The sequence below is a fragment of the Rattus norvegicus genome, chromosome 3 (assembly GCF_036323735.1).
Source record: "Rattus norvegicus strain BN/NHsdMcwi chromosome 3, GRCr8, whole genome shotgun sequence".
In the NCBI taxonomy this organism is placed as follows: Eukaryota; Metazoa; Chordata; class Mammalia; order Rodentia; family Muridae; genus Rattus; species Rattus norvegicus.
This window is the reverse complement of record NC_086021.1, coordinates 37765195-37836818: the sequence shown is the minus strand read 5'-3', so window position 1 is coordinate 37836818 and position 71624 is coordinate 37765195. Positions and strand designations below refer to the sequence as shown.

At 49.3% G+C, this 71624-nt stretch overlaps 1 long non-coding RNA gene across 5 annotated transcripts; it reads left to right on the top strand.

Annotated features, from left to right (window-relative positions):
• The first annotated feature begins 23425 nt into the window (after positions 1-23425).
• On the top strand, positions 23426-59667 carry LOC108350352 (uncharacterized). Of its 5 annotated transcripts, XR_010065161.1 has the most exons (7): positions 23432-24049; positions 26559-26654; positions 32017-32061; positions 34021-39267; positions 44331-56036; positions 57406-57454; positions 59035-59667. It is a non-coding gene; the product is annotated as an uncharacterized LOC108350352 (long non-coding RNA). The 5 variants fall into 5 exon arrangements; XR_010065160.1 differs by having other exon boundaries at positions 23432-26654; positions 32017-39267; positions 44331-44907; positions 55874-56036; XR_005502093.2 differs by lacking the exons at positions 26559-26654; positions 32017-32061; positions 34021-39267 and having other exon boundaries at positions 23426-24049; positions 44331-44907; positions 55874-56036.
• The last annotated feature ends 11957 nt before the right edge of the window (positions 59668-71624 follow it).

Below are 71624 nucleotides of genomic sequence, written 5' to 3'. Positions count from 1 at the left end.
TCAGACTTTGGAAGGGTGTACGTTTAAAACTGCTTAGGACATGCCAAAATGAGACCTTCTGGGAAGAGAAAATTTCCAACGTTAGCCTTTTATTGTGCCTGGCAAGCCACTGTCTTGCTCTGTCTAGAGCTGAAGAGTTTACAGGGAGAAGCAGCAGCCACCCTGAGGTGTGTCTCACCAGACAGTGGTCGCTATAGGCCCTCCATTAGCATCTTAAAAGCTGTCTTATGGAACTCCTGCAAGGAGGCTGCAATGTGAGTCCAGTATCACCCACTTTACAGGGCGAGGAGAGGAGGGTGGAGAGGTCAAGGAGTTATCATTGTGATAGTCACTGATTTGATAGTGAGTTTGAACTTAAACCCGGCTCTGTCTGGTCCTCAACCCTGACACCGGACAGGGCTAGCGGCTGACTGCACCCTGAGGGACCTGAGAACATGAGTAGCTTCCTGTTAAGACTGTCCCTCCTGGTAGCTGGCAATTCGGAGTGTGGGCATCTTGACCTACTGTAGTGTGAGAGTGTTCTGGCCAAGGCAATGCTGGGGACAAAAAGGGGCCCTTGAGAGCTAAAATGTCTCTCAAGTAGAGTGCTTCTTGGCCATGTGAAGCCCTGGGTTCCATCTCCAATTTCAAAAGAGTAATAAAGACCAGGGGTGGGGCAGGGGCTTGAACGACAGGGCAGAGACATAAGAACACGAGCAAGGATACCTGACAGGCAGGGGCACGGAGACTCTGAGTGTGTAATGACAGAGACCATAAGGGCGCCCGTCTGCTCCCTGCCTGTCTCTCTCACCTGTCTCCAGTTCTGCCTCTGCCTCTGGCCTCGTTTGATCTCATCTTCTTTGTCACCCAGCCTTATGCTGTGTGGCCTTGAGCAACCTCACCTCCTCCATCTCCTCCTCTGGGCTGTGGGGGCAACGGGGCAGATCATGGGAGGCTGGGAAGCAGCGTGTCCCCATTAGCCCAGGATGCATGGGAATGCCACAAGATGTTGGCTTCCACAACAGTGGCTTCTGGTCCTCCTTGGATTCCCTAGTTCACTTCTCCGGTGTCTTCTCTTTGACCTCTTGACCCCGTGCTCTTGGTTTCTGCCTGTTGGTGGAGTCTCACTCCTGACTCCCATCATCCCATCCTTATCTCTGTCTCTCATGGACTCTTACAAAGCTTCTAGAAGATTCTCCCCTCTTCTCCCTTTCAGTCTCTGCTCCCTAATGTCCCAAATCTGTAAATTTCCTTCCCCTGCTCCTCTTCTTAATTTTTGGGGCACACTTTTGGTACCCAGTCTCTTTTGCCCTGCTGGAATATTACCTTCTCTTTGGGGTCACATGCAGGCCCGCAGTGGGGAGCCAAGCGGAAGCACTCAGTTCCCCAAGATGGACCCCAGAAGTCTGATCTGAGGCTGAGCATGGGCATGAACCCAAGGGTAGCTTCAAGATCAATGAGAGGGACAGGACCAAGAAGTCCACCATACCCTACCCCCCAAGCCTGGGCACTCACTGTTCAAGGCCAGTGGGTGTCACCACCAAGTCCCCAAAGCTGCATGTCTGGGCTCAGACAAGGACTGACTCCTTCAAAGATAATTTATTAGCAGACACCTCATTGCACAGGGTAATAGCGTGTGCTTAAATAATAATAAGCTTGATTACCGTGCAGTCGTTAAACTTTTTTTTCTCATTTTGTTTAACTGACCATTTTGTGTGTGGTTTGGAGGAAGAAGAGGGGGGCAAGCGCCCGGTCGTTACCCCAGGTCTGCAGTGGGAGTTAATTTCTAATGAAGGTATAATTTTATTTCAATGATTTTTACATTTAATTAACTAGAGCTACAAGTACTTCAATATTATATAATGATGGGGCCTCACTTTGGGGAAACACGGAGGTACAGCTGGATGGGGAAGTGGGCTCACGGGAAGGGGACACCAAGTCAAACTGTGCTGGGGTCTCAGGCCCTGTTGGATTGCTGGCCCGCCGTGGGGCTCAGATCATGAATGGCTGAGACCTCTTTGAACTTGGAACCGAGTTCTTTTGTCTCAATTGTACAATGGAGAAAAGAAGGCATGCACCCCCATGTTGGTAGGCTCACCCCCTTTCTGTTCTGGAAACAGCATCCAGCTCCTTACTCTACCTTAGGGAGCTTCCGTGATGCTCCACGGTCCCAGAACGTGTCTCTGTTGAGTTGGAGCCCTGGCCGCCTCTTCCTGAATTCCTCAACTTGGGCTTGGCTCAGGCAGAGATTGTTCGATATATCCAAGGACTTGCTTTTCCTCCTTTCCCAATTCAGAAAACATTGAGTTTAGGAAGGGCTACAAACCAATACTGGGTGGTTAGATGACATTTCTGACATGTCCACACCCACTAAGTACCACCCAGAGCGAGCACCCAGTCCTCCAGGGTGATCTCCAAACACCCTGCAGGGATGGTGGCCACCATCACTTTGAACTCCACCTAAAAATAAAAGAGGATGAATTCTCTGTCTGGCTTCTGGGTTCTCCTTCCCTCCTTGAGTGTGTGTGTATGTGTGTGTGTGTGTTGTATATCTGTGTCCTAAGCATACGTGTATGGTGTGTGTGTATGTGTGTGTTATATCTGTGTCTTGAACATATGTGGATGTTGTATGTGTGTGTGTGTGTGTATGTGTGTGTTATATCTGTGTCCTGAGCATATGCGTATGGTGTATGTGTGTGTGTGTGTGTTATATCTGTGTCTTGAACATATGTGGATGTTGTATGTGTGTGTGTGTATGTGTGTTATATCTGTGTCCTGAGCATATGTGTATGGTGTATGTGTGTGTTATATCTGTGTCCTGAGCATATGTGTATGGTGTATGTGTGTGTGTGTGTATGTGTGTGTTATATCTGTGTCCTGAGCATATGTGTATGGTGTATGTGTGTGTGTGTATGTGTGTGTTATATCTGTGTCCTGAGCATATGCGTATGGTGTATGTGTGTGTGTGTGTGTGTGTATGTGTGTGTTATATCTGTGTCCTGAACATATGTGGATGTTGTATGTGTGTGTGTGTGTATGTGTGTGTTATATCTGTGTCCTGAGCATATGCGTATGGTGTATGTGTGTGTGTGTGTATGTGTGTGTTATATCTGTGTCCTAAGCATATGCGTATGGTGTATATGTGTGTGTGTGTATGTGTGTGTTATATCTGTGTCCTGAGCATATGCGTATGGTGTATGTGTGTGTGTATGTGTGTGTTATATCTGTGTCCTGAGCATATGTGTATGGTGTGTGAGTGTGTGTGTATGTGTGTGTTACATCTGTGTCCTGAGCATATGTGTATGGTGTGTGAGTGTGTGTGTGTGTGCATGTGGACACCAGAGGTTGATGTCAATTATCTTCCTTCCTTGCTTTTCATCTTTTGAGTCGGGGCCTCCCATTGAACCTAAAACACTCACCACGCTAGACTGGCCAGCCAGCCTGCACCAGGGATCCACCAGTCCCTGGCCCCTCTGATGCTGGGTTCCAGACATGTGTGATACTCCCAGCTTTTATGAGGCCGCTGGGGATCTGCCCTCAGGTCCTTGAGCTTGGGTGGCAGGCAGGTGTCTTTCTGACCGAGCATCTCCCAGGCTGTTTGGTTTTTTTCCCTTCAACACGATGCTTGCAAAATCACTCAAGGTCAGGGGTCACGGCCCTGTTGCTTCATCTCTGGGTGATAACCTGTCATATGGAGCCCCTGATTCATCCTCCTCTCTCACAGTTTTGCCTGCAGTCTGAGGTGCTGTGAACAGTCATGTTAGGAGCAGGTAGAAATACTGTTTCTCTTGGTTCTCCATCTCCTCTACTTCCTCTGTCCCCGCTCCTCCCTCCCCACCCCCACCCCATTCCTTCTCCACCACCTTCACCCCACCCCTTCCACCCCCACCTCCCCATCCCTTCCTCTCCTTCTCCGTCCTCTTCTCTCTCCTTCCTTCCCCACCTCACCCACTCCCAACCCATGTCTTCCCTATTCCCACCCCTGACAAAAATGTTTCAAAGCAGGATCTGTAAGTGGGCCACTCTCAGTGGCTGAGGCAATGGCTGCTTTCTTTCTCACACTTGGCACCAGCCACCAGTTCTGACTTTGGCCATCACAGAGGGGAGGAAGTATGATGGTTCCCGATGGCCAATGATATGCATTAGCCTCTCCAGGCTTCCTGATCATCAACACGTCACTTTCTATGAGTATCTGCTATGCTTCAAATGTTCCTGCTCCCAAATGCCTGGGAGGAAATCTGCCCCTCCCTGGCATGGTGGAATTTAGGGGCCGGGCCTTGGACGGTGTCTAGGAACAGATTAATGTGCTGGTAGAAGGAAGCCATCTATAAGCGGGGAAGATGCCCTCATCACACTCTGAATCTACCGGCACCTTACTCCTCAGACCTGCAAACGATAAATTTCTGTTGTTTACAGCTTCCTCAGTCCAGAACATTTTGTTACAGTGACCCAAGTCATCAGGTACACAGTCAAGTCTTGGTTACCTTATAAGCAACAGGGTTCTGAGACCTGACACTTGAGTATTTTTCTAAGACTTGGGTTTTGCCAGGCGTGGTGGAGCGCACCTTTAATCCTAACCCTTGGGCGGTGGCATCAGGTGGATCTCTCTGAGTTCGAGGCCAGCCTGGTCTACATAGTAATTGCCAGGATTGCCAAGGCTACCCAGAGAAGTACTGTCTCAAAAAACCAACCAAATGAAAAAGAGTTTTTGTTTGTTTTTGTTTCTCTCAATTTGTAAGAATATGTACATGACAGTTCTTGCGTGGGTAGTGGTCACCTGTGGTGAGCAGTTACCCTAGTTTTCAGGGAACTAAACTAAGGAGCATGCTGGAGAGTTCTTGTTCTCTTTGGCCAGCACAGGAGGTGACCAACATATCTGTTGCCAAACTGCCACCATGCCCGAAGCCCGGACACCAGTTCTCCTTTCTTGCTGGTGCCTTTAGGTTTTTAAGGCTAAAAAGCCCCCATCGTCAGTTTTATTCAGATTCACTTTTTCTTTTTTCCGGAGCTGAGGACCGAACCCAGGGTCTTGAGCTTGCTAGGCAAGCGCTCTACCACTGAGCTAAATCCCCAACCCCCCATTGTCAGTTTTATAACACAGGCAAGCATTTATAACTCCCAAACTCTCTGTCCCTGGTTTTCCTCCAACCCTCTCTGTGAGTCTTGCTTTGTTTGTGGGGGTCTTTATTTGCATAGCTTCCTCTAAGCTCCATGCTTGTGCTTGGAATTCAGACAAGACACACAGCGTAACCTGGAAAACAGACAGAGCTGGTCAGAGTCAACTGGGCCTCTCTCAAAGGGCGAGAAAGGATGGTGGGTGCAAAGACAGTTGTGCCAATTTGTACTTCAGAGGTTTTTATTTTTTAATTTTTTTATGTTTTAAATCAGCTTCTCTGAATGATTTCTTTATATTTTTTTGAGATTTAATTTTTATTATTTTTAATTATGTGTAGGTGACTGTCTGCATGTGGGTGGTGGACATTAGCGCAGGTACTCAAGAAGGCAGAAAGGTTTGGATTTCCTGGAGCTGGGTCTCAGATGGTTGTAAGCCATCTGACATGGGTGCCAGGAATTGAACATGGGTCCCCTGGAAGAGCAGTGAGTGCTTTTAACCACTGGGCCGTATCTCCAGCCCCCGGATAGTAATCTTGTAAGATTTGGATCCTGATCTGTTAACGACCTCGGCAGCTCAGAATGTCAGTCTCCAGAGCCAAAGATCGGACCCAGGTCCTGTCTCATTCCTCTGGCCAGTACACAGAGTCCTGCAGCCCCAACACCCCATTTTACAGCCTGTTGATTATTGAGGGGAATGGGGAAGAGGCTTGCTAATGCCTTGCTAATCTCTAACCAGTTACCCAGTACCATGAGTATTTCATGTGCACGGCACCATTTGAGACATGTCTGGCTTCTTTGTCCTTAGTGTACTGCTGTCGAGAGTCCCTCACGTTGCAGCGTGAATCAGTAGTTCATGTCTTTTTAGTGTCAAATATCATATTCCATTCTGCAGATCCACAGTATTTTTAAGGGATCACCCATCACTTGATAGATATTTGGATTTTTTTTTTTTTTTGGTTTTTTTTTTTTCGGAGCTGGGGACCGAACCCAGGGCCTTGCGCTTCTTAGGCAAGCGCTCTACCGCTGAGCTAAATCCCCAACCCCCGGATTTTTTTTTTCATTAGCTGATTGATGCCACATGACTTGCGTGTATGAGTTTTGGGGAACCTGTGTACATTTTTCCCGGGTCTCTGCTTGAGAGCATAATCACCAGGTTGTACGTACTTAGCCACCTGACCTTAAGCACAGCAGACTGTCTTCCAAAGTGCCACACCAGCTGTGTTCCCATGGCGGTTCAGGAGGTGCCCAGTGTAACCATATCCGCACCCACAATTAACATGACCTGTTATTTGACCATAGCCGTCCTGTTATGGATGAAATAGTATCTATCCAAGGCTTGGGTTTACATTACTGTAGGATAAAGGGCGTTGACAAACATTTTAGACTTTCATTCTTGCTGGTCTTGTGTGTGTGTGTGTGTGTGTGTGTGTGTGTGTGTGTGTCTGTTTGTGTCTCTGTGTGTATGTGTCTGGGTGTGTGTCTGGGTGTGTGTGTCTCTCTCTCTGTGTGTCTCTGTGTGTGTGTCTCTGTGTATGTGTGTCTCTCCCTGTGTGTGTGTGTCTGTGTGTGTGTGTCTGTGTGTGTGTGTCTATGTGTGTGTGTCTGTGTGTGTATGTCTCTGTGTGTGTCTCTGTGTGTATGTCTCTGTGTCTCTGTGTGTGTGTCTCTCTGTGTGTGTGTCTCTGTGTGTGTGTCTCTGTGTGTATGTCTGTGTGTGTGTCTCTGTATGTCTCTGTGTATGTGTCTCTGTGTGTGTTTCTCCCTGTGTGTGTGTGTCTCTGTGTATGTGTCTGTGTGTGTGTGTCTCTCTCCGTGTGTGTGTGTGTGTGTGTGTGTGTGTGTGTGTGTGTGTGTGTCTATGTGTTGGTAAAAAGTCACTTCAGATCATTAGCCCACTTAAGAATTAATTAATTAATTAATTAATTAATTTATTTATTTATTACTTCCTTTGAGATAGGGTAACCCAAGCCGGTCTGCAGCACACAGTCTTCCTACCTTAGCTGTCCCGCCTGGCTTCTTCACTGCCCATTTTAAACCACATTATCTTTTGGCTGTTGAATTGCAGTGGACCTTAGGCTTCTGACAGACACACGAACGGCAGCGTGTTCTTCCGACTGTGTTGGTGCTGTCTTCTCACTGTTTTGGTAGTGTCTCTGAAGCTTTGGCATGTTGGTGATGTCCATCCACCTTGATTGACTGGGGGCATGCCTTGTTTTGTTTTGTTTGCAGTGTATCAGAGACACTCCTATCTAATCCAAGATCAGTACTGTTAGTTTTTCTGTTTGCAGTTTGATAGTTCCAATTTTTGCATCTGGGCATTTGGTATATTTTGAGCTAACTTATTTTAAATATAAAAATTTTAATTTATACTTAGTGTGCGTGTACCTGTGTCGCAGGGTGTGTGCAGAGGCCAGAGGACAACTTGGAAGAGTGTTGTCTCCTGTTATCATGTGTCCAGGGATTGAGCTGAGGTTGTCAGTCACGCACAGTCTTTTCCACTGAGCCATCTTGCCCACCCTCGAGTTAATTTTTGTATAAGATATGAGGCAGGGTCTCCCTCCTCTCTATCTTGTGGATACCTATTTTCCTAGCGCCATTTGTTGGCCTCCCCGTTCCAGGGTATCACCCTGCACCACCATTAAGTATGGTTCCTTCAAACTCTTCTCTCCCACCAGGCTGTGTGTCCTTCCTTCACTGCATAGTTCATAGTTGATTCTACCTTTGGAGATTGGGAGGTGTGAGCCCTCTGGCTTTGTTCTCCCTTCCAAGGTTGTTTTGATTCTTCTTGTGGTCTTGCATTTATATGTGGATTTTAGGGCCAACTAGTCCATGGCTGAGAAAAAAAGAGGAAGATGGGGTTTACACAGACTACATAGACCAGTTTGGGAAATCCTACCTTCCTAATCTGGGAGCACGGGCTCTCTGTCCATCTTTCCAGTTAAGTCTTTTTATTTTCAGCAATCAATATATAATTTTTGAAGTATACGTTTTACATTTACTTTGTTAAGTTCATGCTAAGTATATGAGGTCTTTTGGCGCTATTGTGAATAGATTTCGGGGTGGACTTATTCGTCACCATGGGTTGAAATATGGCTGGCTTTTGAAGTGTTGATTTGGGAACCTACATGAGTGCTGTGCCTGAATGTGTATCTGGGCACCACATGTGCGTCTGAGGAGTCCAGGAGAGGGCGTAGGACCCTCTGTAATAGCAATCATGGATGGTTGTGAGCTGCCATGTGGGAACTGAAACCAGGTCCCCTCCAAGACCTTTAACCAGGTCCACCTCTCCAGCCCTGTGGCCGTCCTTAAAGATTTTCTACAAAACATTATGTTATCTGTAAACACGGTGTTTTTACATCTTCCCTTCCAATAGAGATACCATTTGTCTGTCTCTTGTCTAACCGGTTGCTCTGTCTCTTTTCTCTGGTGTTTTGTGGCCTTCCAGACCATAGGGATGGGGAACAGCCGTTCCTTCCTGGTTCCCACTCAGAGGGGAAACAGTCTTTCACTACTGAGTATGATGGAGCTATGGGTTTCCATATCTATCCTTACAGGGTTGCAAAGCCACCTTCCATTCCTGGTCTGGTTAGTGTATTGAACAAGAAGGGAGGTCGAATTTCGTCACCTTTCCTCCTATGCCTGCTGAGATGGCCTGGGTTGGTTTGGGATGGTCTTGTTTGGGTTGGCTGGTCATGTTCCTCGGGTATTAAACCATCCTTGCCTTGTGGGATGAACCTCGCTTTGTCACAGTAGACCTGGTCTCATATGTTTCTAGGGTCCGTTTTCTAGCATTTTTACTGGGCATTTTTGTTGGATTCACAACAGTTGCTCACCAGTTTCCCTTAAATTAAGTCTTTTTGTTAGTTATGGGTTCAGTGTGTTGTTTTCATTGTGGGAACATCCATTCCCTGTTCTCATGTCCCCCTTCTCCCTCCCCTACTATCACATCATACTCGAGCTGCAATTTCCTTTCTTGTAGTATTTTCTCTCTCTCTCTCTCTCTCTCTCTCTCTCTCTCTCTCTCTCTCTCTGGCGTTTTCGAGTTTTCTCCTCTGACAGGAGCTCTGCCTTGGCCTGAGGTATCTGTTTTTATGCATAATATGACCATGAGGTATAGCCAGAGAGCCACTATGTTCCTGAGGTGTGGCCATAGAGCCACTGTGTCCCTGAGGTATAGCCAGAGAGCCACTGTGTCCCTGAGGTGTGGCCAGAGAGCCACTGTGTCCCTGAGGTGTGGCCAGAGAACCACTGCTTTTCAGGGTGTTACAGACACTCCTGTGATCCAGCCATGTTGCTTCCACCCAGTTTTCAGTGAGTCTCCCTGTTTAATGGCCTGACCCTTGCCATCGGCAGTGGGTACACATGGGTCTGGCCTGTGTTCACACTCCTGTCCTCCCCTGTGCTGTACCCAGTGGTTCCCATCGGGGCCAGTTTGTTATTGTGTGGGCTCATCAACCTTGTTATCAACCTGATCTCTTTCAGCATCTGGGAGTGAAATCAAAGATCAAAGTCCCTTCCTGACCCTCCATGTGGAGAGAGTCATGGCACCATGACCTGTGAGGCTTCCGGCAGTGCCTGCATGTGGCCGAGGGCTCCTTTCTTAGCCCTGTCCTGGCTGCTGAAAGCCCATTCGGCTCTTAGAGAGTGCACCGTTCACCTCACTGCCCTTTCTGTTCAGTCTCCACCTGGTCCCCCTTTAATCCTCACTTTCTTCTGTGCCCCGACTTTGTGACCACCTCTGCTCTTGTCATAGTGGCTGCCCCAGTCTGAGCAGAGGCCCAGCAGTCCTTTGCTTTGTATAGCCTCCATGTGCTGCTGTCCCCAGTCACCTGCACCTTCCCTTTGAAGCTAAAGAAAATCCACAGATGTGTGTCCTGGTGCCTTTCCCTGAGGTCCCTGAGCATCTTGACCCTCTGGGTTCACTCACCTCCTTACCTGCCTCTCCTGCACTGCCTCCACCTTGCTGGGCCACCTCAGCCCTCTCCACCATGACACCCTTGCTTGGACTAAGATCCATGGACGCTGTCCAGGGCAGGTTTCTAACATTCCATAAAGGTCTGGGGCTAGCAGATTGTGGACCACTGCTCAGAACCTGAAACCGAAGTAGGACAGAGGGCAGCCATTCTCCTTAGCACTTCTGTGATCCCCCTCTCCTGAGTACCTCTCATCCCAGACTCAAACAGTCTCCAGTTTCTGGGGCCCACCACCCTCGGACTAGAGATACTCCAGAATTTCTGTGTCGCAGCTCTGTCTCCAGCTTCTGTGCCAGATCACCATGGGGCTCCATTTGTACAAACTTTGAGGTTCTTTGGCCACTGTGTCAGCTGCAATGCCTGCCACCATTCAGGCAACTACTGGGGCTGTCCTCGTAGGCCTTTGCAGTCCTGGGAGTCCATGCCGGCCTCATGCGAGTCCCCTCCCTCCTCTTCCAGTATGTGAGCGTGTGCATATATGTATTTACAAGTGTGACGTGTGTTTGTGCAAGTGTATGCACCGGAGGGCAGACGATGTCAGGGTTCTGATCCATCACGCCCCACCTTATTCCTCTCAGATGTTTCTCATGGAATACAGAGCCAGCCTAGCAGCCAGAAAGCTCAAGAGATCCCCCTGTCTCCACCTCCCTGATGCACTGGTGTTACAGGCACATACATGGCACGTTTGGTTTTTTTGTACGGGGGCTGGCATCCAATCTCAGATCCTCATGCTTGAACAGCAAGTGTTTTACCCACTGAACCATCTCCCTAGCCCCAAATACTCACCTTCAAACAAACAGCTACTGTTCCCTGAAGCTTTACCACACTGGGATTCTCCTGGAGCACTTGGCCTGCATTCTTTCTTAATAGCCCCTGGGATAATGTATCAGTCAGCTTTGCCTATGTAACAAAATATCCCAGAACTTTAGTCACAGGAAACTCAACTGTTCCATTGGCTCTTGTTCCTGTCTAATAGGTGGGCATGTGGGTGGGCTCAGTGGGTCTTTCTTGGGTTCATTCATGTCCTGTGGTTTGCTGGAAGGCAGTCAGTTTTATCTGGATTGGCCTATTTCTTTGTTTTCTAGCCCAATGTACTCCATGCTCATGTACGGTGGTGGCAAAGGTCCCAAGACTAGGGTGGTAAACTCATGAGGCCTCTACTGTTAATTTCTGCCCTTCCCACCGGCCAGAGCAAGCTCTCAGACTGGCACAGGTCCACCAAATAGGCTGAAACCTCCACCACTTAAAGAAAATACAGCCCCTTGGACACAGCTGGGATTCCCTGTTGCTTATGATGGTGATCCTCCTGTCTCTGGAGGCCCTCCTCTCTTCTCCTTCCCACAGCTGCCCTTCATCCATCTCTCCATCCTGTTCTCCTAGAGTTCTCTTCCCATTTCTCCTCTCCCTTTCATTATTGGGATGTCCCTACTCCCCACTGTCCTAGAAGCTCATTTCCTCTGGTTGTCATGCTAAAGACTCTGCAGCCAGGTCAGGGGTTCTGGGGCTGCAGGGACAGGCTCTTGGGCTCAGACAATCTATATCTCTGGTACCTCAGGGGTTTCATGGGACTTCTCAGAGCTGGGAACAGCCTTGTTGCTTCTTGAAGGTCACTATGAAGATATTGTGGGGTGGGTGGCCAGCCCAGGAGCACTGGGCAGCAGGCTGCCAGGCCTCGTGAAGTGTGAGCACCCATGTGTGAGCATGTCACAGTCTGGGGCAGATTTTAGGCTGTGACACACAGTTTTCTGCAGCCTTCAAAGTGAATGTCTGTGTATCCATAGGTCCTCAGGCCTCTTTCCTATGTCATACAGTTTCCACCTGCCCTGCCAGATGTGTGCAATGTCCCATACATGAATCCCCCTACTTATCCCTGACTGGGCTTGTCAGGAGGAAGAAGAGAAAGAAGAGGAGGAAGAAGAGGAAGAGGAGGAGGAGGAAGAGGAGGAGGAAGAGGAGGAGGAAGAAGAGGAGGAAGGGCTGGCCCTTGAGTCTTACCAGAGTCTATAAAGCCCTTCATGCTGGAAAGGGAAGCAGAGTTAGAGAGCCGCCCATCTCCTGGGGTCCAGTGGGGTCAAATCCTACCAGGAAACACAGGCAGGGCAGAGGATGGGGGCTGGCAAATTTCCAGCAGTGGGGAGGAGTCACCCTGTCCCTGTAACCCAAGTAACCCAAGTGCAAGTGTGCACACATGCATGCCCACACAGACCTACTAGGAGAGGGGCCCAAATCCTCCATCGTCTGGCTTCTCCCCTGTTTACTTCTAATAGGCAATATCAGATGCACCCCAGAAATGGGTGAGTTCTGACCTTAAACTCTCTAAAAGTTGGGGCTGTTTATGCCAAGTCCGGTCAGGGATGGAGTAGTAGGTGCATGCATGGAGAACACGGCACACATCTGGCAGAGCAGGTGGTAGCTATGGGCTGTAGAAAGAGTCCGGAGGACATCCCCTGTGGAGTAGCACCCATGGTGGCTTAGAGGAAGGTCTGAAGCTGGGGGAGGGGAGTGAGGGCCATGTGGACTAGAACCATGTGCATCTTACTGTGGCTTAGGTTCCAGGCCTGGAGGTGTGGCGTTCCCTTGTTGGCTCCTCATGGCTGCTCCCACATTATAGGTGAAAAGGAAGGCTCATGGGGGCTACGATGCTGCAAAACAGAAGCCTCAACCCCGATTAGATCAGCATGGCTACTTCCCAGCCCCAGAGCTGAGCCACATCCTCCTCGGGTTCTGGTGCCCGGAGCGGGGGCTGGGAACAGCCTCTTCACAGAGGGCTGGAGTCAGGGAGGGGAGGTCAGTCTTAGAGGCAGCAAGAAAATTTCATTGTCATGAACTCAGTGGTCAATGGGAACCTAAGTAGACAATGCCCACGAGGTCCCTGGTGACTCCCAGAAACACCAGGGCATCCTTGCAGGTAGGTGGGACTATGCCATCTGCAAAGAGACCCGGGTGCTTGGAGCATTGCCACCTCCTGTACTTACTCCAGCAGGGGGCGCTGTAAGGCGCCAGGGCTCGTCTCTAAAGCCTGGGAGTGTTGCTTGGAGTGGTGAGAGGGCCCAGAAGAGCCCAGCTCTGGGTTCAAATCCCAGCTCTGTTGCCTGCCTCCCCCACCTGCCCCACATCTGTGTCATGGGGCTAGCTAGTGGCATGTACTCTCTGGGCTTGTCTGAGGGCTCAAAGGATGGGTAAGGCTTCAGGAGCCCTGCGTCTCTGCTGAGTGGCGTCTGCCTCCTCACTCGAACCTGAAGGGCCAGGTGTCACCCTGTAATTATCTTTAGGGGCACAGGCCACCCGTGACATTTCTGGGGTTTATGAGTCTGGGAGATTACTTCGTTAAGGAGAGACTTGTCCTGGCCAGGAACGGACAGGCAGCCTGCGCCCGCGGTGTGCTCAAGTGACCAAGAGTGATGTTTTATGGGGTCTGTAAAAGCTGCTGACCCTGCTCTGAAGTAATGAGATGAGCAGAGCCCAGGGATTCCAATAACCTTCAGCTCCAGCTGAGCCCACCGAGTTCCTGACCTAGGAGTGCACAGGGAGGCAGCGTGCATGGGCTGCTGGGGTGAGAGGGGTGGAGGAATGGACAGACTCCCCCTACCCCTGAGGGCAGGATGGCTGGACACACAATACCAGCCACAACCAGTCAGGTGGGTGTTGTAGGGCACAGACGAGCCATGTCAGTGGCTTTGGACAGGATAAGACACTTTTAGCCCTGGGCCTCACACTCCCATCCCCACCTTGTGAAGCCACGGTGTGCTTCTGGTGGGTGATGCCGCGTGTAGTACTAAAGAAAGAACGTTCCACAGCGTTCAATGTTCATCATCTGTACACCACTGAAGGGTGGACAGACTGGCATCCCTGAGTTGGGATCCAGAACCTGGATTTCCTGGTGTCACCTTCTGACCCTCAGTCCATTAAGAAAGGTGGGAACAGTCAGCTAAACCCTGGCTATGTGTAGCCACTCTCAGGTCATGGCCTGTTTCCTCCCAGATGGGGCTGGGGCATATGCCTGGGAGTTTGTTTCTCTTAATGTTGGGTTTGAATGTTTGGACTTCTCAGCAACGTTAGCTAGATAGAATGAGTTGAAGTCATTATTTCCTCTCTTCAGCAATATTCATCTATGTGTTTATCCATCATCTATCCATCCATCCATCCATCTACCCATCCATCCATCCATCATCCATCCACCCATTCATCCGCCCATCCATCCATCCATCCATCATCCATCCACCCATTCATCCACACACCCATCCACCCATTCATCCACACATCCATCCATCCATCCATCCATCCACCCATCCACCCACCCATCATCCATCCACCCACCTATCCGTTCATCCACCCATCCATCTGTCTGTTCACCCAGGGACTTGGCCACTCCTTTTGAAAGCAGGGAGGGGGGCTGCCACACCAGAGACCAGAGTCTCCCAGCTGTGGAGGCCCCAGTAGTTAGCCCTGCTCCCCATCTGCTCCTCAATATTGTATTTTACTTGCTCATAGGCCACTCCTCTCCCTCCCTGTCACCCTCTGAATTCTGGGCTACTGTGTCTTCTGGACCAGGAGTGGGGTATAGGTTGAAGAGACGGGGGTTCGACCTTGATGCTCATGGTGCTAGATAGCCAGGAGGCCATCCTGTCCTGTGTTTTCCCTTTCCTCTCTGTAACATCATGGAAAGACAGAGGGAGCCCTTCCCTCCCTCCCTCAGACACACTGCCCTGACCCTGTGGATGGTCTCCACAACTTCCCTTCAAACTCACACCAGTGACTTGCCAAGAATTATAGAAGGGACTCACCTCTAGGAGTAGAGGACTGACCCTCTGCTCCCCAGGTCTGCTTCCAGGATGATGTCACTTCATTCCACAGAAAAGTTCCCAGCAGTCAGCAGGGCACAGAGCTCCCCCCAAGGATGTCTTCCTTAGGAGGTGGGACTCAAGCTCCCAGATGCCCCTGGATGGTAGTGAGATGTGGAGCTCTCTGTTCTTGGGCAGTGTCAGTGTTTCTCACAATTCTTTAAAGGTCTTGTGAGAAGTTAGGTCTTCCCGCTGGGGGAGTCCATTAGGAATGTGGGAGTCCTGGGCCTCTTCCCCAGAGCAGCCTTTTCCAGCGGGGATGTGGGGGTGTATGAGGATGTGGGGGTGTGTTTGGGGGCTAAGGGTGTATGTGGGAGGATGTGGGGGTATGTGAGGGAATGTGAGGGTGTATGGGAGTATTGAGGTGAATGGGAGTATACGGAAGTGTCTGTGGGGATATATAGGGTATCTGGGGTCTATAGGGGTGTTGGGGTGTATTTGTGGGAATGGTGGTATATGTGGGGGAATATGGAAGGAATATGGGGGTATATGAGGTTGCTGGGGTGTATGGGAGCATATGGGGTATATATGGGGGAATGTGGGGGTATATGGGGTATGTGGGGTATATGAGAAAATGTGGGGTTTATGTGAGAATGTAGGGATGGGGGTATGTGAGGGTGTATGTGGGGGTATGTGAGGGTGTATGGGGGTATGTGAGGGTGTATGGGGGGATGTGAGGGTGTATGGGGGATGTGAGGGTGTATGGGGGGATGTGAGGGTGTATGTGGGAGTATGTGAGGGTATATGTGGGGGTATGTGAGGGTGTATGGGGGATGTGAGGGTGTATGGGGGGATGTGAGGGTGTATGGGGGATGTGAGGGTGTATGGGGGGATGTGAGGGTGTATGTGGGGGTATGTGAGGGTGTATGGGGGATGTGAGGGTGTATGGGGGGATGTGAGGGTGTATGTGGGGGGATGTGAGGGTGTATGTGGGGGGATGTGGGAGTGTCTGGGGGATGTGGGAGTGTATGGGAGTGTATGGGAGTGTGGGGGGGTATATGAGGGATGTGGGGGTGTATGGGGGATGTGAGGGTGTATGGGGGGATGTGAGGGTGTATGTGGGGTATGTGAGGGTATATGTGGGGGTATGTGAGGGTGTATGGGGGATGTGAGGGTGTATGGGGGGATGTGAGGGTGTATGTGGGAGTATGTGAGGGTATATGTGGGGGTATGTGAGGGTATATGTGGGGGTATGTGAGGGTGTATGGGGGTATGTGAGGGTGTATGGGGGGATGTGAGGGTGTATGGGGGGTATGTGAGGGTATATGTGGGGGTATGTGAGGGTGTATGGGGGATGTGAGGGTGTATGGGGGGATGTGAGGGTGTATGTGGGAGTATGTGAGGGTATATGTGGGGGTATGTGAGGGTATATGTGGGGGTATGTGAGGGTGTATGGGGGTATGTGAGGGTGTATGGGGGGATGTGAGGGTGTATGGGGGGTATGTGAGGGTATATGTGGGGGTATGTGAGGGTGTATGGGGGATGTGAGGGTGTATGTGGGGATGTGAGGGTGTATGTGGGGGGATGTGAGGGTGTATGTGGGAGTATGTGAGGGTATATGTGGGGGTATGTGAGGGTATATGTGGGGGTATGTGAGGGTGTATGGGGGGATGTGAGGGTGTATGGGGGGATGTGAGGGTGTATGTGGGGTATGTGAGGGTATATGTGGGGGTATGTGAGGGTGTATGGGGGATGTAAGGGTGTATGGGGGGATGTGAGGGTGTATGTGGGGGTATGTGAGGGTGTATGGGGGATGTAAGGGTGTATGGGGGGATGTGAGGGTGTATGTGGGAGTATGTGAGGGTATATGTGGGGGTATGTGAGGGTATATGTGGGGGTATGTGAGGGTGTATGGGGGTATGTGAGGGTGTATGGGGGGATGTGAGGGTGTATGTGGGAGTATGTGAGGGTATATGTGGGGGTATGTGAGGGTATATGTGGGGGTATGTGAGGGTGTATGGGGGTATGTGAGGGTGTATGGGGGGATGTGAGGGTGTATGGGGGGTATGTGAGGGTGTATGGGGGATGTGAGGGTGTATGGGGGGATGTGAGGGTGTATGGGGGGATGTGAGGGTGTATGGGGGGTATGTGAGGGTATATGTGGGGGTATGTGAGGGTGTATGGGGGATGTGAGGGTGTATGGGGGGATGTGAGGGTGTATGTGGGAGTATGTGAGGGTGTATGGGGGATGTGAGGGTGTATGGGGGGATGTGAGGGTGTATGTGGGGGGATGTGAGGGTGTATGTGGGGGGATGTGGGAGTGTCTGGGGGATGTGGGAGTGTATGGGAGTGTATGGGAGTGTGGGGGGGTATATGAGGGATGTGGGGGTGTATGGGGGATGTGAGGGTGTATGGGGGGATGTGAGGGTGTATGTGGGGTATGTGAGGGTATATGTGGGGGTATGTGAGGGTGTATGGGGGATGTGAGGGTGTATGGGGGGATGTGAGGGTGTATGTGGGAGTATGTGAGGGTATATGTGGGGGTATGTGAGGGTATATGTGGGGGTATGTGAGGGTGTATGGGGGTATGTGAGGGTGTATGGGGGGATGTGAGGGTGTATGGGGGGTATGTGAGGGTATATGTGGGGGTATGTGAGGGTGTATGGGGGTATGTGAGGGTGTATGGGGGGATGTGAGGGTGTATGGGGGGTATGTGAGGGTATATGTGGGGGTATGTGAGGGTGTATGGGGGATGTGAGGGTGTATGGGGGGATGTGAGGGTGTATGTGGGAGTATGTGAGGGTATATGTGGGGGTATGTGAGGGTATATGTGGGGGTATGTGAGGGTGTATGGGGGATGTGAGGGTGTATGGGGGGATGTGAGGGTGTATGTGGGAGTATGTGAGGGTATATGTGGGGGTATGTGAGGGTATATGTGGGGGTATGTGAGGGTGTATGGGGGTATGTGAGGGTGTATGGGGGGATGTGAGGGTGTATGGGGGGTATGTGAGGGTATATGTGGGGGTATGTGAGGGTGTATGGGGGATGTGAGGGTGTATGTGGGGATGTGAGGGTGTATGTGGGGGGATGTGAGGGTGTATGTGGGAGTATGTGAGGGTATATGTGGGGGTATGTGAGGGTATATGTGGGGGTATGTGAGGGTGTATGGGGGGATGTGAGGGTGTATGGGGGGATGTGAGGGTGTATGTGGGGTATGTGAGGGTATATGTGGGGGTATGTGAGGGTGTATGGGGGATGTAAGGGTGTATGGGGGGATGTGAGGGTGTATGTGGGGGTATGTGAGGGTGTATGGGGGATGTAAGGGTGTATGGGGGGATGTGAGGGTGTATGTGGGGGGATGTGAGGGTGTATGTGGGGGGATGTGGGAGTGTCTGGGGGATGTGGGAGTGTATGGGAGTGTGGGGGGTATATGAGGGATGTGGGGGTGTATGGGGGATGTGAGGGTGTATGTGGGGATGTGAGGGTGTATGGGGGATGTGAGGGTGTATGGGGGGATGTGAGGGTGTATGTGGGGGTATGTGAGGGTGTATGGGGGATGTGAGGGTGTATGGGGGGATGTGAGGGTGTATGTGGGGGGATGTGAGGGTGTATGTGGGGGGATGTGGGAGTGTCTGGGGGATGTGGGAGTGTATGGGAGTGTATGGGAGTGTGGGGGGGTATATGAGGGATGTGGGGGTGTATGGGGGATGTGAGGGTGTATGGGGGGATGTGAGGGTGTATGTGGGGTATGTGAGGGTATATGTGGGGGTATGTGAGGGTGTATGGGGGATGTGAGGGTGTATGGGGGGATGTGAGGGTGTATGTGGGAGTATGTGAGGGTATATGTGGGGGTATGTGAGGGTATATGTGGGGGTATGTGAGGGTGTATGGGGGTATGTGAGGGTGTATGGGGGGATGTGAGGGTGTATGGGGGGTATGTGAGGGTATATGTGGGGGTATGTGAGGGTGTATGGGGGATGTGAGGGTGTATGGGGGGATGTGAGGGTGTATGTGGGAGTATGTGAGGGTATATGTGCGGGTATGTGAGGGTATATGTGGGGGTATGTGAGGGTGTATGGGGGTATGTGAGGGTGTATGGGGGGATGTGAGGGTGTATGGGGGGTATGTGAGGGTATATGTGGGGGTATGTGAGGGTGTATGGGGGATGTGAGGGTGTATGTGGGGATGTGAGGGTGTATGTGGGGGGATGTGAGGGTGTATGTGGGAGTATGTGAGGGTATATGTGGGGGTATGTGAGGGTATATGTGGGGGTATGTGAGGGTGTATGGGGGTATGTGAGGGTGTATGTGGGGGGATGTGAGGGTGTATGTGGGAGTATGTGAGAGTATATGGGGGATATGGGGTAATATGGGGTATATGGGGGTGTGGGGTATATGGGGCATATGGGGGATGTTGGGGATGTGGAAGTGTATGGAGGATGTATGGGGGATGTGAGGGATGTGGAGAGATATGGGGGTGTGGGGGTGTATGAGGGATATGGGGGTGTATGAAAGGTAATGGGTGGTGCCAGTCTCAGGTGTAGCTTAAACTTCTCTTCTTTTCCCCCAGATGAGGCCTTGAAGTACTCTTCTACCCATAGGATTATCCTGAGACGGGACTGTATAGCTTGGGGCACCTGGTACTGCTAGCAAAACTGACATCATCTGTGGAGTGCTAAGAGTCCAGACTTTAGTATAAGGTTGGCCAGGGTTCAAAATTCAGCTCAAATATTTCCTAGCTGTGTGACCATGAGCAAGTGGTTCAACCTCTCTGTGCTTTGAAATGGAAATAACAGAACCTATTGTGCGAGGATTTAGTGAGGCAAGGCCCTTGAGACTGAAGGGGTTTGGCACCTGTCCTAGCACTTCTTAGTTTAGTGCTAGAATCACCCCCTCACTGCTGAGGCAGGTGCACCTGCCAGCTAGGGAAATAGAGCTGGGCGCCTGACTCCTGGCACGCCCACCCCTTGCCACCCTGACTTGCTTGATCCGGGCTTCAGAGGATCCTGGAGAGGGGAGTCTCTGGTCTAGTTCTAAGTGCCCCAGTGAGGGCCAGGGCAGGGCAGGCCACCTGGCTGTCCCCCAAGGCCTGCTGAGCCTGGGCCTCACCTGAGGGCCAGCTGGACGAATGTTCCAATTAAAGGTAATTCCCCCCTTCCTACCTTGAAATTCCTATCGATTTCCTCCCTAAATAGAAATTCCCATCGATTCCTTGTCTGTCCAGATTACTATCCTTGGCTGTTGCCTGCAGAGCTACGTATCTTCCAAGGGCCATAACTCTTTCCAAGGTGACCCTGCCACCACCTGCACCTCCCCAGCTGGGCAGAGAAGAGGGCCCTCCTCTGCCCCAGGTGCTGATAAAGACGTCAAGATGCTTGGGACAGGTATAGGGAACCCGACTCGATCTAAAACCCTTCAGCTCATTGCTCAGGTGGAAGGTCGAGGACCAGCAGGTATACTATTGGCAAGAAGCGGGCTCCCACGGGCTCCCACAGGCTCCCAGGGCTCCCACGGGCTCCCACGGGCTCCCACAGGCTTCCAAGGCTCCCACAGGCTTCCACAGACTCCTAAGGCTCCCACAGGCTCCCAAGGCTCCCACAGGATCCCACAGACTCCCAAGGCTCCCACGGGCTCCCACGGGCTCCCAAGGCTCCCACAGGTACCCACAGGCTTCCACAGACTCCTAAGGCTCCCACAGGCTTCCTAGGTGAGCGAGGGCTGGGCTTCCTTGGAAGCTGTGCTCTACTCTGAGTTTGGGCAGGTTCCCCAGAACCTCTCAGGAGTGGGGAATTCACACCAGGTAAATTGGCAGATGCCACAGATCAAGAGAGTCTGCCGGGGGAACACGAACCAGCCTCCCCACCCTCAACACACACGTACTTGCTTCTCATTCTGTGGCTACCACTCTGTCCCTTCCAGAAGGAATGGATGGCTCATCATCAGTCAGAGCCTCTCCTCCCCGTAACCCCGCCTCTGCATGTTCTTTTCAACACCCAGCCCTACCCCACATCCATCATCAGGGCTGATGGGCCCTGTCAATCTTCTTCCCTTCTGTCTACCTCCCCCAGGTCCCCAGGGGGATGAAGGAAATCAGGTCCCCATGTGGTGGCACTTCAGGGTCCTGTGAACGGCTTAGTGGCTGGGTAGCCCAACAAATCACCACTTCTGGGACCTTTGGTCTCCTATCTGGACAGTGGCTCTGAACAATTCAAACTGTTCAGGGCCATCTTCAAGCAGCTGGCTGAAAGGCTGGTCTACAGGGAGGTAAAGGGCCATGTCCCAGGTCACACAGCTATTCAGTCTTGACTGGGATTGAACCTCTCCTGTCCCTTTGAGGTTCACTGGGCTGTTGATAGTGAGGAAGCCACCCTGCTCTCCTCTCTGCTCCATTTCCCTGAGTTGGGGGTCTCTCACTGAACCTGGAGTTGAGCTGGAGGTCAGCAAATCCCAGAGATCATATCTCCCTGTCTTGCCCCCACCCCCATCCCCAAGATGCTGGGAAGCAGCAACACTGGCTTTGACTTAGGTGCAAGGGATCCGAACTCAGGGTCTCAAACCTGCACAGCAAGTGTTTAACCCGCAGAACCATCTCCCAGCCCACCCACAACCCCTCTTTAAAGGCAAGGTCTCATATATCTTGGGTTGACCTGGAACTCACAGAGATGAGGATGGTCTTGAACTCCGGATCCCTTGGCCTCTACCTCCCCAAAGGTCTCAATGGCAGTTTTCAGAGCTCACATTTGGGAAGGACAGAGAATGTTCTTTGTCTCTCTGTACCTCGAGAAGGCCACACCAGTGGCACAACCACGGATAGATACATCGACACCATGAGAAGCCCTGACGCTAGGCATTTCCTTCAGGGACGGCTGCAGAGTCTCCCCAGAGCCGCCCACCTTGTTCTTCCTGTATTTCCATCCCAACACTGTCTGATGTGGAGACATGTGTCTACAGTATAAACCTGATTATTTCCTTATTAGTGACTCACCATGCTTAATTCACTCTTCCCATTGATCCTGCTCCAAACAGAGGGACGATTCTGCCCCTCCTATTCCATCAGCCGCTTTGATAATGTGAGGGGCCCAGCCTCTGTGGGGGGATCTGGTAGCCAAGTGGTGATTGGCTAGATTTGCTTAAAGTTCATGTGGGCATCTGATTGTAGGAGGGCAGGTGTGCTGGTTGGATTTTTGTCAACTAGACAGAAGCTAGGATCTTCTGGGGGAAGAGGGAGCCTCATTTTCAAAAATGCCTCTGTTACATTGGTAAACCAGTGGCAAAGTTACATTTGGTTACATTGTAAAAGTTACAAATGGTTACATTGTAAACCAATGGTCAAGTCTGTTAAGTATCTTTTCAGTTAGTGACTGATGGGGGAGGACCCAGCCCACTGTGGGTGGCACCATCCCTAGGCTGGTGGTCCTGGGTTCTGTAAGAAGGCAGGCTGAACAAGCCAAGGAAGCAGCACCCCTCCAAGGCCTCTGCGTCAGCTCCTGCCTCCAGGTTCCAGCCTCGAGTTCCCTTCACGGTAGACCTGTTAACTATAACATGAAATAAACTCATTTCTCCCCAGGTTGCTTTCGGTCATGATGTAAATTTATACCACAGTAACAGAAAACAAACCAAGACAGGATATCAGGTGGGTGGCCAAGGCCAAGCTACCTCCGAGGCTTGGTGTGTGGACCTCAGTGTTTCATTGACAGGTGACCCACTGTGTTGGAGTCAAAGGCCACATTCTCAAGTAGCCCTTTCCTGGCTCAGCGTACTTCCCTCCCAAAAGATGCTTCGGGTTTGGTGATGGTTGGTTCCTGTCTACTCACTTGTGCACAGACTCCGCGCTATCAGGCATGGCTGTGTCAGAGGACACACGGAGTCAGAAGAACATCCTTGTTCTCATGTCCTCGGCAGGTCCATCCTGATGGGGGCAAACACTGTGAAGAAAAGTTTGTGTGTGAGGGGCTTATTTGAGGGGGGTTCATCTAGGCTGGGAAGCCAGACCGGGCTGCCAGTAGTCTTGACTCAACATTCTGAGGTAGCGAGCGAGAAGAGGTAAAAAAAAGTCTCAGGCAGATTTAGACAAGGCTGTGCTTTGAAGCGCTAAGATTCAGCTTTCGGGAAAGCCTGAGGGCTTCCTGATTTAGAAGGGGCCAGTGTCCAGAGGACGTCAGACTGTGTCCGACTCTGTGTCCGACTCTGTGTCCGACTCTGTTTTTGCTTCCTCAGCATCCGCTTCCTCCTCTCCTCTGGGGCCACCATCTGTAAGCACCCAGGAGAACTGAAATATCCTCCTTTAGGTCAGGGCGCCCCTCTCCCATCACGGAACCCTGGGATGCTATGGAGGCACAAAAAGCCCCTGTTTATGGAGCCGCTGAAAGGTGCGGGTCTGTGAACAAAGCAGCTTGTTACACTCAGGCCCCAATAAAAAAAAAAGCTTCTAAGGGCCTAATTAACAGTTTAGGTACATATAAAAACATAATGAGAAAAACAATCTGTTTGCAAAAAAGGGACGAAAGGAAAAGAAAAAAAAATTAAAAGGCCAAATTGGCAGAGCCCGGCCCGCTGCTGGACACGTGGCGTCTGCATAGCTCGAGTGGCCGGGAGGGCTGGCCTAATGGCCTCCTCGCATGCCGTTATTCCACCTCTGTATGTCTGAGCAATTTTCAACTTGGCAGGAAGGGAGCTGCGCGGAAATTTGCGTAAGCCTTGATAAATATTTTATGCAAATTAAAATTGAATTCTTTGCTTAGTTTAAGCAATTTCCCTGTAAGGAGTGTGTCGAGGAGAGAGATTACAACATTTGCCTGGTTTGTTTATAATTTAATTTTTTTTTTTATGTTGCGGCTGGCAGAGGAGGAGATGCAACACCTGTGAGTGTTTATAACGTCCCATCTCCTTCACAGCTGCTCCTATTCAAAACACCTCGCCGGCGTAATAATTTCATAAAATTTCATGATTTACCATCTGCTCGTGCCGGTTTGGGCTTCGGCAATAAGCTCGTGCGTGGCGCCCGGCCCAGAAAGGTACAATAACTGTATATTTTAACTTAATGGTTTTTTGGGGGGCATGCAAATTTCTGTGAGCAGATTGTGCTGAGGCCTGGGCTTGGAGCGGCCTCCCTGAGCCCCAGAAGCCCCCCGGAGCACCCCCGGCTCAGTGAAGGTTGCCCGTGTCAAAATCGAGATATCAAACACCAAGGCTGAAAGACAAGGTAGGAGGTACAAGAAGATTATTTTCCTTTTAGCGTTTGATGTCTGTGCATTTGGGTAATTAAAATGATTACTACAACAATTAAAGCAAGTAATTAGAAACTAATTACACCAGCATTTTTTGTGATTACAGGAGCAGATGAAAATAGTGTTCAAAATTAAATTCATTGCATATTCATGGGAATGAAATTAAATACTGCTGGGTGGATGAGATAATCGGAGGAGAGGAGAGGCATTCTGGGGATTCGGAGAACAGACTGCGGTTAATACTCCAAACAGACATTTGGTTAAATCAGTGATAATCTTTTAATGGCTTTAAAAGGGGCTAATATTTGGAAAGCAGTCAAAATTGCTGAGAGTTTCTGTTTCTCACTCACTCTGTGATAATACATACCAGCTGCAGCACAATGGAGAACATTTAATCATTAGCCACTCAAATGGAGGCACAGGAGCCAGCGTCTCCCCGCCTCTCCTGGTGTCTCATGCACGACAATAAATTAAATTAAAGAATCTTAGCCTCGATTTCTTCCCTCCCCCACACCCCCCCTTCTTTCCCAGGCTATTGACTACTTCCCAGCCACTGCCTTGCCACGACCATTTAATGAGATCCCGTAGATTAAATAGATTTTCTGTTTAACTCCACACTGGTGAGATGGCGTGTCAGCGACGGGATGGCTATTAACATTTAAATATTTCACAGAACAAAAAAAAAATCGGAATATGAATTTTTCATTGTTGCGGACGCTCCCTCCCTCCCCCTCCCTCTCTCTCTCCCTCTCTTTTTCACGGTGCTCTCTCTCTCCTCTCTCTCTCTCTCTCTCTCTCTCTCTCTCTCTCTCTCTCTCTCCCTTTCTCTGCTAGACCTAATGAAACTAAAGTAATTAGAAAGATACAAGAAGAGGGCTTTCACCAGAGTGCAATTAAATTGAGCGGGGAGCCGTTATTTATATAGGCTGGTCACTCCGTAGCCGTGGCTATTTTCTCAGCCTGCTTGAGTCATAGATTATTACAAGAGATTAATAATGTAAATTTCACTGACTCGGCTGCTCTCCGAGCCTTGGCCTTCAGAAATTGATGGGCGCGCCATCCATCACCTCCTCTGGTCCAGGCCTGTCCCTCTGCAGGGCTCACCAGCCCCTGCACCCCACCTTGAGCTCGCCGGCTCCCCATCCTGTTCCCGCGTTGCCTGGGCCCCTGCTTTCTTTCTCTTTTTTATTGGGAGGGGGGTATTTCTCTGTAGCTTTTTTGTTTTTGTTTTTGTTTTTTTAATTTATTTATCTCTCAGTTCCTTCAGTGCTAGCCCTGTTTAATTTCTGGCTGATTTTTTTTAAAGGGGCTCTATACAACGCTATGGCTCCCCACGCCCCAGTATCTGAGAAGGGGTCGGTAGTCGGTGGACTAAAGGCACAATTTGTCAATGGTCTCCTCTCCCCTGATTCTCCCTCTGGGACCACTGTCTGTACATCTGTCTGTCTGGTCACCCATGCGTCCATTTTCCACACTTCTTGGGGGGCACATGCATGTCTGTTCCCCACTGCCTTTCTAGCCACAAGAGGATGGAGCTGAGACTAGGGTCCTCGGTGGTTTCCTAGTGCTGTGACCTTGGCTTGGAGCCTTCTGACCCTCATCCACTAAGGAGAGGTAATAAATCAGCTATTACAGAATCTGCGGGCAGAGCAGGAGGAGGTCTAGGTTCGCAGAGGGGACGTGCTGGTGAAGAAGTGTGCCCTCCCTCACCTCTATCGGCACTCACAGTATGTCCCTCCCACCATCCTTCTCAGCCATAGAGCATCCTGTCAACCGGTTGCATTGTGAGGAGTGGTGGCTAGAGCCTGGAGTGAGAAGGGGTGAGGTCAAAGGAGGAAGAGGTCCCCAAGGCAGGTCTCTGGTGCATCTCAGCCGTACCTGCCCAGCGTGGGAGTGCCTTCATTGTATGGCTGGGGAAGCTGCTCAAAATGTGCCCAGACAAGGCGTTCTGAGGAGCCAAGAGGGCTGGCTTTCAAAACAATTAGCGCCAGCCTCTGCCTGAGCACCCATGCTGGTTTTGTATAATTAAAACAAGGCTCCAGAATCCCACTGGACACTCTTTAAAAACGACTCATTTTCAGCATTATTTACAATGATGAGTTGAGGGGAGGGAGACTCCTGGACCCCTCCAGCTGCCCCCGGGGAGAGGCCTGGTGCCTCCATTACCAGATGGGCCTCCTGGCTTCGACTCTCTTCCTAATCGGTGGTCCCAGCACTCAGGGTGGGCCTGAGAGCACTGTGGCCCTTCTTTATGTGCATGAGGACAGCTCGCTATGGTCCTCCATTATCTGCCAGGGGTGGGTCTTGTTGGCTCAGCCAGGGATGTAGAGATAGACTTTGGAGGAGGTAGGATGGGGAAGGAGTGGACCATGAGTCCCCTTGAGTTCTAGGGAGTAGAACTAAAATTTTAATGATTTACGTATTTGTATGGGTGTTCTGACTGTATGTATGTCTGGGCAACAAGTTCATGTCTGATACCTGCAGATGTCGGAAGAGAGCATTGGATCCCCTGGGACTGGGATTCAATGTTGAGTCACCATGTGAGTGCTGAGAACCAAACCCAAGTCCTCTGCTGGATCGGTAAGGGCTCTCTAACCACTGAGCCATCTCAACTGGGTGGTGTGTGTGTGTGTGTGTGTGTGTGTGTGTGTGTGTGTGTGTGTATAAAACTGTTTTCATTCATCTACATATGTGAATGTATGTAGGTCCTGGAGATTGAATTCAGGTCATTAGATCTATGGAAAGTGCTTTTATCTAAGTGGTTAGCCATCTTGTCCAGCCTGGAACTTTCAAAGAAAGCATTGCCATGAAACACAGAAGGGACTGTGGCAGCAGGTCTCAGAGAAAGCAGCAGTGCACTGGAAATAATAACCGTGAGCAGTCGTGGCTTTAAGCTTCAGCTGTGGAGCGTCAGGTGGAAGAGGCCTGTGGGTGTCCGTGACTAGCATGGCCTGTATTCATGCATCCATGCAATCCCAGGCAGGAAGGGGTGTTCTTTGACGGCTGTGAAGGTTAGGTGCCCATGAGGATACACACAAGAGGGCTATCCTGGGTGGAGATAGACCCACATGCACTGGGTCTGTGTTTAAACACACACAAAGCAAGCCTTTCATGTATCCAAGTATGAGATGGAGTACGGCTGGGCATGTCAGTACACACTTCTGCATGCTGAAGTGTGCACACGTGTGCATGCAAAAGCAGGCACAGACATCATGTTGAGAACAACCAAGAGAACAGGATATTATAAAAGCAAGAGACCCTGGAAGCCAAGGCTGGATGCTGCCTGGTCCTGTACTCAGACCAACCCTGCCACTTGACCCCATTTTACAGATGAGCCAACAGAGGCTAAGGTTGCTGCAACTGTTTGGATACATGTCCAGTCAAGCTTTATTTCCACTCACGTCACAGATGGAAGGAATTTCCCCCCAGTCCATCCGTGATCACACTCTTGGCCACAGAACTCATTCAGGCTGGTTAGCAGACTCAGTCTGAGGAGTGATGATTGACTGCACTGTATGGTTCCCTTAGGCTTGAGGGGAAGCAAAGCTTTGTCTGGATCAGCAAATCCCAGTCAACTTGCAGCCCTGTTTGCATGACAGTATGTTGACTGTCAGTTACTGAGTAACCAACCTCAGGGTGGTTTGTTACACAGCACCATCCTAAGTGTAGCCGATAGATACAGTTTATCACTAAGAGTGGCGAAGTCGAGATGTAAACTGAGGTGGTTCTGGCTGGAGGCTGTGAGCAGAACCCTTGTGGTGAAGTTTCTGGCAGAGAGCCAGCCCTTCATTCAAACGTCTGCACAATTAGTGTCCCCTTCCTGTCACCCCTAAAGGGCAAAGGAAATCCCAACACCCTGGGTGGCAGAAGGACTGAATAACCAGTAGGGTTGTTTCTGGGCACAGGTGGCCTCAGTCCACCTACATGCTGCAACCTAGCCACGAGATGTGACAACAGGGTCGTACTTAACTGTCCACAGTGGAGCTGCCGTGAGCTGTTGCCACCCCCTTAGGCATCCTCCTCGAAGCAGAAGTCAAGAGGCTCCTGGTTCCCTTTCAAGATCCATCCCTCCACGAGCGGCCTCGGACTGCTCACCTGTAAGAAGGTGGCTGTTGAGTGAAGCTGGGAGGCTACCAGCCCTCAAAGACAGGCACAGCTACATGCATCCTCCATGAAGCCGGTCCTCACAGCTCATGCCGTCCTTGAACACTTCGGCAGGAAGGAAGGGACCAGCCCTCCTGTGGCCGTTGTAACATGAGATGAAACGTCACGTGGTCCTTCGTCTTTCCTGTTATTCCCCGCCCTACTCCATCCATGTCATTTTACACTTTATAGATGGGAGAAGGACACGGTGGGGTGGATATGCACCAAACATCCTTGGTGAGAACAATTAGCCCCATTTTCCAGATTAGAAAATCAAGGCTCAGATAGGAAACCCAGGTTTGTCTGGCTCTGAAATCTGATTCTCCCCCAAGTCCCTCTCCCTTCTGGAACCTCCAGACCCCATGCCCTGAGGCAGGACTCACCACCCTCCCCTTAATTGTAATTCAACTACTTGTGATATTTTGGTACCAATTAATATTGATTTTACAATTGGTTTACGGAGATGTTGTTTTATTACTAATATATTTAATGCGCAAATCAATGAGAACACTTGCCTGGCCCTCTCCCTGGAAGGTAATAAAATCAGATATCTCAGGGGTGAAACACTACCCAATTCTTGAAAGGCAACGCAGATGTTTAATGTAATAGTTAAGGACTTGCTGGGTGGTCGGTGAAGCTACCACTTCTCTGGCCCGCTTTCTGGTTTTTTTTTTCTTTTTCCAGAAGAGACTTCATCTTTGAGCATCTCCAGGGACAAGCGGAGGTTCAGGGGCCAGGGCCTGGGGACTGGAGAAGACGGGACACACTTGGTTGCTGGGCCTTGCTGCTTGCTCTCCTCCCCTCCTTTCTGAGCTACACCGGTGTTTATCCATTACCCCTCATCGAAATTTTTTTTTTTGGTTCTTTTTTTCGGAGCTGGGGACCGAACCCAGGGCCTTGTGCTTCCTAGGCAAGCGCTCTACCACTGAGCTAGATCCCCAGCCCCCCCTCATCGAAATTTTACATTTCCCATTTCATCCAAATGCACACTCACTGGCTTAGCCCCAAGTGCGTCTCTCTCTTCATTTGTTCTGTTGCTATTGTTGGTGCTTCCTGGGTGTGTGTGTGGGGGTGTTCTTCCGAGCCAAGGTGTAGCTGTGTAGCCCAGGCTTGCCCTCTCTCTATCCACAATCCTCCTGCTTCTGCCTCCTGAATCCTAAGATTATAGGTATGAGCCATTAATCATTGGTTCTTACGCTTTCCAATGTGTTTCACACTTTCTAATCATTCCTTCATTGGCCCAGTCAATAGTTTGTGTGGTCTTTTGTTGGTTTTTATCCATCCCTTCATTCATTCACCCAATCTTTAGACTTATATTCAGTCATTTGCCCCATCCACCCATCAATCCACCCATAAACCCACCCATCCATCCACCCATCCACTATCCTCCATCCATCCATCCATCCACCCATCCACCCATCCACCCATCCACTATCCTCCATCCATCCATCCATCCACCCATCCACCCATCCACCCATTTACTCATCTGCCCACCCACCCACCCATCCACTATCCTCCATCCATCCACCCATCCACCCATCCACCCATCCACTATCCATCCACCCATCCACCCATTTACTCATCTGCCCACCCACCCACCCATCCACTATCCTCCATCCATCCATCCATCCACTATCCATCCATCCATCCATCCACCCATCCACCCATCCACTATCCATCCATCCATCCACCCATCCACCCATCCACTATCCATCTACCCATCCACCCATTTACTCATCTGCCCACCCACCCACCCATCCACTATCCTCCATCCATCCATCCATCCACTATCCATCCACCCACCCATCCACTATCCTCCATCCATCCATCCATTCATCCATCCATCCATCCACCCATCCACTCATCCACTATCATCCATCCATCCACCTGTCCACCTATCCAATTGCTCAACTATTGTTCATTTATCCATCCATCCATCCATCCACCCATCCATCTTTGATTTGTTGATCTTTCCTCTATCATAGTCTGTCCATCCATCTGTCCATCTATCCAATGATCCATTCACCCAGCAAGTCCATGTCTAGCTGGATGTTGAGGTTGGAGGTGGAACTCTGGACCAGACACATTGTTCCAGCTACTTCCTGGGATCCCTCTCACAAGGGGGAGAAAGTGCCCTTTGTTTCCCTGTTGATGTGTCCCCCTTCTGTCAATTGTCAAAGCTAGAGTCAAAGAACCTCTATGCTGGCCTGGTTCCTTGTGGTTTTCCAGAGTCCTTTCTTTCCTGAGTAGGCACTGGGGCTGAGGTAACTAGGGCCTGTCTGGGACCAAATAAGGACTCTGCAGGCCCACTTAGCAGTGATCCCCTGAGACCTCTAGCCTCCATATGCTGCTACACTAACCTGAGCACCCCAATATCTGCTGTGGGTTCCACCCCACTCTTGCCCTAGACTGGGGTCTCAGCACATGCCTAGAGTAAAGAGAAGTCCAGCTCTGGTGTCCCAACTCTTGGCAAGAAAACCTTACTGCCCCCACAGGGAAATGGTGGTACAAAGAGTGAAAGTCATACTCAAGGTCATGTGGCTCATGGACACTAGACCTAGAGTCAACCCCTCAGGTCTGACCAATGCCCAGACCTGTCCTTTCCTAACCACAGAGGCAGAGCATCTGGAGTACTGACGTACAGACCTCAGAGCCAAGTGATGGAGTTTAAAACCACATGCCCTTCGGACCAAATGTGGGGCTTCTGGTTCTTAACCATCCTCTCTCTGTCTTGATACCTTATCTATCAATGTGGCTCTAACTATTGAAGTCAACTTGAGCTCCTCCAGTCCCTAGCATGGGGTAAAGGGGAAGTCCTGCCTCCACACCGGAGGTTTGCAATGAACTGTTCTCCTGAGGTTGGGAGTCCTCATGGTTTAGGGCACTGGGCCAGCCTGGGTTTAAGGGAGTAGGGTCAAGTGTGGGCTCTCTAGGATTCTTCCCTCCTGGTCCATCCGAGGCTCTGTTGAGGGGAAGATAGAAGAGGGTGTGTAGGAGCCCAGCTCCCTGCTGTGATTTATACAAGAGCTCGTAATGACACCAGCCGGCAGTAAATAAGCAGATATGACATCTCACCATTTAATTAACCAAAAAATAAATGACCAAGGGCCCTGGGAAGAGGGGAGCCTGGCCACCCTCATGTCATTTGCTACTTTGGGCACAGCATGGGGCCAGTTACTGTATCTAAACTTGTTTATTCCATGGGTGTGACCTTTATTGTCCCCACTCCACAGACAGGCAAGCTGAGGTCTAGAGAGGGCAAGGCAGCCTGGAGTTCCGCAGGGGCCAGTCTTGGGCAGGATCTTGTGGCTGCTGAATCCAAAAACTCAGTCCAAGATATTCTTTCTGCTTGGGCTGATTCCATTTTCCTGCTCAGGATCAATTTGTGTATCCTCCCCATGAAGGCCTCTTAGGCCACCGTGGCCATGAAGCCACTTGGGGTGGGACCCTCAGATGATGGTGCTGGGGTCAGTGACGTTGGAACCCCTCTTCCCTCCCACCTCAGTGAGCCCTTGGGGATGTCCAGCTACAGAAACAGGGCTGAGGAGTCCAGCAGATAGCTTCTTCCCTTCTCACCCTGTTATTCTGTAAAATGGGCGCATGTGTAGAAGCAGGAAGAAGAGGATAAGGAGGGAGAACAAAGGAGACATGTCCCAGTATCTTGTGTTGTGTTTTTAAAAAAGACTTGGTGTGTGTTTGGTGAGGGGGTGTTGGCTAATCTCATAGCGTGATTTATTTTATTTGTAAGTTTTAATAATAGAAAAGAGTTTTGATTGTCTTCCCTTTTTTACCTTTGTAGTGCAACCCAGAGGGAGTCTCATATATAATCTATACAGTATGCTAGGTAAGCACTTCACCACTGAGCCATCTCCCAGCCCTCAAGATCTTATTCTTAGTTTAAGAGATGATGTGTTTGTGGCCAGTCTGGTCTATATAGAGTTTCAGGCCAATCATGGCTATAGAGTGAGCCCACGGGGGTGGGAGGAATGTGCATCCTCTTCAGTCTCCTCTGGTGGGAGAAGGGATATGTCAGAGATGGGAGTCAGTTGCCCTGTGCCAGAGCAGGACAGGCGGTCCACTGGGGCCTGGGTTTGGGGGGCAGTGCAGGCAGTATAAACACACCCAGAGTCACATGTGTGACCCATAACCTTCACGACCTTGGAAGGTTTCCTCCCCTCCTCGAAGGCTGACTGCGATGCCTCGTCAGGATAATGGGGAAGGGAGCTGCAAGAGATTGTGTGATCTGTTCTTAGGCACACACGAAGTGACCCAAACAGTAAATGTATATTGTGGTGTCTAGTAATACGTAACTTATCATTCAGTGTTACCCCACACTCCTTTGTTGTAAAATTCAGACATCATCTATTCCAAATTCCCCACAACGGTGCCTGATATGTGTTGGACACTTAATAAACACAGATTATTTCTGTTCCACGAAACGTATATTTATTGATGTATTCACACACACACAAACACACACACACACACACACACACACACACACACACACACACACACACACCCGCCCCCAAATAATCCAGAAGGAAAAGTTCCAGCATTTCTGCAGTGATCTTTTTTTCCCCCGGAGTAAGAGGATTGGGGGATAATTCTTCTCTGTGGTTTTCCATTTTTTTATCTTTAGTGGAGGAGGTGTCAGTTCTGCCATAGGCTGGCAGAGTAAAAAACAAGGCTAGAAACAATGGGAGCAGCAGCAAATGGTGACCGTGGCCTGTAGGATTTCCCTGCTGTCCTCAGCTGTCACTTCCTATGGAGTGCTTTGTTTCCTGGAGTGAGAATGGTCCAGAGAGATGGGGCCACACAGGAGCCCTGACACAGTCTTGGGGGGTTGGGAGTTTCCTCTTGACTTCATCCGAGGGGTGTCTACAGCTGGGCTATGACCCCAGGATCTGCCTGACACTTGCTTAAAGTGTGTGTGTGTGTGTGTGTGTGTGTGTGTGTGTGTGTGTGTGTGTAGGGAGGGGGGACCCTCTCAATAAGCCACCAGGTCTTGGGGTTCCAAAGCCTCAGTTATACCCCAGTTTCTTCACTCCAACCCCAGCACCGGGCCCACCACTTCTGGCCCATTGGCTTACAGAAGCCAGAGACAATAGAAGCCGCATGTAACCACTGTTTACAGGGGGGAAAAAAAAGTACAAGATTTATTTATTGGAAAGTGACTGAGGAATATGAATTCTACACTCCATTTAAAATGCTTTTTATTTCTCTCAGCCTTGGGGCTCAGAGTACATCTAATTCCACCCTCGGCTATAATTCTCTACCAAACAGTTCCTGCTGTTTCTCTGGGGTCCCCAGGAACTGAGTTAGTTTATGTCTGCTACTGACGAGGCTCAGACAGGGGCAGCAGCGGCTACACGCCAGCGTGTGTGTGTGTGTGTGTGTGTGTGTGTGTGTGTGTGTGTGTGTGTGTGTAGCCTCCTTTCCCCGCTGCCCCTGCACAAATATTCTGCACATGTGCACAGTGGGCCAGCACCCAGGCTGAGGCCTTTGGGGGTACCCATGGTACCAGGCCTTGCAATGGCTTGGGCTCCAGCAGCTGAGTAAACCATATCTCATACTGGCCGTGTTGATTGCTGGAACCTTAGCGCTAACAATTAGTTTGTTAGTGTATTTATCCTGTGAACACTGAAGTCCGTGATTGCAGACCCAATAGTGGGATAGTGGTGGCGTTTAGAGATAAATCTGTTCTGGGTTAGGAGGTGTCAGCAATGGGAGGGGGTGGGAGACCCCCACGGGGAATGGCTTTGCCTGCCCGTGCCTCCATCTGTTTTTTTTTTCTTTCCAGCTGCTTGCTGCCCCGTTATCTGTTGGTCTGCTTGCCCAACAGATCGAGAAGCATCTACCAGTTTGCCTACTTGTGAACTTAGCTCATCCTTGTATCTCAGGCCCTGGAGTTACAGGGAACACAAGGGGCGCTGAGTGGCCAGACCACACAGGACCTTCTTGGAGACACAGCCAGAGCATGAATGGAGGGAATGGTGTAGAAGCTTCCAGAAAAAAACAAAAAAACAAAAAAAACAAACGATAACACCAAAAACAAAACAAAACAAAACAAAAAACCCACCAAAAACCAAAAACAAACAACAACAACAAAACAAACAAACAAACAAACAAACCAACAAACCAACATAACTAGTTCTGTCTAGTGGTGGGTCCTGACCTGCAACCACATTTTCTGAATTCACCATTTGTTTTGTTGCTGCAACAAAATACCTTTTCAAAAACAAGTTTCAAGAGGGAAGGGTTTATTTATGCTCACAGTTTGACAGAACAGTCTGTCATGGCAGGCAAGGCACAGTGACAGGAATGTGAGGAAGCTGCTAGCATTGCATCTACAGTCAGGAAGCAGGAGGGTGGATGCTGGTGTTCAGCTCTCTTCCCCCTCTTTATGCTGTCTAGGACTCCAGCCTGTGAAATGGTGCTACCCACATTTAAGATGGGTCTTCTCGCCTCAACTACCCTGATTGGGAAATGGCCTCAGCTAAGCCCAAGGCTCAGTATTGAATCGTCATGTCCAAGTATCTTTGGCCTTTATGGTATTTTCCCTTAGGACCCTCCCTTATGGTCTCTCCATTGGGGCTGGAGGCACCCATCCCTTCAGCTCCTTCAACCACCCAGTAAAACCAGCTGCCAATCTGTGGAAGACACCTCTTCTCTTCTCTCTGTCCCTCAGACATTCTGCGTTTCCCTTCTCTGTGTCTAAGCTTTAGCCTTCCTGGACTTGTCTCTTCCAGCATCTCCCAGGTCCATCCTCCTCAGCTGGCTTCTTTTTTTTTTCTTTTCTTTTTTTTCGGAGCTGGGGACCGAACCCAGGGCCTTGCGCTTGCTAGGCAAGCGCTCTACCACTGAGCTAAATCCCCAGATCCCTCAGCTGGCTTCTTGAAGAGCCATTCCTGAACTGGTTCTCCACCCTCTGCTTCTCTGGGTACCCTTCATCTGCCTGGGGGAGCTGTTCTCATACCCCTTCTTCCTCCTCATGGTTCCTATGTCTTTGCCTTCAGCCTAGAAGCTCTATGAACCTGGGATCCAAGATCTTCTTCCCTCTGTGCCCCTAAGCCCAGGTCCCCGCAGTCCCACCCAAGCATTATCAGCAGGGACCTGGGAAGAGTTGAGCCTCCTTCACCTCCAGCCAGAGAGTGACTGGCTGACTGGCTCTCCTCCCAGACAGTCCTGGAATCAGACCTGCCTGGGCCAAGTAACTACCCTGACAGTGTGTCTACAGAGCTTCCAACTGGCCTCAAAGCTACAAGTGACTTTCCATAAATAGCCCCAAGAAAGTTACTCTTTCCAGTTAGGGTTGATGGTAGATTTAATGAGAGCAGGAGCTTATCAGAGGCCCCTGTTCATTCCAGCAACAGACACTTCTCCTGCTCTTTCTTTTTTCCTCCCTGGCCTCCTCTTTTTTTTTTAAAGATTTATTTATTTCATGTATATTAGCACACTGTAGCTGTCTTCAGACACACCAGAAGAGGGCATTGGATCCCATTACAGATGGTTGTGAGCCACCATGTGGGTGCTGGGAATTGAACTCAGGACCTCTGGAAGAGCAGACAGTGCTCTTAACCGCTGAGCCATCTCTCCAGTTCCACCCGATGCTCTTGCATAACATTCTTTTTGTTCTTTTGGAGGTTTTGAGACTGGCTGTCATGTAGCTCAGGTTAGCCTCAACTTCACTACTAGCTTAAGATGGCTTTGAATGCCTGATCCTCCTGCTTCTGTCCCCCAAGGGCTAGGAGGAAGGGTGCATTGTCCCACTTCTCGTGTGTAATTTTCACAAGAACAAGGTAAAGTGAGCAGTGCCCATGAAAAGACACGGACCATGAGACCCAAGGGATTTGGATACACACCTGAGGTCACAGAGTCCTAGGTGGTGCAGTTAGCAGTTCAGGGTGAGACCCTGTGACTGTCAGACTCTGCCTTCACTGTGTGTCCCTGACGGGCTCATGGGCCCCTGAGCTAGCCTGGCTCAGGGCCTGTGGATTGTTTGCCTGAGTGGCAGCCCAGGCTCTTGGGGGCTCTTGGGGCTCCCTAGGTTACTGAAGGAGAACTAACCTTAACTCTCTTAATGGCCAGTCTTTTCTCTCTTCTTTTATTAAAAGATGTGATTCGTCTGCCATTAAATTGACACCTTTACATGTATAGTGCAGTGTTTCTTAGATAGAAGCCGGCCATGTGACCAGAACCACTGTCTATACAGACTGATTCCCCCAAACACACCCTCAAACCCTACAAAGCCTCCCTCCTTAGCCCCTGGCAGCCACTCATCTGCTTCCTGTCCCTCTGGACTTGTCTTCCTGGGCATTTCATGTGGCCTTTTGTACAAGCATTTACTGGCTTGGTGTTTTTCTTCAAGTTTATCCACATTTGGCTGGCTTCCCTGTTCCTGTGCCACCAGAGGGATCTGAGCCCAGTAAGGAACTCCCTAGAGCTGGGCATAGCCACTGTACACACACATGGTTGTCTGCTCTTGGATCCATTGACTCTGTGCTGTTTCCACTTTTGGCTACGTTGACACGTCTGGAGGAGCCCAGACAAAAGCTATCCTCACTCACCTCTTTTATCATTGGGAATATTGAGGCGCAATGGGGTTAGGACATTGCCAGTGTGGGGCAGGCTTAGATTTGAACTCCAAAAATCCTGCAATTTCATTTCCAATGTCCTGGCTTTACCTGGCCTGGTAAAACTTGTGGGACAAAGGAAGGCAGGAGAAAGAGAGGCAAGGGAAGGCTCTGGCTCCTGCAGAATTCTAGAAGTTCTAGATCAGTTTGTTCTGTTGGCTACTTGGCTGCTCTCAAGAGGGCGGGGGTTGCAGATGGTTTCCTCACTGGGCTCAGATCCCTCTGGTGGCACAGGAATCCTGGATCTGAGAGATGGAGTCCTTCTCTACTGGACAGGTGGGGAAATTCTGGCAGGACCAATGACAGGCCCAAGTCAGAAAACTAGGGCTTGAATTTATGTCTGTTTACATGTGAAGTGTGTGTGTGTGTGTGTGTGTGTGTGTGTGTGTGTGTGTGTGTGTGTGTATGTCTCTGACTCTCTGTCTCTGTTTGTTTGTCCATCTGTCTCTCGTTTGTTTGTTTGTTTTTTTTTTTTTTTGAGACAGGGTTTCTATATATGCCTCTGGTTATCCTGAAACTCTCTCTGTAGACCAGGCTCCACCCTCTGCCTCTAGAATGCTACCATCAAAGGCGTGCACCACCGCTACTCAGTGAGAGTTCATCTCAACCAAAGGGAAAGGTATCCCAGGGTGGAGTGATGTTTACTGAGTGCCCAATAAGGTTGATGCCCACCTAATGGCAGCATCACTAGTAAGAACAGAGGCAGTGGGGTAAAGAGGCATCTCTGTCTCCGGAGATGGAAACAGCTTCCCTGGGGGTCCTTTGCCTGGTGTGTGAGGGTGAGCACGGAGCAAATGATTCACAAGCGTGTGTGAGGTCATACTGTGTCCCACCCCCTGCCAGCCTTACACTCATGCACTAGGACGAGGACATTGCTGTTATCACCACCTCTGGTTCGCGGTTGTTTCCCACCCTGTGTAATCCCTGCCCTGAGCTCTTCCTAACCATCCACTCATTGAATCTTTACCTCGTCCCCCTGAGATAGGTTAGATTTTATTATTCCATTTTACAGCTGAGAATATTTTGGCCCAGAGAGATTAATAACACGTACAAAGGCTCACAGCGAATAAATTAAGGGACTTGGATTTGAATAGAAGCAGTCGGCCTCTCAAACCCATGCCTTTGGTGAGCACTGGATTTTATTGCTTCTACCTGGATGCGCTGTCTAGAGTCAGGACAATTGATGAGCAGAGCCCTGTGGGGTCTGAGGAAGTCTGTCATGGGGACAGACTCTCAGCTAACATGGCCCAGGAGGAGCCCCGGCTCCTTCCTCTTCAGTCATCTTTGACAAAGCATTGTCTGGCATAAATTGTCTGTTTAGTTGTATTTCTTTTCTGTCAATCTTTGGGATTCCTGAGGGTAAGGACCTTGCTTGGCTAACCTTGCATGCCTCGCTCCTAGCATATTGTCGAGCTTGTAGCAGGGATCACATCAGCCGCAGTTTGTTACTGATGTTCTGTTCCTCGCATGTGCTGGGGCCAGCCACTGCCTTCTCGGTAAGAACCTGCTTCTGGGAAGAGAGGATCATGAGCTACTCTGCATATCCAGGTCCTGAGGCTGGGCTGTTTCAGAATCTCTGTCTTTTCCTTCTGTGAGTCAGAAGTACTCTCGCTCAGTTACCTCCTCCACAAACCTGCCCCCACCTTGGAAAGAAGCTGGAAGCTCCTCATGCAGATGTCAAGGGAGACAACCCCAGGAGCTCACAGGATTGGTTCAAATGAGTGTGAGGGATAGGCATCTCACTGCAGAGGCAGGCTGGCTAGGCTTCCACTGGCAGCATAGCTATCTTGGTCACGACCCTAACTCTGTGGAGAGACCCCACGATCAAGTCACCTCTTATAAAAGGGAGCATTTGCTTGGGGGCTGGCTTACAGTTTCAGAGGTTAATTTTATTGTCATCATGGTGGAGAATATGGTGGCTGTCAGACAGGCTAAAGAAGTATCTGAGAGCTACATTCTCATCCGTGGGCAGGAGAGGGGGAGAGAGAGAGAGAGAGAGAGAGAGAGAGAGAGAGAGAGAGAGAGAGAGACAGAGATACTGGGCCAGTTGTAAATTAAAGCCCACTTCCCAATGACACATTTCTTCCCTTCCTCCAACAAGGCCACACCTCCTAATCCTTCTCAAGTAGTGCCACTCCTTGATGATTAAGCACTCAAATATATGTGCCTAAGTGGCACATTTTATTTAAACCACCACAATGGCCAGTACCTGCTGTTCTGTGCTGAAGGTAGCTTTGAAGTTGAGCCTTTCAGCCAGGAGTCAAAACGATGAAGAGGCCAGACTGAGGGATTTGGGATCATGCATGTGTTCACCACACATTCACTGAGGCATTTCTCTTAGGTGATGGCACTGGGACAACAGCCACATGCATCTCAGAGAAGGAGTATCTGGAGTTTTTAGTCTGGATGTGAAGGTATATTCTCCTCCTTCACCTCTAGTGTAGATGTGGGTGAGTCTCTGACCTTGGGAGACTTCAGAGTGGGGCCGACAGTAGCACTTAACCAGTGGGTTAGTGGAGAACTAGCAGAGCCAATAATGACATAGGGCCATCTCTTGGCCTATTATGGGCCCCAGCCTGGGATTGGACAACCCAAAAGGCAGCTGGTGCCCTCTGGGCAAATGAGGAGGAATGTTACTTTACTAGAGTTTTGTAAGATCCAGAATTTTCTGATGATTCAGATTCTATCCTGCCAAACCCCAGAGCCCTGGTCTTTAGAGAAATTTCCTGCTGGGCCTCCTGGTTGGAGTGTAGAACAGGCAGAATGTGATGTGGAGCTGCGCTTTGGGGAGTGATAAACAGGCAGCACCATGGCCAGGGACAGGTCGCTGTCCGTAGTCCTGATCTCATTTTGTCAAACTTGTGGAGAAAGGCTTGAAACTGAGCGTGCACAGGTGTGTGTGTGTGTGTGTGTGTGTGTGTCTGTCTGTCTGTCTGTCTGTCTGTCTGTCTCTGTGTGTGTGTGTACACAAGCATATTCACAGTACACGTGTGTGTGTGCATGAGTGTGTACACATGTATGCTTGTAGAAGCCCTGCCTGTGTATGCATGTATCAGTGTGTGTGCATCCATGAATGTGCGTGTGTGTGTGCAAGCATGTTCACACAATCCATGAGTATCTGTGCAACAACGTGTGTGGGAATGGGTGCACACACATGAGTGTGTATGTAGACCCAGTTGAGACAATAATTAGCCTCAGTTCAGTGATCTATTTGTCAGTTCCCTAAATCCTGCAGGCAACAGTATCTCAAAACCAGGCAGGATGAGAGTCTCGAGGAAGATCGGCACCATTGCATGATGTCCTTAGCCTCCCATAATCCGCTTCCATGCTAAGAGGACCTAAGAAAAGAAATCGGAAAGATATGATTACAGTAGATAACCTCTTCTGGCATCCACCTCTTCCTGTGAACCCATATGAGCATTGGGAGGTAGAAACTTATGCTTCTATGGAGACAGTGAGTGGATGGAGCTGGGGGTTGAGCTTGGGCAGTCTGACTGTGGGGTCTTCTTCTCTGTCAGCAGTCAGATATGTCAAGCATTCATCAGCCTAAGGTCCCCAGACACGTTTAGGGTTCTGATCATGTCATGTCTGGCCATAGTCAGTTGTGGTGGTGGGCACTACTGTTATCCAGGCAGAAGGAGCCAAAGACCAGTGAAATGGCAGCTGGTGTGACAGTGGGGTGTACCACCTGCCCAGGTGATCTGAAGTTCTGTGACCAGAGTCTAGTGCATAGATTCTTGCAGTGTTGGATTGTAGTTTCACTTTAATTCTCTTTCTCAAAGCAATATTGTCAAGGACAGGGCTGGGTGGCTTGTGTCAAGTCCATGGTTATATACTGTGCTCTCTCTCTCTCTCCCTCTCCTTTTCCCTCTCTTCCCTCTCCTCTCCTCCTCTCCTCCCTTCCCCCTCTCTCTCTGTGCATGCATGCATGCGTGCGCGCACGCACGCGCGCGCGCGCACACACACACACACACACACACAGAGAGAGAGAGAGAGAGAGAGAGAGAGAGAGAGAGAGAGAGAGAGAGAGGAATAGCCATTAAGACCATGCTGACTATACTGGGTCTTTACAGTTCTAGGCACAGGGATTTCATCAAAGATATGGATCTCCCTCTTTTCCTCTCCCTTTCCCTTTCCTCCCTCTCCTCTCTTTACTCTCTCTCTCTCTCTCTCTCTCTCTCTCTCATCTACTTCCTCTTTTCCTTCTTTCCCTCTCCCTCCTTCTCTCTCTCCTCCATCCTCTCCTTTCTCCTCCTCTGTTTCTTCTCTCTGCTTTCCCTCTCCTCTTTCCCCTCTCCCCTCCGCAGGCAGCATGCTTTTGTGATCAGTTCCTAGTTACTGTGTGCTTCTCTGCAGACCCACAGAGTGGCTGACAGGCTGTGACCATGTCATCACAAGATGAGCCATTTTGTGCAGGTTCCCATGTGGCAGAGTCATCGCTTATGCACCCGTCTCTGACTCATGGTGTCGTGACATGTCTGTGGGGGTGTGATACCAGCATGGTTCCAGAAGCCAGCTCCTTCCTCTTCCCACCAAATTTCTGACTTCCCCTTTCCCAATGGCAAAGTTGTTTGCTTGAAGGGCTCCAGCACCTGGCTCTTCAGACTTTTGTGTGTGCACATTCCCGGGCCCGCACTGCTCCCAAGTGACTGGGGACCTTTTGTCAAGCACATATGAAATTAAGTGAAATAAAAATCATATTAAAAATTATTACCATGTAACAGCCATTAGTCTACGCACTGCTGTCAGCCCGTGATGGATTCCTCACTTACTTCAATGAATGTTCTAACGGCAGTGATAAAATCACTCAGAAAAAAAAAACAGAATAAACTGTTAACCCTCTCCCCATCCACATTTGTTTTTCTTTGGAAAAAAATACAATAAAGTTCTTGGCAGAAAGGGCTGAGACATCTGTGCCTCTCTGTAATGAGGGACAAGCTGGTTCTGGGGTCCTCAATGTACTTCTCTGTGTAGGAGAGAATTTTGCTCTTGCCCCAGACATGAGCCCCATTTCTTAAGCTAGTTCCTGGGGGACTGATTTGAATCAGGCTCTTGCTGGAAGGGCCCTAGTTCTCAAATGCAAGATTTTAAATGACATTTATTTACTAAAACTGAGGTCAGCTTCCCGACCCCGCCCTGTATGTGAATAGTGTATTGTGTATGTTGTAGTGTGAGTGTGTGTGTGTATTGTGTGTGTATGTGATGTGTGAATGTGTATATGTGTATATGTGTATTGTGTGTGTGCATGTGTTTGTGTGTGTGGTGCGTGAGTGTGTGTATATGTGTGTGTGTGGTATGTGTAGTGTGTGTATATGTGTGGTATATTTAGTATGTATATGGTGTATGTGGTGTGTAAATATGTGTATATGTGTGTGGTGTGTATCTGTGGTGTGTAAGTGTGTGTGTATATGTATGTGTGTGTCTGTGGTGTGTGTGTACTTGTGTGTATGTATGTGTGGTGCATATGTGAATGTGTGTGTGGTGTGTGAATATGTATGTGTGGTGTGTGTGTGTAAGAGATATGTGTGTGGTACGTATCTGTGGTGTGTGTATGTGTGTGGTATGTGAGTGTGTAAGAGATATGTGTGTGGTATGTGTCTGTGGTGTGTGAGTGTGTATATGTTTGTGTGTGGTGTGTGAGTGTGTACGTGGGTGTGGGTGTGTCTGTGGTGTGTAAGTATGTATATATGTATGGTGTGTTTGTAAGAGATATTGTGTGATGTGTATCTGTGGTGTGTGTGTGTATGTATGTGGTATGTGTGCATGTGTGTGTGTGTGTAAGAGATATGTGTGTGGTGCATATCTGTGTGTGTGGTATGTATATGTGTGCATGTGTGTGTAAGAGGTATGTGTGTGGTATCTACACATGAGTATGTATCCACCCAAGGAAGCCAGAGCAGGACATGATGTCCTGCTCTACTGTTCTCCCCTGATTGCTTTATAAGGGACTCTGGGTGAACACATGGTTCAGGTTCAGCTACGACGCTTGGCTAGTGAGCTCCTGGGATCTGCCTGTGTCTGCTCCTATAGCTCGAGGCTATGAACCATGCCCAGATTTTATGCCTGGTGTTTGGATTTAGATTCAGCCCTTGTGCTTGTATAGCAAGCACTCAGTTACCTACTGAAGCGTCTCCCATCCTCCATCGTGTTTTTTTTGAGAAAGGATTTCTCACCAGGTCCCAGGGATCCTTGACTGGGCTATGATGGCTGGACTGCAGGGGCAGGGACCTGCCTGTCTCCCTCTCCCCAACACTGAGGTCACAAGCATGGTGCTGGAGGTCAAACTCAGGTCTTCATGTTAGTGTGGCAAATTATTGACTGAGCTATCTCAGACACCTGCTTGTGATAGGTTGGGCCCATTCACTCTGGATTTTGCTGGTGACACTGGCCAAAAGTACAAGAAAAAGGTCAGATTAGAACGACTCATGAAACAGAACCTGAAGAACAGAAAATGAGATCTCCTTTTCAGACGGAGTAAGGTCTTCTGGATGCTTCTCTGGGAGGAACTAGAAGCTGGAGGGTGGCACTTTCTGTGATAGGGGGAATGTCCCATGTTCTTATTGGAAGGAAAGAGCTCTGTGGAACACCTTGGGTTTAGGTGGGCTAGACAAGATGCCAGAGCTCCCAAGTCTTCAGAAGATGTCGGGGAGAGATCAGGCAGTTGATGAGACCGCACATAGGAGAGCATGTGAGAGAAGAAGTTTGCAAACACAGTGCTGAGGACCACTGGCCACCAAGGCCCTGGAGGAGACAGTGGAGGCGATGGGCAGCTTAGAGAGAAGTGATGCTACTAGGTGAAGGACTGTGGTGAGGGGCGAGGAGTCATTAGCAAAGCAAGGCATTGAAATGAATCAGATAGAGCTAAAAGCAGTGGGGGTGGAAGGATGCTCAGTGGTCCAGAGCACTGGCTGCTCTTTCAGACAACCCAGGGTTTGGTTCTCAGCACTCACACGGTGGCTCACAGCTCTCTGGAACTCCAGTTCCAGGAGATCTAATAGCTTCTTCTGACCTTCATGGATGCCAGACACGTGTGGTACATAGACATACACACAAGCCAACACGTATGTACACAAAAATCAATACTTTTTACACTTAAAAATATAATTGAAAAATATGAATGGTAGCCAAATACCTAACAGAAGCAACTTGGGGAAGGAGATTTTATTTGAGTCAGAGTTTTCTGGGTATAGTCCATCATGGTGAGGGATGTCATGGTGGTAGGAGTGTGAGACTGCTGGTCATACGGCATACTTAGCCAAAGAGCTGACTGAGACAAATGCTGGCACAGAGCTCACTTTCTCCTTTCTCAGTTCAGGACCCCAGCCATGGCATGGTGCCATCCACACTCAGGTGGATCTTCCCACACCAGTTAAACTCAGAGACATGACGCTTGTCTCCTAGGTGACAATTCTAGATCCTATCAGGTTGATGTCAATATCAACCACCACACTGAATTATCTGTTATCTCCTCTCCTAGCCATGAGGCAAGTCGTGACCATGGGCTCTCCCTGGTTAATTATTCAGCCAAGGGCTGCCACCGTCACCAACACTGAACAGAAGCCATGGCCAGAGAGGTGTCTTTGGAGAGATGGACTTGGTGGTCTGAAGATCCCTGAGCCGTGCAATCTCTTACACACCTCAGTGGCTCTTCTCCTTCATCCCAGCATCCTTGATGGTCCAAGTGGCTTGCATACTGGGCTTCTGCCGTAGAACAAGGGATTGCTCCGTGCAGCTTCTGGTTTGTGAACTGACAAGGACAGAACGCCTTCAGCCAGGTTTACAAAGCATGTTGTTGCAGTGAATGTTGCAGAAGCTGGTGGCTGAGAATGGCTGGACTCTGTCTTCTCACAGTTCTGGGGTCCAGAAGTCTGCAGCGAAGGCTCCGGGCTGCTTCCCTCCTGCCTCTCCATCTCCACACGAGGCCAGTGATCTTCCGTACCTCAGCCGGGCTTGTGGCTGCACCCCTCCACTGTGCCTCTGAAGTCGGGTGGTCTCCTCGTCCCTTCTCCCCTTGTAAGACACTAGTGCAGCTGGATGAAGGACCACCCACTCTGGTAAGACCTCATCTTAAACTGATCATACCCACAAAGACCCAATTTCCAAATAAGGTCCCACTCGCAAACACACTGACACTGCCTTGTGGCTTTTTGTTATTAGAGACAGGCTCTCACACTGCAGTAACCCAGGCTGGCTGGAGCTCACTAAATAGCTCAGGCTGGCCATAAACAGAAGGCTGCCTGCCTGTCTGGCCTTTAATGTGTCTTCGTGTATGTGTTCATACTTGTATATCTGTGCTGCGATGCCTAGCTCTAATGGGGTTGAAATCAGGCCCCTATGCACTATACTGACTGACCCATCTCCCTGGATTTTGGAGGAACAGAATTTGATACACAGCATCTTCTAATTACATAGCTCCCTTGGGAAGTTAGTAGGGACCTTCTTCCCAAACCACCTTGGCACGGAAACCTGAGACCTATCTCAGAAATAACATTAGGAGTGTGAGTATCAATTTATTTTCTGTTGCTGTAATAAATGCCACAGGCAAAAAACAGCTTGGAGAAGGAAAGGGTCTGTCTGTCTCCCTATCTGTCTGTCTGTCTGCCTGCCTGCCTATCTACCTATCTCCCATCTATCTATCTATCTATCTATCTATCTATCTATCTATCTATCTATCTATCTCTCTATCATCTATCTATCTATCACCAAGTCAGAGTCCATCATTGAGAATTTCAGGGCAGGAGCTCAGCAGAAACCATAGAGAATGCTGCCTACAGGCTTGCTCTGCCAGCCAGCTTTCTTATATAACCCTGAGCCACTTATTCAGGCATGGCACCACCCACAGTGGATAGGACCCTCCGACATTAATCAACAATCTATCTAGACAGTTCTCCACAGATGGCTCAGCAGGCCACTGAGCCTGACACTTCCCAGAATCCACCGAGCAGAAGGAGAAAACTGATTCCTGCGAGTTGTTCTCTGAACTCTACACCTAGACTAGGGCGTGTGTGTATGCACACACACACACACACACACACACACACACACACACACACACACACCTCAAACACACACACACCTCAAACACACACACACACACACACACACACACACCAAACAACAATAAAAAGGAAACAGAGCCTGCATTCCCAGGGTTGCTGTGATGGTTAACTTTCAACATCAATTTGACTGTAATGTCATCTCTGGAGGCATCTGTGAGAATTTTTCAGAGAGTTATAACTGATGGAGACCCACCATGAATGAGGGCGGCACCATGCTTAGGCTATGGGTCTCCCCTGAATAAAAAGGGAGAGACAAGGAGACAGTGTGGTGAACATCACCGTTCATTGCTCTCTGAAGGAGGAGTCCCAGCCCTATAGGCCCACTGCTGTGACAGACTGTACCCTCGCAAGCCATCAGTCCAAATACACCGTTCTTCCCTTAAGCTGCTTCTGTTGTCATAGCAACGAGCAAAGCAACGAGCACAGCTGCTCTACAGCTCAGAAAGTCACCACACGGAGGTGAGGGCTTCGCCTGAACTCATGAATCCATCCTCAGATATTTACTGAAGACCTACTGTGTGCCGGGGATGGCAAATTTTGTGGGATTGCCTCACGGAGGGGGACGTTTGCAGATGGATGGTTCTAGGAACTTCAGTAAGCTATGACAACTGTTATTCTAAAATTTCACAGGAGTGATTGAATATAAGTCAGGAGACCAGGACTTGGACTTGGGAAATAAGAGGAGACCTAAGGGTTATTCAGGAATCGGGCTAAAAGGGAAGATTATGTCTAGAGTTCTAATAGGTGTGGGCCATGTGAAGGTTGGGGTCCATGTGTGTTGAAGCCCTGAGACCGTGGGCACTCATGGAAATTGTGGGATAGGGAAATTGAAACTTGAGCAGATGATGACTGGATGATCCCTGAGGATACGTCCAGGGATGACTGAGCAGGGCTCCTCGTGGAGTCTGACCAGCCTTGGGGCAGCACCATTGTCTAAGGCAAATGATGTGCGTCTGTGCCCTCAGCCCCAGTTGTTCCCATCTCTTCATCCTCTGTGGCCGTGACAGCAGCATGAGAGACATGGGACATGGCAGCAATGGGACACGGAGAAAAGAGCAAGTGGTACTAACCAGCTGATCCAGTGGGGAAGGAAACGTTCAGGGTCCTTTAAGATCTAGCCTCTCTTCCCATCCACACAATTTCACTTCTTTTCTACCTAGGATTGGCAGAGAGACTATGCAGGGCTAACCTTTCAAGTGAGTAGGCAAGGAGAGGTGGGACTGAAGACTTGTTCTGGGGTCGAAGTTGTCCCTGGACCCCATGGGGTCTGGCTACTGTGACACAGTAAAGGCACTGAGGACCTGGGATAGACATGACACTTGAGCTGATAGGAAACTCCATAACCTCCAAGGTCCAGTGGGAGTGGAAGGAAATTGAAGTTGAACATGCTTGTGTGTGTGTGTGCGTGCATGCGTGTGTGATGGCTGGGACCTTATGGTGGGCTAAAACATGGGGGACTGTGCGCAGCCATGAGAGGAAAGAGGAGGTGGGTGAATGAGTTGAAGGCAGGAATAGTGTTTTAGTTTGGGTTTTATTGACACCATGACCAAAGCTTATAAAGGAAAACATTTAATTGAGACTGGTTCAGAGGTTCAGTCCAGTATCATCGTAGCAGGAAGTGTGGCAGGAGAGGCAGACATGTAGTGACATTCATCTGCCTTGGCCCTCATGTAGGAACAGAGACTTAGACCAAGTCTCATGAGCTGGCTCTTCTCGCCAAGGAGGAAGGGGACACTGTCATACCCTCCTATGTAAGTATTGGGAGCCCTCCATTCATCTCTCCCAGATCAAGCATGGATGAACATTGTTGATAGTGGAAATGCCCAGGACAGGTTTGGATGCAGGTGCAACTGTAGATAATTTTGTATAATCATGTCTTCATGGTCAAGACCCAAGTCACGTAGTGCATTGGTAAAGTGTGTGCTGGTGGCTCTGAAGCCAGATGGTCAGGCTCTAAGCCCGTGCCACCAAGGAGGAGCAATCTTAAATTTGTATACTTCTGTTCATTCATTTCTAAAGTGGGGACAGTAGCGGAGCCTACCTATGGAAAGCTGAGGGAGGCCTCTGTCCCCTGTCCATACAATTTCACTTCTTTCCTACCCAGGATTGGCAGAGAGACTATGCAGGGCTAACCTTACAAGTGAGCAGGCAAGGAGAGGTGGGACTTGTTCTGGGGTCTGAAGGAAGCTGCTGTGGTTTGACATGTGATGTCTTATAGGCTCCTGTATTTGAACACTTGGTCCCCAGGTGGAGATGCTGTTTTGGAAGCTTGCAGAGCCGCTAAGAGACCTCTAAGTCTTGCTGGAGGAAATGGATGTTTTACAACCCCACCCAATTTCCTGGCTCCTTTCCTTCATGAGTGTTGGTACATTGTGACCAGCCACCTCTGTCCCTAGGAGGCCAGTGATGGACCTATGTGTGAAGGTATCTGTGAGAGGAAACTTTAAACTTCATATTATCCTAGGTTTCTTTTTTAAGACTTATTTATTTTTTAGCTGGGTGCAGTGACAGGTACCTTTAATCCCAGCACTTGAGAGACAGAGGCAGGCAAATCCCTGGGAGCTTGAGGACAGCCTTGTCTACATAGTAAGTTCCAGAACATCCAGGGCTACACAGAGAAACCATGCCTTGGAAAAGACACAGACAGGGGAAAGGGGTGGGGTGGGATATTTATTTATTTTGAAAGATTTTGTTTTTAATTTTAATTATATGTATGTGTATATCTTATGTAATGCCATATGGTAGGACCCAAAGACCTCTCAGCTATAGAGTCTATAGTGAGCCTCATCTGGAGAGAAACACTTCTCACAAAGCAGTCTTGCCTTGAATGCACTTTACAGGGAGCCAAAGAACACAGAAAAACCATTTCCAGGTTGGCAGTTTCAGGGGGAGGTAAGGCAAGCAAGCAGTTTAACAGAAGCCAAAACCACACTGTTACCTGAGCACTTTGACGTCACATTTCCAGAACAGGGCTGGGCACTTTTCCATGGTACTTTTCACAGCAAGAGTAGAAGTGAGGATCAATTTCTGGTTAAACCAAAAATGGCTCCAGCAGAAGCAAGATGGAGGGAACTGTCCTATCACAATTAAATACTACAAGCAAAAGCAACTTGGGGAGGAAAGGGATTATTTTAGCCTATGCCCCTTAAGTCATACTACATCACTGAGAAAAGTTAGGGTAGAAACTCCAGGCAGGAACCTGGAGGCAGAAACTGATACAGAGGCCACAGAGGGGTGCTGCTTATTGACTTGCTCCCTATGTCTTGCTCAGCCTGCTTTCTGATAGAACCCAGGATCACCAGCCCACAGCTCACAGTGAGCTGGTTCCTTCTACATCAATCAGCAATCAAAAAGATGACTTACAGGCTTGCCCACAGCATTCTCCTGTAGCCATCCCCCCACCATGTGCCTGTGCATTCGAGTGATAGTGTGTGCACATGAGTGTGTTTGTGTGTGTGTGTGTGTGCGCGCGCGCGTGCCCGTGCGCTCGTGAATGCATGCGTGCACACAGGTGCATGTGGAGTCCAGGAGAGGTTGTCAGAACCCTGGAAACTAACGTTACAGATGGTTGTGATCAACCCAATATGGGTGCTGAGAACTGAACTCCGGTCCTTAGCAAGAGCACTAAGGACTCTAAACTGCTGAGCCGTCTCTGCAACCTCTTACATGTTTTATTTTCATGTGTCAGAGTATGTATTCCATGTGCTTGTGGGTGCCCATGGAGACCAGACGTGGGCCTCTGATCCATTGGATCCCAGTTCTCTGAGGCATGGCAATTGCATGCTCAGAGTATACGGGGAGATAGCACCCCCAAAACCTTGCAGGATTGAAAACCAAAGAGAGTAGGAAAAAAGCCCAAAGCTGATTTTCAAAGGGAAATTTAGCTCATTGTTGGAGACAGACTAGTGGTAAAGGATTCAAATGGTGACCCAGGCACTTCTTGGCTGTGTGATCACAGGGTCAGCCCCGAAGTCTCTGTGACTTCTTTTCCTCTTCTTTGTAGCTGAGATGATAATGGCTTTCCTATTAGGGTGCCTGGGGACCAGCTGGTTAAAATCCACAAAGCTCGAAACAATGCAAGACTTGGGGAGGGCTGGATATGGCTGGGCTCCTCTGTTTTATGTTAGTATTGTTCAGAAGGAAGCAGTATTGTTTGTTACTGATGGCAGCAGCCGTGAAAATAGGTATAGTGGAAACACCGAGGAAACACATGTGGCCTGCAGAGGGCTCTAAGCCAGGGACCTGTGGTCTTTGTTTCTGAGGGTGAAGTCACAAGGATATTCACAGGACAGAAGCAGAGTCTTGCCTCGCCTTGAGGCAGCTCTAAAGGGCATGAAGAGCAATGATTTCTCTGGGAACCACTGGGCTATCTTGTCTCAAAGCGCATTCTTCAGGAGAACCTGAATGATATCAGGGGTAGGGGCAGTCAATAATGACAGATTGTCCCCCTTGCCGGGACAATCAAGAACTGGGTTTGTACCACTTGCTAGCCATGCATCTCGGGCTGATTTCTCCACCTTTCTGGATCTCAAATGGTTGCCTCAAGATGAGGTCAACCAAATGTTCTTCCTGGGATGCTTTGGAGAGAATGAAGTGATAAGGTTGACACACCGTCCTGATATATGCCTAAGTGTGGTGTCACTATTGGTGAGTCAGGGAAGCTTCAAGGCTGTGTGGAGACAGAATGAGGCAGAATAGAAGGGAAGGGTGGGCCTGAAGGCAGTGGGATTTTTTTTAATTGGATATTTTTTATTTACATTTCAAATGTTATCCCCCTTCCTGGTTTGAAGGCAGTGTTTTGAGGGGTAGCTTACGGGTGTCCTTTGGCAAGCTTGCTCTCCATGGGCAGCTGGAGTTCACATATGATCTTGCCGCTTGCAAAGGCTAGGGGAGCCTGTTGGAGGGGGCTGGGAGCCTGTAATCATGGCCAGGAGAACCTTGGTGGCCCGCTTGCACTGCCGTCATCGAGGGGCCAGAGAGGCTCCTGTAGAAGCCAGCTAATAAGCAGGGGAGGTGGCAGAGGTGGACTGTGAGCCCACGCTGGCTGAGCAGAGCAACCAGACGTGACGGGAGGAACGAGGGGCCTGCCCGAGCCTCTCCACATGCCCGCGTGGCCAATTTGCTGGTGACCCTGTGCCAAGCTCTTAACCTCAAGGTCTTAGGGTTGCTGTCTGTAAAGTGATGAGGGCCAGGCTGCCACTGCTGCACTGCAGAAAGTTCCGGAAGAGGAAGCTCAGGGCACAAAGTGGGAGCCAAGGCTCAGGTGTAAAGTATAGCATCTTTCTGGCTACAGGGAGTCCTGGGCCTTCCTTTAGTCCCTGGGTATGGAATGGCTGGACCCCCAGGAGCTTGTCTTGGGTTGGGGATGGATTCTGCTAGATGCAGAGAGTTTAGTAATGTAGAAGTGAAGCATGAAGCAGAGGGGGAGAATTCCCTGATCAGACCTCCTATGTCCTACCGGGTACCTGGGATGGGTACAGGAGACATGGAGTCTCAACAACCCGACGTCCATCACAGCTCCTATGATCCTGACCTCTTTGCCCTGGGCACAAATGTCCCTCTTCCTGGAGCCTCAGTCTCCCTATCTGTAAGACGGTGGTGGTGGCAGCATTTGGGATAATGACATCACCGGGTACATTGTTGGACACTTGCCCTGCTTCCTGAAGAGCTTCATCCATGAAAAATGCTAGTAATATCGGCTGTTGTGTGTTGCCATTGGTCCCTTTGTGTAGTGACAGGACCAGGAGAGTACAGATTTCACAAAGGCGTAGGGCAGGCCCTGGCCAGGGCGCCAGGAGCCCAAGGGTTAAATCTCCATGGAAACAGGCATGCATTATTTACGTAGCCTAATGAATAAAACATTTATGTGGTAGGCTAATAAATTCCCTCACACAAAGCAAAGTAAGCTATGATTTAAATATTGGCCTCTGCTGGCTGGCTGAGTTATGGGGGCTGCTCATGGGGGCTCTCTTGCTTTTATGCTCCCTTCTACTGGAGGGGGGAAGAGGAGTGCACGGGGGAGGGGAGCAAGATCTTTCTAGTAAGTGGCTTTTGGAGTCCTTCTAAACAGCTACCCAGTGCTGGGGCTCTGTCCCTCCCAGTAAGGCTGTATACCCCAAATGGCTTCCCCAGAGTCAGGGCTGGGATTGGGTGACAGGTGGAGCTGGTCCCTACCCAGGGGACTGTCTTTTATATAGGACAGAGATGACCAGAGGTGGGGTAGCCTTCTAGGGTCTTCTGAAGCAATGGATCACATCTGTGGGACTTAAGGGCCTTAAAGTTGGGTGTTAGGTAGTGAAGGGACAGAGGCACCTGACACATCAAGGAAGCCGAGAGGTGACAGAGATGGGTAGGAACAAATAGGGGAGCTGAACTCAGCAGGAGAGTAGCAGAGCCTCAGGGAGAGAGGAGTGACTCCCCTCTGGCTTCTGCCTGTCCAAGGCTGTTCCTTGCCTGGGGTCCAGCTCACTGTTTCCTCTCTCAGCCTTCTGCTTCCGTATGTCTCCCTCCTTAAGGCTGGCAAGCCCCATTTTCTCTCTCCCCTCCCTCCTTCCCTCTATCCTTCCTATATTTGCCCAGGTTAGACCCTCCTCTATTCCTCTGTCTCTTTGCATCTCTGCCTATCTCTCTTGCTATCTATCACCCATCAGGAACAGGGCCCTTCTGTTCACTCACTCGAGTATGTGGATTCCCTGCTGGACTTCTGAGGAAGAAGGAAGGAGCTCCATTGGGCCTGGGGACCTTGAATGTTTGTCTGGGGTATATTGTGGGTTACAGGTACCCTGGGGAAAGGTACGTATCATGACATCCCTGGGTCCCTTTGGCTTTCTTAGAATTGCCTTTGGAGGAATGGAAGCCACAAAGTAGAGTATGGCCTGGTGACTGGGGGATCTTTAAGGGGGGATCACAGCCCTCAACAGATGCTTCACGGGGATGAAGCTCACGCCTGCAATGTGGGGAAACAGAGCAAGGCAGTGATCCTAGTCGGAAGACTCCATGTAGACCCCACTCCTGCTGTTAGAGTCCTAGATATGGCGTTCTGGGTTGCTGAAGATGGCAGAATCTGTCCCACTGGGACCATAATCTGAGGCTATGGGACTTCTGAGTGGCATCCTTAAGGGCTGCAACGCCCACAGTGGCCTCTGTACTCTCATGCCTGGCCCCTGTCCTGGGATGACAGACAGCAAGGTGGTAGGCACCAGTGTCTCTCCTTCATCTTTCAGAAGTGCTGGCTTGAGCTTGCCCCACACTGGTGGTCTTGGGCAGCGCTGGCTTCTCCCGTGCCAGCATTCTTTCAGAAACTGCTGGGCCTGTCTTTTGACATCATACCTGACACTGTCTTTGAGTTACAACTGCCACAGATCAGCCCAGACTCAGGAGAGGAAAATAGATTCCACCCTGCTAGAAAAAATGGCAAGCAGGCTTACTGGGGGCCAGGGGGCTCGAAACGCAGCCTTTGGGGGCAAAGGACCCCCTTCCATCAGTGTCTTGATGGAAACAAAGCCCCCTCCTTCTCCACAGGCAGAGTAGAATCATGGGCTCACAGACTACACCTTCTGGAGTTCAAGTTTCAGTCAGCTCTCACCAGTCGTGGTCCCCAGAGAGAAAGATCCGGGGACTTGTTGCTGTTCCCACCTCTGTGAACTGGGGCTCATGGTCGCTGGGGCCAGTGGTGCCGTTTGGAAGGTCCTCCGAGTTGGCGTATATGAATTAGCATCTCCAGTGTTAGTGTCTCTTCTCCCTTCTCATCCCCAGCTGTGGTGTGACTTTTCCCCAGAGGCATGTGAACAGACATCTGTTTACCTCGGACAGGATACCAACTACAGACCAAAGACAAGCTTTCACCCGCATCCAGCTCAGAGAACCCATGAATCTGCTGCCCCAGTTTACAGGAGCCTGGGTGGCAGAGACCGCATCCTCACTTAGTCCACGCCCACCCTAGCATGAGTGACGCCCCCCAGAAAGCTGCCTCCAGTTCTGGGATGGAACCTGCCCCAGACAAGCCTAGGAAGCAAAGACGCGTTGAAACCGCAAATGGGAAGCGGAACTCACACGGAGACAAGCACACTGTCACAGTGGCGGTGCTGACACACTGCCTGATCCAAACTCATGATTCATAGTGACATGAAACAAACCAGCCCAAACTAGAATAAACCAAGCCACGCCCACAGGGCAGATCGGAAGATGTTGGTGGGGCGTGGAGTTATCTTTAAAAGGAAAAGTAAGGAAGAAGTAAAATGCCCACTGTGGCACTAACTCACAGATGTTACCTTTCTCCTTACAGATGTGTTCTGCCTGATAAGGAAGGAGACTGTAAGAGGGAGCATAAATGTTTCCCAAACTTTAGCGGAATAAAGGTTCTTAGCAGTGAGCTGTGATCATCACTGCAAACACACAAGAAGAAATAAATGCTCCCCCACCCGTGTGTGTGTGTGTGTGTGTGTGTGTGTGTCCTTACACAATCTCTGCAAGCACTCTACCACTGAGCTATATAGTCCCAGCCTTACTGGTTTTTAAAATTTGTTTGTTCTCCATTGTTTGTTTTGTTTTAAGACAAGGATTTTTGCCCTGTAGCCCAGACAAACTTCCAGGCTGGCCTCTACTTCCTAAGTGCTGAGACCATAATATATCTTCTATTGATTGATCGATTGATTGATCTATTTATTTTCCTACCCACCCATGCCTTTTTGTGTGATGTAGACGTGCATGTGCATGTGTGTGCATATGTCTACAGAGGCCAGATACCAACACACGGCACCATCTGCCCCACCCTGCTCCACTTCAACTCAGGCTCTCACTGAACCCGCAACTCACGGGTTCCTCAGAGCTGGCTGGCCGGCCATCTCTAGGATCTTCCTGTCTCTCTCCCCATCCTTGACAGCTCTAGAATTACACACTTACCACCATGCCTGGCATCCAAATTCAGACCCTCATACTTGCACAGCAGTCTAGTAACTAATGGAGCTGTCTCTCCTGCCATAGCATACCTTGTGATGGAAACACGCCATGACACTTGTGGACTAGTGTGGACAGGAAAATTATCAAAATGGCTGAGCCTCTCTATATCGATTGCCATCTTAACAGAAAATACAGAGTGGAAGAGCATGGTATGAAAAATGGCATAGATAAAGTTAGAAAAATCAATTTATTCCTAATGAGATACATACATATACACAGATATATGTGTATGTACATACACATATATGTCACATGTATTTGTATGTACACACATGTATGTATACATAGTCACACATATACATGAATATATACATATGTATACATACATATGTATGTATATATCTGTATATCAGGCTGAACTAATAAATCCTCTTATCTCGGTCTCCTAAGTGCTAGGATCACACCCAGAGCTATAATTTGCTTCATGTGCGATAATAGCATGTGACAATTAAATAATTAAAAATAAAAATCGGGGCTGGGGATTTAGCTCAGTGGTAGAGCGCTTACCTAGGAAGCGCAAGGCCCTGGGTTCGGTCTCCAGCTCCGAAAAAAAGAACCAAAAAAAAAAAAAAATCTAGAAGAAGCTAGCTGTGATGTCGCCTGTAAGTCAGCTGTGATAGTGCCTGTAATCCCAGTATTGGAGAGGCAGAGGCTAGGGGATCTCTGTGAGTTCTAAGCCAGCCTGGTTTCTATGGTAAGTTTCAGACCAGCATCATACAGTCAGATCCTGTTTCAGAAACCAAAACTGTAAGAGGCGTGGCTGGTAGGACACTGGGTTTTGATTCAGAGTCACGTAGAAATAGGAGGGGGAAATTACCTATAGAGTAAGACCCAAGACCCTCAGAGCTGGTGACAGGGCTGGCTCATGGCCAACCCTGGGGAGTTGTCTGCCTTTGTGTTATTTGGGGGTAGTAACACTTTTTCTCTTCCTTCCCTCCTTCCTTCCCTCCCTTTTTTCTTCTTTGGTTTGTGTCATGGTGTGAGCATGTATGTGTATGCACAGGTGTGTACACATGTGGATGGAGGCCAGAGGTCAGCATCAGGTATCTGCCTCGATCCTTTTTTGCCCCGACCCACAGGGCAGTCAGCGGAGGTTGGAGACCACCTAGGAGAGAATGGAGGACAAGAGACTCGAAGAAGGATGCCAAGACATGAGTCTGATCAAGGTGACAAATTATATTTTTCCCCAAGGCTGAATTTAAACCATAGCAGGGGTAACAGAGGGAAGGTGGGAAGCAGGAAACATTTACAAAGGTCAAGGACACAGGATTGTGGTCAGGCAATCGGCTGACATCAACAGGATGTCAGAAAGGTCACAAGTTTGTCATATCATTAGGCATTCTGACGTCAGATGTATTTTTCAGAAAGGTCACAAGTCTGTCATATCACTAGACATCCTGACCACCAGATTTGTATTGGTCTTCTGCAGCTGGCTGGGGATTTTCCATGAACCCAGTCATACTTAACTCTAACTATAATATTAACATCAATAATGGAGGGTTTTAAGGGCATCATCGTTCCCAATACCTTTCCACTTTACTTTTTTGAGGCAAGGTCTCTTATTAAAGTCAACTCATGGATTTGGCTAGTCTGGCCAGCAAGCTCCCAGAGTCCTCCTGTCTCTACTCCTCCAGGCCTAAGACTGAGAGCCTAGCTTCTTAGCAGACTCTAGGGATCGGCCCAGGCCCTCATGCTTGAGTGGTAATCACTTTACAGACTGAGCCATTTCTCCAGCTCTGCAGCAATGCTTATCATTAGAAACATTAAATTTGAAATTTTGTGTAATGAACTTGGGTTAAAAACTTAAAAATAGAAAGACTAAAATTCAAGTGGATTCAATAGCGCTGGTCCTTACCGTGTGTGTACTTACTGTATGTGAGGTCCAGGCTATGCATACAGTACATCCTACCACTTCATGTTCATACTGAGAAACATCAGAGAGGGTAAGCCACAGGAAAAGTAAGAAGACCAACAGTCATACTCATGAATAACCACATCCTGCTTCGTGGAGCAGAGTCTGGGTTCTGCTTCATGGAGCAGAGTCCTGTGTGTGTGTGTGTGTGTGTGTGTGTGTGTGTGTGTGTGTGTGTGTGTGTGAACTGTATGGTAACATTTTCAAAGAATGACTTTTAAAGTTAAGTGTGTTTTATATTGTGATATTTACCTGAGATCTTGGGGATAAACAAAATAGGAAAGGTTATGGTTTAACAGTTTAATAGTGATGTATTTCTCTGTCAAGTTGACAGGTGATCAGCTGTTAGTTTTTGTCAACTTGATGCGAGCTAGAGTCATTTGGGAAGAGGGAACCTCAACTAAGAAAATACCTCTGTCAGATTGGCCTGTAGACATGTCTGGGGGTATTTTCTTGACTAATGATTGATGTGGGTAGCTTCAGCCCACTGTGGGTGGTGCTACCCCTGGGCAGGTAGGTGGTCCTGGGTTATATAAAAAAAAAAAAAAAAGCTAAGCAAGCCAGGAAGAGCAAGCTGGGAAGAAATGTTCCTCCATGATCTCTATTTCAATTTCTACTTTCAGATTCCTGCCCTGACTTCCTCTAAGGACTGATGGACTGTGGCTTGGACATGTAAGCCAGATAAACTCGTTCATTCCCAAATTGCTTTTGGTCATGGGGTTCAATCACAGCAACATAAAGCAAATGGAGACAGCCTAAGATAGCTATGTAAGCTTCCTTGTTGGCTCAGAGAGGACCCAGGCCATCCTACTAGAGGAACCCTTTGTGCAGAGACAGGCTAAGTGTCCTGTCCGCAAGCCCCAACCATCCTAGCCAGAGCCTATTCACTCCATCCACTCCAGCTGACCTCTACTCATGACAGTCTCCAAGCTCTTCAAAATAACTCCACAAGCCGAGGACTGCACATCCAAATGTGAGCCTACAGGTGATATTTCAGACTCAGGCCCAAACAAGCCATCCCTCTGGGCCCCTTCCCTAACTGCCGACCTTGTACATAAAGGGTACAAGAGCTGGTGTTTTGAGTCAGTACACATAGAATAGTTTGTTCCACAGAACCAATGACACAGGCATACATGCCACATTGTTAGGCTCTTAAAGCTTCAATTGTACTATCCAGAAGAGGTCAAAGGTCATCTGGTGAGGACCTGGGGTCTGGAGTTTGCCAGATAGGTCTAGAGCGGTGGTTCTGAGCTTGTGGGTTATGACACCTTTGAGTGGGGGTCACATATTTGATATCCTGCATATCATATTTGTGCATTGTAATTCATACAGCAGCAAGGATGTGTAAATTTTTAATAGTCACAGGAAGCAGATGGAGAGAGAGAACTGGGTAGGAGAGGGGATGGGGAAGGGAATGGGGTGTTCAGGATCAAGTGTCGGGAGAGACAGACCAGAGGGCCAGAGGGCCAGAGGACCAGGATAATGAATGGAGATTGGTGGTTGATGAAGGTAGGGGCAGTGGACGGGCATCTCTAGAACATACCAGAGACCTGGGATGGGAGAGGCTCCCAGGAGTCTATGGGATGTGTCCTGGTTGGTTCTGTGTGTCAACTTGACACAAGCTGGAGAAAGGAGCCTCCCTTGAGGAAATGCCTTCATGAGATCCAGCTGTAAGGCATTTTCTCAACTAGAGGTCAAGGTAGGAGAACCCAGCCCATTGTGGGTGGTGCCGTCCCTGGGCTGGTGGTCTTGGGTTCTATAAGAGAGCAAGCCAGAGCAAGCCAGGGGAAGCAAGCCAGTAAGTAACATCCCTCCATGGCCTCTGCTTCAGCTCCTACTTCCTGACCTGCTTGAGTTCCAGTCCTGACTTCCTTTGGTGATGAACAGCAATGTGGAAGTGTAAGCTGAATAAACCCTTTCCTCCCCAACTTGCTTCTTGGTCATGATGTTTTGTGCAAGAATACAAACCCTGACTAAGACAGGGTGACTTTACCTGAGACTCCTAGCAGTGGGGAACCTGAAGTGGATACCTCCTGTGGCAAGTCAGGACCCCCAGTGGAGGAATGGGGACACCAACCCACCTACCCACAGACCTTTTGACCCAAAAAATCTGTCCCATCTACAAGAAATACAGGGACAAAGATGAAGCAGAAGCTGAGGGAATGGCCAACCAATAACTGACCCACGCTGACATCCATCCCATGGACAAGCACCAATCCATGACACTATTAATGATACTGTTATGCTTGCAGACAGGAGCCTAACATAACTGTCCTCTGAGAGGCTCCACCCAGCAGCTGCCTGAAACAGATGCAGAGGCCCAGAGCCAAACATTGGAGGAAGATCGGGGAGTCTTATGCAAGAGTTGGAGGAAGAATCAAAGGCCCTGGAGGGGATAGGAACTCCACAGGAAGACCAACCTGGACAGACTCTGGGGCTCTCAGAGACCGAACCACCAAACAAAGAGCATACACAGGCTGGACCTGGGTCTCCCCTCACATATGTATCGGATGTGCAGCTCAGGCTTCATGTGGGTCCCAAACAACTGCGAGCTGGGGCTGTCCCTAAAGCTGTTGCTCTCTGCGGATCCCATTCTCCTAACTGGGCTGCCTGTCTGGGTCCAGTAGGAGAGGCTGCACCTAGCCCTACAGAGCTTTGATGAACAGGGTAGGGGGAAACCCAGAGGGACCTCTACTCTTCCAGAGGAGAAGGGTAGGGGGGAATGGGTGAGGGACTGTGTGAGGTGGGTACCAGGAGGAGGGACAGCAGTGATCAGGATGTAAAGTGAATGAATGAATGAATGAATGAATGAATGAATAAATAAATAAATAAATAAATAAATAAATAAACGGGGTCCCTCATGCTTTTGCAGCAAACACTCCTAACTGGCTCCTTTTTCTTCTTTTTTTAAATTTTTTACCATTGTGTGTGTTTGGAGGAGGGGCATAATATACATACGTGCACAAGCCTGTGTGGGTGCAGTCACGTGTATGAATGTTCATAAAGGCCAGAAATTAACATCAAGACATTTTCTTTAATTGCTCTCTCTCCCTCTCTCTCTCTCTCTCTCTCTCTCTCTCTCTCTCTCTCTCTCTCTCTCTCTCTCTCTCTTTCTCTGAGACTGGGTCTCTTCACCAAACTTGAGCTCTCTGATTTAGAGACTGGCTGGCCAAGAAAACTCCCAGGATCCACCCGTCTTTACCTCAACGTTGGAGTGACAGGCATACACTGCCGTGCCCAGCTTTCCCCTTTCAGTGTGAGTCCTGGGGATTCAGCAAAGTCCTCACCCTTGCACAGCCATTTCTTTCTCTACTGGCCCATCTCCCCTCTTCTCCATTTTGGTTTTCTGTTCTTTTGAGATAAGGTCTCGTGTAGCCTGGGCTGGCCTTAAATTTATAGCGCTGAATCTAGGCTTAAACCTCCTGCCTCTACCTCCTGAGTGCAAGGGTTACAGGCGTGTGCCACCCGTCTCAGCTCCTTCTAACCCAGACTCGCGAAGACACGCATTTATTTAAGCGAGTATAAATGGACTCTTGCCCATAAAGATGCTGCTACGTCTGTGGTTTCCGGTGCAGTTAACTTCATCAAACAGAGCACAGTTCCACTGAGCTAATGTCAACCTCCACAGTTCATTGGCTGTTTTAAAAGAGCAAGTCTCGGTTCTCATCTCAACGAGAAAGGCAGCCCTTCAGTCCGCTCTGGGAACCCTGAGTTTCTCACCCCAGAAAGAGTCATAAAACACACTGGGCACGGGAGCACATGCCCATTTGACAAAGACAATTTGATTTGTCCGCGGCTTCTAAAATATTCATCCCCCCTTTGATGGACTATCGTTTTATAAATATAGATTATCATTAACTGACACAAGCGGTATGGTGCGCTGCGGGTCGACCCAGTGCCACACCACTGGTTGGAGTGGGGGAAAGATGTCCAATAAAACAGATCATTATCTCTGTCTGTGAATCCTGATCTGTGTCGTTTGACTCATTTTGCAGAGCGAGGGTCAGCAGCTCACACCGACTACGTCTGTTTATGCCTTTCACAGCCTGGACACCCCTGCTGGGGCGAGTGGAAGAATATTTTTTAAAGTTCAGACCTAGGGATAGAAATGGGACATGTAGGGCATTACAGAAAAGAAAAGCCAGCAGGGCCACATGGACGGGGTTGGGGCTGAGTTTCTGGAGAGACAATGGACGGTGTTTGCAGTAGGCATGGTGCTTGAATTCACCTTTGAATCTTCCTGGCTGTGGACAGAGATAGGAATGTTAAACCCTCTGAGTTTTAACTTACTCATGTGGAGTTTACTCATGCCTGTCACCTAGGAGATGGCTCCTCTCACAGCCTGTCCCTGTAGCCCATGGTCATTACTAATTTCCAGGGCAGAGATGGTGGTGTTTCATGAGTTACTGAACCTCTGTGAGACACAGGACCTTCATAGACAGCTCAGTCTCTACTAATATCCATTTTCGGCAGCTGTGAATGGTCACGGGACCCATTGAGTGGTGCACCAAGTGAACCCATGTGGGACGTTTCTTTTGATCTCCCATGCAAGACAGACAAGATAGACAGGGAGTGGCCAACCCAAAGAGACCTGGTCCAGAGCCCTTGCTCTTTGGGGTTTCAGAAGGCAGAAGCTATGGGCTCAGGGCCAACAATGGCTTAGCATGTCATGTTGAGATGGACAGATCTGTTTCAGTCTTGTTCTGGGGACTCTACACCCTGGTAGGACCTGAAAGAGAACTTCAGTGTTGGGTGGGGGAGATGAACTTAGTGGACACCCGTGCCCTGAAGTTCTGTGCTGCCCCAAAGGGGATGAATGTCAAGACAGAGGGGATGCTCATCATATGAAAGGATTATACAACTAAGGATGGAGGAATACGCAGGTGTGGAGGTTTCTCCAGTAACAGACAGCCCAAGGGAGGAGAGAGTTAGGGGAGGGTGAGGAGGGAAGACTGACGGCAAACACTCCGTCCCCAACCTCGGTGGTTCAAAGAGGGTGACTCTTATCCCACAGCCTTGCCAGTGGCCATTGGAGGAGAGAGATGACCTAGAACCTCCCTGGGAACTCAGCAGGGAGTCCCTATTGTTCCTGGAGGCTTGCTGGCCAGCACTTACTCCACTATCTCATCTTGACTGAGAGACGATCTTAGGGGAACTCAGCCCCAAAGTTTACTTAAGTGGGGTGGGGGGAGGAGCCATCCGAAGACAAGGAGTGTTACACCACTGTCAAGTGTTAGATGTCGCCATCAAGAAAAAAAAAATTACATCTCGTCCTGACGAGCGACTAATCAAGGCAAGGCGAATGGTCCCGCAATAAATTACGCGGGCACGAAATAAACCACACAAACAGACCGATGATAATAAATGTAAATTATTTCTCTGAAGAAATTTTCTTGGTATATGAGTAATTCGAACCATCAGGAAGGCGTCTTCCTTAACATTAATTACAGAAGATGACAAGCGGGCTGATGACTGGGAAGGCTCATTATCTGAGAACATATTCACAACTTTGCAATTTGCGCGAGATGTACTCCGGCTAAATTAATCTCCCTTCTTTGCATGAGCCTCTTCTAATTTTCATGTTATTAACAGGTTTGCAGTATCAGTCAGCGCCTGTCACTCTAATCAGGTTTCGGCATGTTCGCGAAAGCGAAGCGTCATTTATAAGGATAAGGCCTCATAATGGTGCTTGCTTTCATGTGGAGAATTCTACAAGGCCGCTTTTAATAAGGCACTTTAATCATCTCCTTTGCTCAACTTTTGGCCCCACTGTTCCTTTATGAAGAGTCATTAAAAGACTTGAAGTTCATCAAGGAGGGAATATTCATGACATTGTTCGGATGAGGTTGGGGCTGGTTCCAAGGAGAAGGCGACAGGGAGGAAGGGCAAGAGAGTGACCCACAGACAACTAAGGCTGACCTGTGTGCTTTGTCTCCACCAAAGGACATCAGGTGTGACCAACCTGGTTCTCTGTTCAACCAAGACATCCCCGCCCCCAAACATAGCGGATTGTACAGACTGCAAGGTAAGTCTCAGGGTCCATGAGCATCAGAAGAGGCTCTGACAGGTCAGTACTCTGGACAGCTCCGAGCAGGGTGATCAGCACCACCCCTTGGATGGATTCCACTCAGCTCCTGATCTCTGAGTGTGATCAGTTCCCCTCACTTGTTTTGTGTGATTTGGGGTTCAGAGGAGAAGGGTAAGTTTTCTGTTCTAAGTAGAGTGTCTTCTCAGAGCTTTCCAGAGCCCTAATGGACTTGTAGGCCAAATGTGTGCATGTAAATGCGCTCGTGCACTCAAGGATGTGTGTGTGTGCATGTGTGCATGCGTGCGTGCGTGCGTGCGTGCGTGCGTGTGTGTGTGTATGTGTGTGTGTGTCCATGCACACTCGCGAGTGGATGTATGAATCTGAGTCCCCTCTCCCCTTTTATATGAGCCTGGGTCCCCTCTCCTGTGGATCTAGATGCTCTCTTCTGTGAAACTGAGTCCTGTCTCCCGTGAATCTATTTCTCCTTTTTGCAGATTTGGGATCCCTTCCCATAAAACGGAATCCCTTTATCTGTGGTCTCCCTCCTGTGAATCGGAACCCCTCTTGTGAGCCTTGGTGACTCTCTTTGCTCCAGGTCTTGCAGAGGCAAAGCAGAGCTCATTCTACCATTGTCTGTGTTCTCAATCCCCCCCCCCCACACACACCACTTCCCTGCACATCTCAGCAGAGACACATGGTGTTAGTTTGCCTCCAGTGATCCTTGGTGGCCTCTGGAAAACATCCGAGCTCCTTGTTGTCACACAGAATCCTGTCCGGGCCAGCTCCTCTATTAGTGTGCAGAGTACAGACTGGGAGAGGAAAGCAGGCCCTCATCCTCCCCAAGCCAAGAATCATCCATGATCTTGGACAGGACAGGCCATCTTCTCTTCTAGGGTCATCTGTGTAACATCTGAAGGTTTCTCTATCTTTGTCTTGTGTCACCATTGCTAACTAAGGTCCCATCTTCCTCACATCTACCCAGTGATGGATCTGTAAGGAGCCTCAGAAGGCAATACTTTCCTATTCCTGCACCGTAGTCTGACCATGTGGTGGCCCAGGTCTGTCCTGGCTGGGCCAATGCTGGAGCACCTCCCCTTTGTCTGAGGCAGGAATTTACTATGTATGTCAGGCTGCCCTCGGACATGCAATGTTCTGGCCTCAGCCTCCTGAGTGATGTCATTACATGGTGAGCGCCACATTGACCAGCATAAATATGAATCTTCATCTTTAGTAGTCACCTTTCTCTGAGGTGTGTAGATGCTGCTTGGCCCTGTCCCCAGCCAGAGATCACTGGCCCTCAGCTCAGCCAGTCAGGCCTTCCTGAGAAAATAGAATTGGACCAAAAGACCAGGTTAGGTTGATGGTCCCAGGCCTATAACAAGGACACTCTAGACCAATGAGGACCCCCATCTTTCCCCAGGGGCCTGGAGAAGCAGGAAGGCAGTATACATGGAAGGGAGGGAGGGAAAGAGAGAGGGAGGGAGGGAGGGAGGGAGGGAGGGAGGGAGAGAGAGAGGGAGGGAGGGAGGGAGGGAGGAAGACAGAGACTCTCCAGGAGGCTGTAGCAGCCTTGTCTCTGGTTCCAGGTCCTTCTGGTAAACACTGTAGTCTATGAGATATCCCTGGATCGTGTGATCGTGTGTGTGTGTGTGTGTGTGTGTGTGTGTGTGTGTGTGTGTGTGTGTTGCTATACATTTGTGGCACATTTATGTGGCTAACCTTGGAAGTTGTTCCACAGGTACCTTCCAGCTTATTTTTTAAATGTATGTATGTGTGTACTGTGTAAGACTATGCACCATGTGTGTGCAGTTTTCTGCAGAGGCCGGAGGTGGTTGAATCTGGAGTTATAAGTTGCCGTGAGCAACCTGAAGAGGGTGCTGGGATCAAAAACCAGGTTCTTAACTGCTGAGCTACTTGTCTGGCCCTCACCTTAGCTTTTGAGAAACGAATTCTCATTGGCTTGGAACTCCTGATCTGCAGACAGCAAGCAGAGAGAGACACACACACTGGGCCTGGCATCCTCAAACAAGGTCACACCTCCTCATCCTTCCTAAACAGTTCCACTGACTGGGGACCAAACAATCAAACATATGAACCTATAGAGGCCATTCTCATTCAACCCACACAAATAACACTGTGACAATCTTTTAGCCAAGTACCTTTTTGTGGTTCCCCACCCTCACCTTTTGCTCTGACATTCTCTCTTTGTAGCCCTCTTCCAATATTCTTTTTCTCTTCCATGTCCTACGGGTCCTTTTGCACAATACCCACCCCTCCCCATCATCTACTATTACACTCTTTTCGTTTCCTTTCTAAATGTTACACTACACCCATACTCACACCTGTTTGCATATATGCATATACATGTATATATATGCAAACATGTACATGTACATATATGCATGTATATTTATTATACGCTAGAATCCATATGTGAGGGAGAACATGTGATTTTTGTCTTTTTAAGTTTGGGTAATCTTTGTTTAATATTAAAATTTAAACACAATTCTATCTGGGAGCTGGAGGAAAGGGTCAGTAGCTAAGAGCTCTTGCTGTTCTTACAGAGGACCCAAGTTCAGTTCCCAGCATGCACATCAAGTGGCTCACAACCACCTGTGACTGCAGCTCCTGGTGAGCCAGGGCTCTCTTCTTACCTTTGCAGGCACCCATACACCTCTCCCCTCCCCCCTCTACTCCCCTCCCCCTTCCTCCCCTTCTCCTCCTCCTCCTTCTTCTTCTCTCTCTCTCTCTCTCTCTCTCTCTCTCTCTCTCTCTCTCTCTCTCACACACACACACACACACACACACACATACCCCTAAATAAAATTAATCTTTAAAGAGTGATTCTTTTTCCCCTGTCTCCAGCTCCATTGTTTCCTTAAATGAAAGAGGCCCCACCCAGACCATAGACTGTCCTAGGAGGGACAAAGCTGGTGACCTGGCTGGCGAGGAAGGACGTCTCTTAGGCTGATGGCTACCATCACTAAGACACTAAGGAACCCATTAGATCTGAGAGGCTGAACCTGTGTGAGGGGTTGTCACTGAGATATGTTGGCTTAGGGACAAGGCACAAGAGGAGAGCCCTGGAGCAGTAGAGTTTGAATTTGGTTTAGGACAGAGGACTGAAATTTAGTGGTCGCTGTTAGTCCAGGCTCCCTGCCACCCATATTTATTTCTTAGCCATTTTGTCCTCAAGTCTCTTCAGAAATGGCAACCTGATTCAGGGACAATGACCATGGAGAGACCTGCAGAGTCATGGCATGATAGGAGGAACATTCTGGGTGTAGTGTTCATGGATGTAAAGAAAACTCTGAGAGAACAAAGCTGAATCATTGTCCCTGTGTGTATGTGTATGTGTGTGCATATGTACATGTGTGCATATGTGTGTATGTATGTGTGTTTGCATGTTTATGTGTGTGTATGTGTGTTTGTGTGTCTGCGTGTGTATATGCTTGTATATGTGTGTGTATGCATGCATATGTGTGTATGTGTGTGTGCATATGTACATGTGTGCATGTGTATATGCTTGTGTATGTGTGTATGCATGCATATGTGTGTATGTGTGTGCATATGTACATGCGTGCATGTGTGTATGCATATGTATATGTATGTATGTGTGTATGTGTGTGTATATGCATGTGCATGTGTGTATGTGTATATATGTGTGTATGTGTGCATGTGTGTGTGTGTGTGTGTGTGTGTGTGTGTGTGTGTGTGTGTGTTTGAGGACCCTGACTGTGAACTCCTTTACCCAGTCCATTGACACTCTTTCAGATGAGTAGCAGGAACATTTATATTCAACTCAGTAATGCTGGGCTGCCTCCAAATTTGGGGGGAGGGGAGGAGCTGCATGCCTATGACATGTCTCTTCAGAGGCGGGTACTTTGTCTTTAGCTAGGGTGGGTGTAGCAGAGAAGGACCCCAGAGATCCCAGGATGGGTCTCTTCTGCTATTGGAGCCCTCAGGTTGAACCACATGGGCTTAGGGAGTAGCAGGCCTAAGACGCAGAGCTGCCTCCATTGAATGCTCCAGGCCGCATGGGGTGGAGAGGCACCATGTGCTAAAAAGATGGAGGGAGATACACGAGGCACACCAAGAAAGACCAAACCGAGCTGCAAGATGTAGGTAAGGAGCCCTCCATGCCTGGCTGTCCAACGACAGTGAACATATTTACTCTTGTGAAGGAAGTCTGCCAACTCCCGGCTTTGTGGTAAAGTTATACATTTGAGTGGATCTCTGATGTGTGTTCACCCTGCCTGAGGAGGAACCCAGTCACCACAGGCCTGCCTACAGCATGGCATCCCCATGGGGTCTGTGAGGCTGTCTGTGCCTACGTCTGCATGTCATTGTGGACTTGTGCACTGTGTGTGCAAGAAATTTCAGGGGTGACCAGGGCTCCTCCCACTTTCCCCAGATTCCTCTTGGGGCCATGCCATCTGCAGGCCAAAGTTCAGAGTTCAAGAAGGAGGATCCCCAAGGGAGGACTTGGTGAACTTAACTGGGAAGAGGGTGGGCAGGTGTAGTGAGGACGTTGGGCTCTCTTCCTCAGCCCTGGGACATCCCTCCACCTCTCTGGTGGTCCTTAGCAGATGACATGTAGGGATAAGATGTGTGAGCTGCAGTCCTGGGGCTCATGGGAACCCTGAGCCTCAGGCTCCATCGCTCCATTTTCCGAATGGAGCCACTGAGGTCAGGCAGGGCAGAGACTGGCCCCAGACCATGCAGTGAGTTGGTGACATGCCTGTCCAGTTGGTTTTCAGCCTCACTGTGCTGAGGTTTCTCCCTCCATGGTATTGGTATTGAGACATACCATTCTAGTTTGTATTTATATATAGTCTAGGATTGGTCAGACAGCACAAAGCGATGGTAGCCAGCCTCTAAAGTGGCTTCCAGTAACCCTGCCTCCAGGAACGCTTCCTCTCAGTGTTAGGACAATCTGCATGCTTTACGGAATGTTAGAAATGACAGCGTGGCATTTTCCAGAGAAGCTCTACAGCTAAATGGCTTCCATCTTGATTGTGCCCTCTCCTGTCTTCTGTCCTGGGATACCAGGTGCTGTGACATAAGGACATTCAGACAACCTATGTGAGGTCCCCAGTGCGGGACTGGAGCTGACCACACAGCAGGGCTCCACGAGGCACTGCCACACCTCCAGCAGCCCCAGAGACAATTGGAGGACACTTGGGGGACCTGCATCACTCAGCCAAGCCACACCCAGACTCTTAATCCTCAGAAACTACAGACTCTCTAAGTCACAATGTGTTTGGAGATCTTTGTTAAAGGGCAGAGGATAACTGATATGCTGGTCTTACCTTTTAAAATGTGTGTGTGTGTGTTGTGTGTGTTTTGTGTGTGTGTGTATGTTGTGTGTATTTTGTGTGTGTGTGTTGTGTGTTTTGTGTGTGTGTTTTGTGTGTGTGTGTGTGTGTGTGTGTGTGTGTGTGTGTGTGTGTGTATGCGTGTTGGGGCTGGAGAGATGGCTCAACAGTTAAGAACACTGGCTACTCTTCCAGGGGACCCAAGTTTCAATTCCCAGCACCCACATGGCAGCTCACAACTTTGTCTTTAACTCCTGTTCCAGGGGCTCCAACATCCTCACACAGATATACATACAGTCAAATCACCAATGTACATGGAATAAAAATAATTTTCGTAAAAATGTGTGTGTGTGTGTGTGTGTGTGTGTGTGTGTGTATGATGTGTATCAGGGGATAGGCACACACACATGCCGTAGTACACGTTTGGAGGTCAGACGACAGTCTTCGGGAGTTGGTCCTCTCCTTCCATTTTTATATGGCTTCCAAGGATCCAACTAAGGTTATCAAGTTAGCAAGTTAGCATGACAAATGTCTTTTCTACTGAGTTACCAACAGTAAAATGCATTTTTTTAAATTAATAAGATAGACTGGAGGACTGGGTCAGCCTCAGATTCCCCAGGGAAATTCACCTTTGGGAAAAGAAGACTGGGCAACCACAGTGGTTCAGACATGCTGCAGACTACTGCTCAATGTTTATCTGTTTCAGGGCCAGCCAGCACTTGAGTCCTACCTTGGGCGAGATCAGGACACAGGTGATTAAATCTCTCCATGTGCTGGAAACTCGGGTACAGAACAGGCATACTTATTATCTTAGCATGGAAAAGCTAGCACGTAGGTGGCCGCAGAGTGGGCTGGTGACTGCCCTCAGGTGTTGCATGCCATGGTCTCACCTTGTTTGCCTTCCCCAGGCCACATATGTTTCTGATGCTGCCTCAGGGGGACACACGTGATGCTCCCCACCAAAATGCAGGCTCCCCCCAAAAGGGGCCCCATTGTAGGCACAGGTTACAAACTTTCCCTTGAGATGACTTAATTTCAGGGGAGTGAGGCATCCAGGCGTTGTCCAGACGATGAGCACTCAGAGCTTTGAACAGAGTACAGAGGATCCACCAGGGTCAGCTACTGTCATGTGTTGACAGGTATGACTGGGATTGCCGCAGTCACACAGAGGAGATGGACACCCATGCAGCTCAGAGGCCGGCCCCACGGAGGAGAGCAAGGAGGACAGATCAGAGGTACCCAAAGGTGGGTGCCAACAGGTGATACAGAAAAGCTTCACCTGGTAAGATGGAGCCTGTTTGGTGAATGTTTGTCTATCCAGGGACACCTCAGACATAACCCACATTCACAGAACACCCAGTAACTGCTATGCCTGTTCCACTGAGAGCCAAGGGAGAAGTTACAGGAAGGCCCCGGGTTGATTTGGGTATAAAATGTCCCCAACAGGTTTATATGTTTGAGCATTTGGCCCTCAGTTGCTGGTGCTGTTTTGGGAGGTTGTAGAGCCTTTGGTTGTAGGGCAGCTAGCTGGAGGAAGTGAATTTCTGGAGGGTGAACCACCCCTGCCTCAGGCCCTCTCCCAGTTTCCTGGTTTGTGGAGAGGCCAACAGGCAGGCTCATGTATCTGCTGCCATATCATCCCCTCCATGGTGGACTGTATCCCAGAACCGTGAGCCAACCTTCCCCCTTACGCTGTTTCTTGTCAAATACTTGGTCAAAATTATAAGAAAAGAAATTAATACAACTTACTAAACAGAGCTGTGGTGTGTGGTGATATGTCCCGTTGCTAGGGCCATGGGAGAAGCTGTATGACCAGTGTCAGGGTTGTGGACAGTGGGGAGGAAATGAATTAGATACTGGCTCTGAGCTCTAGAAAGTAAGAAGAAAGATGTGGACAGTGGCCCTATGGAGGACAAAAACAGACAAAGAAAAACCTCCATCCTTTGCTCTGTGCACCTAGCAGGTCCCACTAGGGCTGGCTCAGGAGATACAAACCATGCCACGCTCGTGAGTACCACCCAGCCATCCACCCTTCTTTCTGTCTTTTCCTTTGTCCGTCATTCCTTTTCCCCTTCTTGCATTCCTTCCTTCTCTTCCCCTCCCAGGTTCTTGGCAAGGTAGCAAACACTAGAAATCCAGTTTCAGTCCCTTGAGCCAAGGTGTCCATGATGTGCGTGGCTCTGGTGGACCCTGGAGAAGGCGCTGTGAAGGTGGTTTATTCCACTCTTGGCTTGGACCCAGTCTTCTGCTCCATCACCTTCCCCTGATGTCTTCTGAGGCAGTGGAGCCAAGCTCCAGGTCTCCTAGTACCCAGATGTGTCCACTGCTCCAGACCCAAAACCCCCCGCCCTGGGCAGCGCAGAGACCCTGGGCCTCTAGAAAAGGGGGTAACGGGTCGCCCTGGCAGGGCTGGATGCGTAGCCTGGCACTTCCAAAGCCCTGTCAGCTGCCTCGCGTGTTCTACGCGGTGAAGTTCCCCGGCAATGTCAGTGCGCTATTCAGGCTGACAGAAATCCCACCGATAATTGGGAAGAGTGGAAAATGAAAACATTAAAATTTGCCGTGTCATCCGCTCGCCTTTTCTGATTGCCTGATACCCGCCGTCCACTGACAGGTGCCGTGTTATTAACACTTGATTAAAAATCACTTCAGGTTTGAACCAGCCCGTCGAGAAGGGAGCGCCTTGACAGGACTTGTGGTTCCTGATTGACAATTAGTAATATTCGGTGTGTCACAACACAGATAGTGTGACTTATTGGTGCCGGTGTAACGCAACACATTTCATCTGAGTGCCTCAGATTCGTACATAGGAATCAGAAGGAAACGATGGAGTCTCAGCCAGCCGCCTTTGATTACCAACAAAGGCGAGATTATACCTCCCTGGCTCACACCGACCCGGAGTTCCATCAATCAGAGCCTCGGAGATCCCAGGCTCCTCTTCGGAAAGGGAACCTCCGGACCGGGAGCTCATTATGCAACCCTCAACTTCTCCATTGGCAGCCTGGTCCCTCCTGTCTGCAGATATGAAAGATCTTCACCCTGACGCTGCCTCTGCGCTCTAAATTACCAGCCTGCTCCTCTTAAAACAAAAGGCTTCTCATTTAAAAAAAATAAAACCATCATGTCTTGATTGACGGGTTACATACTTCTCTTTCAGCTATTTTTTTCCTAACTTGGTGTCGGTGGGAGTTGGATTCACGGGCCAATTTTTTTTCTCTCTCAGTTCTAATTCAATTCCTTTTAAGAGCTTTTAAGAACAGGGCAATCCAAGGTCTTTCCTTTTTTGGGTCTGACCTGAATTTCATTCTTCATCTTCTTCTTTTTTTTTTCCTTCTGAATTTCCTCCTTGGCTAAGAATACCCAGGCAAAGCACAGCCGTTCATATTCGCGACAGGTGATGAAGTTAATAAGTTAACGCAATTGTCTCTGAACACTTTAGAAGAACAGGCCTTAGGTTGGACTGCAGTATTTTCAGTATTTTTCGGAGCCGTGGAAA